Consider the following 72,089-nt stretch of genomic DNA (forward strand, 5'->3'; position numbering starts at 1 on the left):
CCTCCCCAACTTGAGAGAAATTTCGTCCCGAAATTCACCAGTCATATCAAGAGTTGGTTCAATCCCTTGAACAATTGAGAACATTGAAGTTTTAACATATCCTTCCGTTCCTATGTGAACTTCAGTTCACGTATTGAAGTTTAACAAGCCCTCACGATTGTCATATGACTCATGCTAGCGAACCTTGACTTCTTAGCCCATGTTTTCGATAGATTCCCTGATATATACAACTGATCCGATGACCTCAAATTCCGGTAAGGGTATCACCAGGGTTTCATCAGGCAACCACTGCCTTAAACCTAAGGCATACATACCATTACGATAGTTATCCCGTTTCATCAATTAGCCTGAGTTTGTGAGCCAAGTCACCGTTTGTTCCAGTAATCCGAATGTCTCACGCGTCGTAAAGTAAGTTGGCCATGTTTCCTATAGTATACCGCACCCCCCCCCCCCAGGGTGATCCTTTCGATATGACAAGTTTGCCTACAACAAACTCCCAGCGTTTCCTAAGCTAATCAGCTTTCCTAACGCTCATGCGCTGCCATCAAACAATTTCCGATCTAAGCAATGTTCGAGAGTTTTGAGCTCAGGTCCTGGACATGCGATTACGTTGTCAACTACATTAGTCCAACAAGGAGATTAGAGTTACTGTCCAGGTTATGCCTCAGCATGGGCTGTATGCATACTATCATGGTGCAGCTGCATTGGAGGTTCTCCCCAAGATAAGTGTCCTTCCCAAACGTTTACTAAAGTCAGTTATGCACATACTTACAACATGCCTTCGTGTGCTCAGATGGTTCGTCACTTTGCTCGATTGTCCTACAGTAATAAGCAATGTTCATGTCAAGACGTGAGTTAAAGGTGTGCGCCATGCCCGCCTTGCATTAGGTATAGCCCAATAGGTAATAGGAGTTGGCACCTCATGCCTATAATCCGTCACTTCCAGAGAAATTTTCACAAGCTGAGAAGACTCATCAGTTCCCTTGACTGCAAGGAGATGCGCTGGCCACATTCAGCGATCAACGATTGTTACTGTTTGTGTTTCCATTTCGAGTTGTAAATAGACTAGTGGCAGCATTCATAGCAGTCTGCTCCCATCTTCCACATAGGTGTTGCCAGTTTCTTATACTTCGCCTTGACTTTTCCCAAAGTCAAAAGTCATACCCATACATTGTTAGACGGGTTTTCATACCCAATCATCAGTACAAGATTTACATGTCCAAACGGTTTTCTTTAAAATCCAGTTGAATAGAATTTTCGAAGCCGGTGTGTTTTGCTAACCACAACTTCCCTACCGTTGCTGTGAGGTGAGATTTATAGTTGTTCTATGAGTTAATGAATATCGTTCGTTTCACCAAGGTTGCTCTTCCATGCCCCGCATGGACTCAACTTGAAAATTCTCTCCCGTTAGTTCCCTAGTTTGTACAGAACGAGTTGTGTCAGGTGGGTTAGAGTCAATGGCGAGCTGCAAAGTCCATACACGTTCAGGTTCCACAGTCGTAGTCCACTCTGAAGTTCCATCCAACGATGCCATTTACTGATTTAGCTCTTTCGAAACCAGAGTACACGGAAGGCCCTTGTGATCGGTCTAAGTAACGCATTTGGTACCGTCCAAGTAATGCCTTCGTGTAACTCCAAGGCCACGGTTTCCACCACCAGTTGTGTGTCATGCAGTTCCTCTTTGTAATTCCATTACGTAAGTCGTTGCTCTCTCATGTTGCGTTAGTGTGACTAGGACTCTGATCCAAAACATAATGATATACCACTGTATTACCCATGCCCTTGGGTAAAAATGAGGCTCAGTACCTTACTGAATTAGGATTCAAAAGCTGAAGAGACGTCCTCATGTTCTGTCTTTCGCGAACACGGCACCCCGCTGTGCTAAAGGGATCTAAGCTATGCGACCTTCGAAATTTCTATGATAAATCAAGCGGAACCAAGAAATCGTTGTATCCTCGAAGGACTTTTAGTGTCGATCAGTTTCCAAAGAAAACGGGTCTTAGCGAGATTCACGTGCATTCCCACTTTGTTGTTTACATTACCCAAAAGGTACCTCTCGAATTCAGAAGCTACAATTATCAAGACTTCGCGTGATGTGACTCCTCCGTCAGGACCTCCCAAATAGGATAAAAAGTTGTCCATGTTGTTGCTTTCCCCCTGAAGAGGGTTCAAAATGTCACCCAATAGCACGGTCGGCTCACATGATCTATGAGGCTGCTGGTGTGATGATCGCTCTAAAGGTCTTGGAGTGCAAAGTTGTATGGCCAAATTGCGTCTGGTAAGCTTCTTTAAGAACTTCCTGATAATAAGGCGCTCGTAAGTTAATCCTTGAATGAAAGCTCGTCTCTTGTAACTAGTCGATCGGTTTTCGATACATGGTCGCGGCAAACGGTTCTCAACTGTCGTCTCGATGGGTGCTCGATAATTGGTACGTACACACAAAAAGGCTTATCTTCACGGATATAACGGGGCTTCCCAAAGTGAGAATTAGGTCCGACAAACTCTTATGCAACAATTCTCGTAGTAGATTACACGGTTCTTTCAACCCTTCTGGTGTAAGGCGGTAAGAGTATGAGTATTCGGAGCTCCCTCTAATCGTGAGATCACTGAGTTTCTGACTAATAGTTGTGGTAGTAGACCTGAAAGCTCCTCCAATTGCACTTTGAGATGAGTCACAACAATCAGTGGGTCCTCGATCCTATCTTACTTAGTCTGATCATTAGATATGGTTGCTAATACAGTGAGGTCCTCCTTCCATAGGCGCTTTCGAGGCTGTCATTACTGACATGATGCTAATCTTTTCACCACTCTGGTACTTTAGAGCATATAGTGACGCCAAATTTCTTCTCACAGGGTACGTCCGGGCGATATGTCTGTAACTGCTAAGGATAGCAGAGGTAACACCGGTGTCGAATGTCTGTCCCCCGCAATATCGAGTTTGCATCCCAACTAACATATGCGGTTTCCGCTGTCCTGCCCTCAACCGGTTTCATAACAGGTTTGGTTTCAAGAAGCATCAGGGTTAAACGGAATCGAGCCGAAGCGATTTGCTATCCATCCAAACTACCATGTTGTTATTGTCCTGTCGTCGCCCACGTAAATCCTAAATATCCTTTCGCGAGCACCACTGCCGGTGTTATTGTTACAATCACACGGATTTCTACCATACTGTCATCGCTCCCTTGGTGGTTGTCGTTTTGAATTATCAACTGCCATTACATGCCGTAGGCACCTTCATTTCCATACTGTAAGCTACTATTACAAGTACCTTGATGTCACGATAGTTGTTGCTTCTAATGTTGTTGCTCGAAACAGGACTCTACGATCCTTCACCAACGATGTCCATCTCTTCATATTTCATACTAAGTTCCAGGGTGCTACTCGTTGTGTTGGAAGTTACACAGTCCACATCCTGGCCGATTGTCATCGTTTGCGTTTCGACTGATTCATAAGAGTCGGCTCCCATAAGTTGCTGACTAGAATTAAGGAGTCGTTTGGAGTCAAATCGTTGATGTTCATTGTCAATAATTGGAGTCGTTCAAATGTTGAAGTCGGTAGAGTACTAAATTTACCCTTATGCCCATCGTTCTTACAAGTTGACTGGGTAAAACACGGTAGGTTTCCAGAGTGTCGCAGGTGTGACCGCCCTTCAGGGTCTGAGATGTGAGTATATTGAGTTCCAACAACAAAGAGGAGTGAGGGGGAAAGAAAAGGGTATAAACCAATCATGGTCGCTGCAACATCCACTCAGGGACGTTCGTACAAGCACCTAGCACTCTACTTAGTTCGCTAGGCGTTCAAAAGGGTCGTTCAAGTAATGCTCGATAACATTGCGATTTCAAAAAGGATTCAAAGAGAGGTGAGAAAGTCACATTTGAGTAGGAGACGATCACTGTTATGACTCCTATTAGTTTGTTACGTTTCACACTGATCAATTAACAGAGCGGAACCCCTCCTTCACTTGTTAAGCCTCACTGGGACTCGCATGCACCCCACATTATTATTATGTGTGCACCCACAATAATATTGTGATTTGCATGCTCATCTCAGCTCCTCCTAACTCATGTCGAATGGTTCCCCCAACTCAAATAGTAAGCAAAGGGCATCACATAACATAAGTCACGAATGTTTAGGGAGTTACCACCCTATTAGTCATATAGCATGTGCAAGGGATACGTAAGTTCATACTATCGTGTTTAACGTGCACCAGCATGCAATATCATATGTAAGTGTCCACTAGTTACGTAGTACAATGAGTATACGAAAGACTAACCTTGCAATCTGGAGCTGAGTGTCATGATCGATTTTCGAAGGTGTTGGGTTATAGTCTGGTTTTACGAAAACGTTTTAAAACCTAGTTCACTATAACCAGTGGCTCTGATACCAACTGTAACACCCCCAAAATCCCACCTGCGGAAACCCCGCGAGGCGTGTTACGCATCAGAGTTCGAGCCACCAATCACATTGAACCAATGATAAATATTTAAATAAGTCATGACATTAATTACTAAAATAAGATGTCAACACGATATCCATTCTCAAAGTCGTGTAGCGGAAGCATATAATCGTTTAGCAATCGTTTCATAATAATAATCAAATCAATGTATTGTTTATAAGTGAATCCAAAAGTCTCGATCCATGACCACTCCAGCACTCCCAGATAGCAAGTCCATGTTCCAAGGTTAACGACCTACAAGCATGCAAACAAGTGTGTCAGACTACGCTGGTGAGTTCAAGGTTTTGTTAACGTGTTGAGTTACCAGATGTATGTTAATGCGATTCAATGTTGCGTTACGATATTGCTCATGTTAGATACCCTAGGGAGTGTGCCCATGTGTATCCGGGGAGTGGGTACCCCTTAACGACCGATTTGATTATTGTACCGTATGCAGCGTCAATGATGGGAATGCCTAACCCCAATGCCCTACAGGCATTGGTCAAAGTCAAGGTATCAAACAACCTTGACAAGCTGTAGGAGGTCTTATATCCGCGTTGTATTCACATGTTGTCCCAGTAATTAGTTCACGCCCGTCCTTACGGCCCGGTGTGAGGGTGCCAAACCTAATAGCGCTATCAACTAATAACCTCGTTGCCTCCTCGGCAACTGTCGGTAGATGTAAGGGATCTTATATGATAGATACTGAGTTTAATAACCAACATCCCAGTTTAATAGTTTACCCAGCATTCCTTCCAGGAACGTTTACCAGATGTCCCAAACCACTGGGACGCATGCTTAGAAAAGAGCAGTGAACTCACCTGGGGTTGCTCGGTATGATACACGAAAAGGTTCGGTTAAGCTACAATGTGATCAACCACGTCCTAGCAGGTTTATCATACAAGTCAGGTTTGGTTCAAATAAAGCACGTACGGTTACACATAGTTAACATGCTACAACACGTATGGATCATGGCAACACTTAACAGTCAAATAACATCTTCAACTTGTGCGATTTAAAAGTCTAAGCCCAAAGATAGTCGGCCCATCATAACAACAGCCCAATCTATTTAAACGTAAAACTCTTGTGCGATTAGAACCAGTCTGGCCCAAACATTAAGTAAGCCCAACATGAATAAGTAATTAGCCTACACATCTAGGGCCCAAAAACAAAACAACTTGTGCGATCCGGATGGGCTTGCCCGATCCGGTTGGGTTGTGCGATTGGGATTAGCCCAGCCTAATAAATAATATACGGCCCAGATAAACAAATGAATAAACATCTTGTGCGATCCAGCCAAGCTTGTACGACTGGTCAAGCTTGTGCGATCCGACAACCTTGTGCGACTGGGGTATCTTGTGCGACACGAAGCCTTGTGCGAGTGTGGGTTTCTTGTGCGTTCGAATCAGATTTGTGTGATCCGATTTTGCACAATTTGAACTTGTGTGATCGTTTGAACATTCCGGATATCATGTAAATCGGTTACACATATTTAGCAGTTTCCTATTTGAAATCAAACCATTAACATACTAACAATTTCCAATCAATTCGTTTGACCACATTATCAGTTTCCATACTTACCATGTATCAATTAAACAATCAAGGATTCTATCCAAACTTTTCATCGATCAAACAAGGTCATTAACATTAACCAAACGCAGACAATAAGCATCACAGCAACATTATTTGATCCATTCATAAAATCATTAAGCCGTACACAACATATTACACAGCAACATACATGATTAACACACGACATCAGCAAGTATTCGGCATCTAGCATGAACCCTAACATATTAAGATCATCATCCAGTTCGGTTGTGTTGTTAATCATCACAAATTTAATTACTTATACCTCATCACAACAGCAAGATCATAGCAATCATCATATCACTTAACACATAGACATAGCAATATACAATCATAATGAGACTGACCAGATTTGATGCTAGAACAATGGTGATTCCGAATCAAGAGAGCTTCGAGGGAGATAGAGGAATGTGGTCACCGGCTTAGAGGGAGAGAGGAGAAGACCGATCTAGGGTTGATGTGTGAAGATGTTTTGTAACCAAATGGGAGAACAACCCCTAAAGTGGGTGTTTGTTTGCGTAGGAAAGGAGTGGGCCGAACCCCCTCTTGGGCTGCCCGTATGGTCCGATTACAAGAGTGTGGCCCAGATGGGCTTGTGCGACTTGGGTTTATGTGTGTTGTGTGGTTCGGTTCAAGAAAGCACATGCATATTCACATAACCTAACATGCATTAAATCAATTAATACAATTCACGTAACATTCATACAATCATTCACTTGCATAAGATCACATATCGTGCACATACGTTACGTCAGGGTACAAAGATCGGTTTGGAAATACGAGTTGTCACAGCCACCCGGTAAAAGCTACCTGCATTTAGATAGATTGGATACGACTGAGTTATTTTGCTGTGAATCAAGTATTAGCTCAGGTAAATACTTTTAACTTATTTTCCCTTATACGGGCTTGGGATACGGTATTATAATAATACCGCTTGGTCGGGTATGAGATTATTAAATCGGATTGTGATGTAATAAATCTGCATAACCTGTTTTAATCTATTTTGTTTGATAACATAAACATTAGGGGTTAAGGACCGTGTCCTGGATATCCTCGGCTCATTTAAGTTACTAATGGCCACGACCTATGCACGGCGTGCAGGCATGCACCTGACAGATGCAAATGCTAAATATTAAATTACCCACAAGTTGGGGATAACTCCTCTGTGGGTTTTATAAGTGGTGAGTCAGTTAATCATGTCTGGCTTCCAAACCGGCCCCACATGTATGACAAACATGTAAAACTGTATACAAGATTTTATAAAAGATTGTCCCAAGTATAAATGATTTGTGCGTTGTGTACTTAAATCAATTTTCATAAACCCTTTCAAAAGAGTCAGTTAATTGTATTTACCAGTGAAAACTGACGTATTTTCAAAAGGCTAAGTGGCAGGTACTACTCATAATAAGCTGGGAGTTGCTCGGTGTTGAAAAAGAGGATCTTGCAAATCCTTAAAGATGCCATAAAGTCTGCCAAGCTTCATTTTATACTTTCTGTAATGATCCTCCTATGGATTTGATATTACAGACTCGTCTATAATAAATACTTGATATTTTCAGACATTTGAGTTTGTAATAATATTTTATATTCCAAGACTTCCGCTGTGCTATTCTGTGTGTGTTTGACTATGATGATATCAACTACGTCACGATACTCCCCACCGGGCCCACCGGTAATACGTGGAAATATCGGGGGTGACGTATTGAAATAAAACTTCTTCTTTATTTAGGTAACTTTTATAGCCACTTTTCCAAGCTTTCAGTGCTCTCCAGCTGGCTTCTATTTGGCTTTCACATTTTGTTACTTGAAACGCGTTTAAAAACATTTTATCAGCAAGAAATGCTGGCGAGTGGATCCCAGTTTAATCAAAACAAGTTTTATCATTTTACAGCATTGAGAGCAATCCAGCAATTTCATTTGTTTACATCTACTTCAATTATCACCCACGGTACTGTCAATCCTGACTTGTGGTAATGTTACTACTCACAGTGTAGTAACAAATTTTGTATACAAAACCCCAACATACCGACGATAATTGTATAATACAAATACTCAATCACTGTTAAATATAAATTAAAACAAATGAGGTTTTGTAAAAACACTTTGTGAAAAGAGGAATCACTCACATTGCTAATTTAGGTATTTCCCTGTGACTTCTTGGTTATAATCTATTAAATTAAACAATGCACACGCGTTAGTATAATAACCCAAATTTACATTAGCTATACCCTCCCCGAGACAGAACTCCAACGACTGAGTCAGGCAGAGCCTTGACATGCGTTACGGAGCACTAGATCGATCGGGTAGTGTATCTAATACGTAACCGGGGGTTATAATACTTACAACGAGGCAGAGCTTCGCTATTTAGGGGGTATTATACCCGATATTACTTCTAATATTAGAGAACTGAGAGAGAGATCGAAAGTTTTGAAAGATTTAGAACTGAAGCCGATCCCCTCTATTTATAGGGCCAGATCGGGAGTTTCTGGCGGCCCGCGAAAGAGAGACAAGGGGCCTTCGCGCCCCGCGAGCTCGGCTGCCTAGGGCGTAGCTTCGCTGAATCAACGGCTAGGCATGACACGAGTGGGACACGTGGCGGCACCGGGTTAAGCCTTGTGGCCAAGCTGTCGCGGCCCGCGACAGATGTTACTAAGGGCTTCGCGCCCCGCGAGCGCCCCTTAAATCTTGTTTTTCTTGATTTTTGTTAAATTAAATGTATTTCGGGCCTGTTTTTCGTATACGAGATGTATTTTAGGACATATAGGGGTGTTATAAGTATTTTAGGAGGGTTGTTATAAAAATATGGAACACGGTATGTTGGGGTGAGGTGGGTCCTCAAGAACTCGCCCACAAAGATGTGGTTAGAGCTACAAATGAGAAGTTTGACGCGGTACGAGCTCACTTAAAAGCGTCTCAAGATCGGCAAAAGTCTTACGCTGACAAAAGATGAAGACCCATGGAGTTCCAAGTAGGGGACAAAGTGATGTTGAAAGTATCTCATTGGAAGGTAATCATTCATTTTCGAAAAAGGGGAAATTTGAGCCAGCAATTTATATGGCCATTTAGATTATTGATCGAGTGGGCAAGATTTCTTACCATCTCGAGCTACCGAAAGAATTAAGAGGAATGCATAATACATTCCATGTATCACATCTTCGAAAGTGTTTGGTAGACGAGGCGGCTTACGTGCCCTTTGATGACAAAGAAGTCGATGATAAACTTAACTATGTAGTGAGGCCTATTGCCATTCTTGATCGAAAGATCAAGGACTTGCGGAATAAGAAGCTTTGTCAAGTAAAGCTAAAGTGGGAAAACCAGAATGGGCGGACGCTACGTGGGAATTCAAGGAGGAAATGATGAGTGTGCAAAAAGCACAAGACAGGGACACGTCCCATCACGCTTTACGTGTGACAACCTCGCCCAGCCGCAAAAGCATGTGTGACGAGACACTCTTTTATCCGCTGGTTAAAGCCTTCAACCCTCCAAAACGGGCAACCCCCTATCTGCAATACCGGATCACTCAGTCAAAGGTTTCTTGTTTAAGGAATGCCTTCCTCTATAAATGACCACTCCTGGTCACCTAACGCACATTCCGAAATCTTTGACTTCTTCCTCTCGAACTTGTACATTGCAAGTTCTATTCTTCACTTACACAAACATTATCACATTGCATGCATCACTTCAGGATTGAATTCCTTTCAATCCTAAGATCAAAGCAATTGATAAGGGCAGAGCCGGCCCTGGAGGAGGGCGGGGAGGACAACCGGACAGGGCCCATGATTTCGTAGGGCACGTAATTTAAAAAAAATCCAATATTATATATGTAAAAAAAAATTAATAGGGTATACCCAAACAAATATTAAGATAGGCCCACTTAAAAAAATCATGTTGTTTAAACTATTTAGCCCATTAGGTTAGTGAGCCCAATACCCAAATAATTCTAAAAACTAATAAAAAAAGAAATCTGGGCGGCAACTGGAACTGGGTAATGAAACGTGAAACTGAAACGTCGCAGGAACAGGAAGGATAATCGATTAATCGAGATAGAGCAGGCCCTGGCCTTCGATCATCATCAATTCATCATTCTGCAGTTTTCACACAGCAGCAGGCCTTCGATTTCACACAGCAGCCACTCGCTAGCAGGCCTTCGATTTCACAGAATCACAGTCACAACCTTCGTCTTCGATCACGGAGTCGGATCAGTTCACAGTTCACAGGTCGGATTGATGCTTTACGATTTCAGTTATTATGTCGAATTCAGTTATTCAGTTAAGTTATGTCGATTTCAGATTTTCACTTAATTTATGTTGTCGATCAGTTAAGTTATTTACGATTTCAGTTAACTTATGTAGTTATGTCGGTTTCAGTTAAGTTATGTCAAATTCAGTTAATTTATGTTGTCGATCATTAATTAGGCGTTAACTTAATTTGATACAAACTTTGTCGATTAATTATTATTTAGGCGTTAATGGCTTCTAAACAAGTATCCGGATGGCAAAAACGTCAAAAGAGGAAACGAGTTGATGAATTGGTGAAGTCACAAAAGGGTGCTATGCAAAAAATTTTACGGTATGTCATTCATTCGAATACTATATTTTGTATTTTGTTAATTGCATTGTTTATCGAATGCTATATTTTTTTCAATGGTTTAAAGTTGTATGAAAAAACTAGTTTAAATTTTTTAGGGTAAATTACTTTTTGAGTCCCTGTGTTTTAGTAATTTTAACTAGTTGAGTCCAAAAGCAAAAAATTTAACGACCTGAGTCCCTATAAGCATTTTCTTTAACCATTTGAATCCAAATTTTAACCTTTTGAGTCCAATTTTTTGGACTCAAATCGTTATAAAATGAACAAAATTGGACTCAAAATGTTATAAAATAAATGACTAGGGACTCAGGGCGTTAAACTTTTTGATTTTGGACTCAAGTGGTTAAAACCACTAAAACACAGGTACTCAAAAAGTAATTTACTCAATTTTTTATTTAGTTAAAACCAAAGGGCACATTTTTTCTAGCTCGAACAGGGTACATAAATTCTCAGGGCCGGCCCTGGATAAGGGAGTGATCCCGCCCTACGTATTGCATACGTAGGGGGACTCATAACCTGCGTTTGGCAAAACAATACTCTTAAAAACCTTTTGCCTAACCTGCCTCCTCACTATACTCGGTCTCATATTTGTTGTAGCAACATATATCATATAGATAATAAAGAAAGAATTTTTAAGTCGGTATTTTCCATTGCGTCTCTTTTAATTAAAACGTGTTAGGCTGTTACACAATTACGATATTCATGTTTGCTACCTGACTATTTAACTCAAGTCCGTTGGTAACCAACCACCGTAGCTACTTGAACCTTGCTCACCACCGTTTCTAAACTCCCTGAATAATCCCTCTCTACTTGCACAAAAATCATTGCTTCTTACTTATTTTTTAATTTTATTTCTTATTTGTGATTCGATACTAAAAGTTGTGGCAGACCAATTACATGTATGTGTGTGAAATATTTGGAAGCCTTCACGATTCTGAGAGAATTAGCAGATGGCAGATGTCAGCAAAATAAACGTTGGTCATCCCTACATTCGGTGACGTGTAATTCAAAGTGAAAACGTGGCAGCCTACAAGAATAATACTTTATCACAAACACTCGTTGCTGGTCAAAAAAAGCACAAAGACTTGTAATCTAATTACCATGAACCTTTTTTTTTTAAGTTACACCCAAAAAAATGTATCTATATTTTAGTGAGTAAAGCTCACAGTTTATCACAAACACTCGTTGCTGGTCAATAAAAGCACAAAGACTTGTAGTCTGATTACCATGAACCTTTTTTTAAGTTTCACCCAAAAATGTATCTATATTTTAGTGTGTGTAAAGCTGATCACGTTTGAGAAAATTTTACAAACCATAAATATATTTACTTAACCTATTATTATCATCGGCTACTCAAAATCCAACAAAGTTACTACATATACATATAATTTTATTGTAGTTAGGCTATGGGTATGTGGTGGTGGATTGAATCATGGACTGCCATGAGGGACATGATTCTTGTGGTACACCGTCGCCTTTTCAAACCATGGTGGTTCGCATGGTTTAATCCATAGCAATCCATGATCCAAACGACCACCCCATACCCCTATAGCCTAACTATAATAAAGACATGATTCTTTTAGTATACCGTCCCCTTCTCAAACCATGGTGGTCTCTCTGTTTCAATTAATTAGGTGATTTTGATTGGTGAGGGATGATAGTAGGAGTCATGGTCCACACCATATAGGGTGGTGATATACGTTAAATTATACATGTTTAAGTCCCCTATTTTACTTCCGTTTTACGCGTTTTTGACCAAAACCTCGTCGTTTAGGTCTTAAAAAGCGTGCCAAAGACAAAGTTGGAGAAAAAAAAAAGAGGGATTTACAGGCATTTCGAATGGATTCTGCAGAAGTTACAGCTCATGCACGGTCGTGCGCCCCATCTGCACGACCGTGCACGACTTACGACACCGGAAGCAATGGGGTGCACAAGGCAGTGCAACTGGTTCCTCGGAGATGCACGACCGTGCGTCCATGTGCACTCCTGTGCACTACCTGAACCTTAAAGAAACTGTTACTTTTCAAGACCATGCACTACCGTGCACATCTGAGACCTTCCCGTCCAATCATCCACTGGTCTGGCCCACCTAAGCAATGACGTCACTCGACAATTGTTCGTGCAAGGGCGTGCACATAAAGTGCACAACCGTGCAGATATGAAAATTCATTATAAAACAGAGCATTCGCTACTGATCAAAGTATTGGGTAATTTTCTAAGGGTTCTGGGCAATTTCTGGAGTCCGAGAGCTGCCTGCTTTAGTCGATTTCAAGCCTCAAGATTGCAAGAAGCCTATCCATCATCCAATCCATCAAATCCTTGCTTGTTTATGGTTTGATTTCTTGTTCTTAACATGTCTTTTGAGCACAGTTTCAAGCATTGCAGCTGATGTTTATGTATTATTGTAATAACATTAAGATACTTGTTTCATGAACAATCTCTAGTTTGTAATCTTGTTTGTATGAAGCTTTAGCAACTTTTTCATGTTTGAATCTTGATGATCATATGGCAAACTTGTTTCATTGATGTTGGATTCTTGATTGTGGTTGTTTATCTTGGATGATTAATGAATGGTTAGTTAAGATATGTTGAAAAACTCCTTGATTAAGCATTTCTTAGTAAACTATTAACTTGTTAATGTGTTTACACCATGAAACTAGAAATGGGTATTGGTTTAATAAAAGATAAATCTGATTTTGATCAAGAATGTTTTCTTACACGTAAGGGCTTTAACGGGTTAGATGGTGTTATTGTGAGTTCTTGATATGGTTGATGATCTTTGTTTGGTAATTTTGGTTGAAATTGCTTTCTTAGTAAATTTATATTCAAGACTTGCAAAATAGAATAGTTTGTGATATGATCTACTTTATGCTTATTTTGGTGGTTATATTGTGATTCGGTATTGCTTTTCTTGATAACTGAGGTTAGAAAACTCTTAACGGATGACTAACTTGTTTTTAGAAGATTCGCATGAAAGTATATCAATAGCTCGCTAATGAATGATTTTAGGTGGTTAAAATGTGTTTATCGCGTTAACTTTCCGAAGGATTATCATGTTAGGATTCCCGAAAGGGATACTAATTGTTTTTATAATTGGAAGATTGATCAAGTGCTTTTATGACATGTCCGATGTAGATAACATGCTTAGGTTGTTTGCGAAACAAGATAATATATATTTTTGTATTTGGAGTCTATTATGTCTTAAATATAGTTTTAGATAATTTTAGTTAAAAATCAATTCACCTATCTTTTTACCGGTAAATAAATGACAACGATTTAGTACTTTTGCGTTCGCCCGCGTCCGTGGATCGATATCTGGTTCTTACCCATACTTTGCTACATATACGATAGGGTACACTTGGCCTTTTGTATGTGTTTTAATGTTAAGGCATAAATCATTTTTATAAATATTAAAACCAAGTTCATGTGTAAAGTTTATTGTAAAAATATGTATATATATACGCACACGTCAGGTGGTGAATTAGGTTGGTGGATGCGAGTGAGGTGACATTGGCTGATATAGATGGATGATTGAGGAAGAAAGTCTTGACGTGATCGACGACAGGGGATCAGAGATTAATAAAGATGGATGGGGAATTACCAGATTCAGTTTTTTTTTGTTGGATTTAATCAAAACTACGTAGTTTTGATGGGTTTCACATGTAAGTTACATTACATGCCTTAGAGCCCATATTCACTTTTCCCTTTTGTTATTAAATAAATGTGTAATCACGCAATAAGCATAATTGTCATAATCAATTATAACAAATCAGATTGAATGTGTAATCGCGTATCCTGTAAAAAATTAAGAATAAAGAAACTATAGCAATAGACTACTTAAATTAAAGAGAGTGAAATGTTCGTTAATACGATAAATTTGTTTAAAAAAACATTATCGTATGAAAAGATTATAGTCGTATGAAAATAATAGGAAAAGTGAGTTTATGAGTCAACAATATTGATTTTTCCTAAAATATTTTTGTCTTTGAATCTCTCTTACACTTCGTACGATTTAGCTGTCTTGTACAATAATCATCTCCTATTTATATATATAGATACTAAAATAACAGACAATTAAAAGTAAAGGGAGATTAAAAATTTAACGCATTTAAATGAATTTTAATCATTCCGTATAGTTTAAAGAGTTAACTTTCGCTTTGCTCCCTATGGTTTGGTCATTTTAACGGTTTTGTTCCAATAGTTTAAAAATAGTCATTTTCCTCCCCTGATATTTCAAGTTTGTCGTCAGTTTGCTCCCTGGCTCTAACTCAGTTAAAACGTTCAATTAAAAGTAGGGGTATTTCGATGGTTTACTCCTTGGCTCTAACTCAATTAAAACGTTTAGTTAAAACTCGTGGTAGTCATGGTCGGCATGTGGTAGTTGCAAGTGGTGGTGGATGGTTGTGGATGGTGGTGGCCGGTAGAAAGAGTGGTTAGAAAGATGGGGGATCAGAAAAGAATTACTTATATACATGTAAATAAACAAGTTATAGGTTTATTTAGGTGAAAAACTTACATGCCCTTGCTTTTATCTATAAAATTACTAAAATACCCTTCTAGTTATTGGATTTTTTTGGATGAAGTTAAAGACGGAGAGTAAAATGATGATAAATTAGAAAAATTAGGGAGGAAAATGGCTATTTACAAACTATTAGAGCAAAACCGTTAAGTGATCAAATTACGTGGAGTAAAATGGAAGTTAACTCTAGTTTAAAAATGAACATTGTCTTCAAGGGGAGGGGTGATGGGTGTCAACCAACTCGACTTTTTTACATGTCACACTGTCAAAGCATCTTGGGTATTGTCGGGTTTCGATTATACACGATTCACATAGAAAAATCAACTATGTGAATCGTGTATAACCGACAACACCCAAGATGTTTTGACATTGAGTCATGTGAAAAAGTCAACCGGTAAAAAATAATTGTTACCAATGACGGTATATAAAATAATTTAATTTATTAGCTTTACAACTTTTTAGCTATTAAAAAGTTAAATAAATATTAACTAAATCAACAAATAAAATCTACTAGTCTCGTAACTCATTACCCAAAAAAAAGGTTAAAACATTCATAATGCCCACCCATGCGTCAGGCACTCACCGGTCATAGCATTCAACCCTTTCAATTTTGTTTTTTACAGAATAAGGGGATTAGTGCATCTCCAACGGTTGGTTGAAAATGCGGTTGGTTGGAGATGCGGTCCGTCAAACAAACCAAGAAAAGCAGACAACATATCCGTTGGGGGAGGTGAGTTGGTATGGTCCGGTGCTGGGCTGGTCCGCTCAAGCGGACTCGTCCGGTGTGGTGTGGTTGGCCCCATGGTGGGGTCTTAAAAAATAAAATAAAAAAAAAACCAAAATTTTAATGTTTTTTTAATGCAATTTTATTTTTTTTAAATAAAAAATTAAACCTTATTAAATTATATAAAAAACTAGATTAGAACCCCGTGTATTACACGGGTTGAATAAAAGTAATTTATATACTAAGTAATAAAAAAGATTATATCTTAAAAAAAACATATGTATTACAGAGTTGAATTTACCCGTATATTACACGGATAAATAAATATAATGTAATTGGTTAAAACATGTAGTCATCATGATATAAACATAAAAATTGGACTTTGATATACTATTTGTTTATTATAACATTTTTATTTTATTTTTTATTTATTATAAGGTTAAATTGTTAAATAAATTTGAATGCCAAATGAATTATCATTAAACGTCAAGTTAATTATGAACGTCTAACTCTAGTTTTATATATCTTTGATATGAAATGTCAAGTTAATTAAGAACGTCTAACTCTAATTTTATATTATGTTAATATACATGTTATTTTGTTATATGTGATTATTAATGTATTTTATTGTTACTTGTATTTTCATTTATAGTTTTAATTAAAAAAATTATTTATACTTATTTTGTTATTACTTAAATATGTTCACTTATAATTTTAATTTAAAAAATAAGGTTATTTATGCTTATTTTGTGGTTACTTAAATAGGATTCTTGCAACATAGTATTAATTTTAGTATTGTGTAATAAAGCAAAGGCATGAGAAATTATAAATAAAAAATAAAAGGGTAAAAGATTACAAGAAGGTGAGGATGCATAATAATTTAAATTATTATTATGTAATAAGAAAGAGTGAAATCGAAAAAATTGTGATTCTATTTTCTTCTAAATCATCAACTAAAACAGGGAATTATTTTTTTTATTCTTAATTAAGTTGAACCATTATCATTGGTCCAATTCAATCTAACATTAAATCAAAATTACCTACTATTGTAAAATTAGGATATAATATCCGAAATTTTAATCATAATAGCCAAATATTTATTAGTGATAATTGATTTATTAAATTTGGTATATTAATAATAAATTTGTTTGACTAAATAGATTCTTGGATTAAAGGTGGGTGTATATATGATTTAGCCACATTTACATGTGTAAACATATAGTTGATAAATATTTGCCTATTAAAAAAATCATTATATGAGTTAAGAGTTTATCTATAATTAATTAGAAGAGATTAAACTAAAGTTATAATTATCTATAAGAGATAGCCTAATATGATGACAAGTGTCCCTAAAGTTGTTTCTTTTATTATATAGTATAGATATATAAAACAAAAAAAATTGCATAAACCTAATTAAACATTACACAAACCTAATTTTAATATTACACACATCTAGTTTTAATATTAAACGAACCTAAAATTAAACTATTACACAAACCTAATTAAACATATCATATTAAATGCCTAATTAAACATATAAAAGCCCTAATAATACCCATCCCAACTGAAAATGTTGCTCAATGGAGGTGACACACTACAATCACCATCATGAATGTCTGATCTATAATCTTAAGGTAAGCGTCCGAAGTCAGGAGTTGGAGGGGCTCATCGTGCACCGGTTATAGGTATTCCTCACTTGGGTCTGTTTCGTACCCTTCAGCCCAGCTGGGTACGACTTGTATTTGACGAAGGTTTGTGGGTGGAACAGTAACCGTTTGAATATATAGCCGTTAGAATAGCAATAGTCTGACAATAATAAATTATTTTTTATTATCAAATATTTAAACTTTAATAAACTGAAAAATATATTTTATTAATAAAAGAATTACAATTATTTTTTATACGATTTATAAATAAAATATATAAATTATAAATAGTTTAAATAAAAAAAAGTAGGTGATGAGGTGGATAATGAGGTGATGGTTTGAAATTGTTTATTGTTGGAGGAAAAATGGAGTTTTGAAATGGTGATGGTTTGGATGATGATGTAAGTGATATGCTTGCAGTGTGCATATATAATGTATATATGTGTGGGCGCTCGAGGGGCAAAAGTGAAATAGTACAAACTTTAACATTATTTTACTAATTTCGTGAAAATAACATTAAAAGCGGCAGATGGTTAATCATGCATCATGCGGTGGCGTTGATAGCTGAAAGACACGGAGGTACATGCATAATCGGTTTCTGTCCCGATGGTTTGAGTGTTATGTGCCTTAGGTCTAAGGCTTGATACAAAACTACAATCGAGCTGGGGGTGTCACTGGAAGCAGCATATCTATTCCTACGAGATAGAGGTAAGGTTGTCTACATCTACCCTTCTCAGACCCTGCCTTATCTTTGCTATTTGTGTGATTTACTGAGTATGATGATGATGATGTAAGCCCCACATCGGTTGAGAAGGAGAACGAAGCCTTCCGTATAAGGGGTGGAAACCTTCTCTATCAAGACGCGTTTTGCCTGGACGAGCAACTCGTCGGGTGAAAACAAAACCGTGAGTTCCTGGATGAGTAACCCATCGGGGGCAAAGCGGATAATATCTTGACACGGTTTACTTCGATTGTTACAATTCTGACTAGTCCGAAGTTTGGACCATGATCTTAGCTAATAACCCCAAAACAACGTTGTCCCCATGCCAGGCACCCCTTTTCCAGCCTATCCGGATTAGCTATGTTTTTTTTTTATTCATATATTTTACTTAAATGTTTAGATTGATTATTTTACTTAGAAACTTGATTCTTATATTTTACTTGAATGTTTTGATTGATTATTTTACTTAGAAACTTGAATTTGTAGTTTTTTTAATTTAAAACTTAATTACTAATTAAGTCATTTAGATTAAACTTGTTTAGATGTTTTTTTGCTATAATTACTTCTTGGTTGATTCAAGTTTGATTTTTCAAGTTTAGAAGAAACTGCGTATTACTTGTTGGTTTAATAACCTAAACTTGATTTTTGAATTGCGTTTCGTCTGGATTTGAATCGCGGTTTCTTATGGTATCTTATGTAAGGTTTATTTTTTTTCAATCGGATGGATATACATGTTGGGTTGTGTGGTGCTTCTATTTCATGGATTGATCTCAAAAAATTTGACAATCACATGATCTAAATTCTCAAGTTGTACCAAACATCACTTACTTTTGTTATTCACATTAGAATTCTTATAATTGATTTGCTTATTGATATAATTCTTTGGTAGGATGACCTCTTTGCTAAATAGTATGCCAAATCACATAACCTTCAACTGTTAATCTATGCTTTATATTTGTCTGGATTCTTCTGTGCTTGATGATGATGGAAAGGATAGGCCAAGACAAGTACTAAAATGAAAAGGTTGAACATAAAGTTAGGATCACGAATACATTTGTGCATGCATAAGTACTACTCACGGCTAGTCTTGTAACATCCTTTTAACAAAATAACCTCTGCTAAACTCGAATTTCTAAACATACAGCTGCTAATCTACAAATGCGTAACCACCTCAAACTTCTACTCTTCACAAGTCGCAATCCTAGTTTCTAGGCATATGGTTGCCGTTTCTCGCTTTCTACAACCGCATATGTCCCCACCAGCATTTCCAGCTCTTGCAATGCTCCAAAAGCTTCATAGTCAGGGTTGATGTATGGCCTTACGACACCCACGACTTCCTTAGCTTTTGATTGCTGAAACCGAAAAGACAACACATAAATATGACATCCTAAGAACAGGACATGTCTCAACACATTCAAATAAAAATTTCACCTAATAGTAACTAACCAAGTTTCTCGTGTCCCACTCGAAGTTTTTCATTTTCTTTAAATTCGTCCAACTTTCATAAGATATTCAATCTTATAAAATTACACCTTTTACAATTAATTAGTTTAAATGATACATATATGAATCATACTTGCTACTTAGTGTTTACTTTTTTTTTAATTTGCTTGACGAAGGAGGTAGTAGTGAAGAAAAAATTCACTAAAGAATTAGCAAGTTTCATAAATGTTCAGTTTAGGTCTAATCTCTGTGTCTGTTGTTAAAAGCGATCGCCTGGTCCGCCTAGGCGACCAAGACGACCAAACACCGCTTTTGTCTCCTAGATAAAATAAGCAACGTTTATTTTTTGTTAAAACCCTATCTTTTATAAACAGCCTAGATTTTATTTACAGCTAATTTTAAATATTTTAGAATCATATCTCATCAAATCTGTATATATCTTTAAAAGATATTTTGAGTTTCAAAAAGTTAAGAGATATATTATCTCTATATAATATTCATTCATGTTCTGTAAATAACAAATAAGTCGTATCGGCAGCATTCACAGTTCTGCTTTCTTTGCCGGCAAAAAAATACTATAGGTATGTGATTCTGTTAAAGAATTATTTATTTCATAATTCAGTTACATATTGATCCATGTGAACTATGCTACAGGCTATGACTTCTCAAGATGTTGGACCATCGGAGAGCAGGAAAACGGACCCTGGATGGAAATACAATCATCTGAGAAATCCTGATGATAAAAATGTGGTTTCATGCAACTACTGCAACAAGATTACAAAAGGTGGAATTTTTCGTGCTAAACTACACCAAATTGGAGGAAACAGAAACGTCAAGTCATGTACGAGGTGTCCACAGGAGGTTAAAGAGGAGTTGAAGGCGTATGTTTTGAGCCAAAAGGCCAAGAAAACAAATGACGGCTTGGGTGATTTGGCTGATGAACAGGAAGAGGATGAAGTAATAGAGATACCTGCTCATCAAAACAAGAGGCAGAAGACTAATGTGAAGGGGCATTAGATGTGATGTTTTCAAAAGGTATGATAGCTTATTTTTTATTTCAGTTAATTACATGTATATTAATTAAAACAGTGGTGTGTTAAATTATGTCTCGGTTAATTAAATCAATGGATTCTGTCTCAGATTGTATGTTAATTAAATGAATTTCAGTAGTGTTGTTATGGCTGTTTTGTTGTCTGTAATGGTTTTAAAAACAGGTAAAGGAAAACAAGTTCAAACAAGCATCAAGGATGCTTGTAATAAAGAGATCCGAGCCAAAACCATACAGTCCATTGCAGCGTTTTTCTACCAGGCTGGGGTTGCATTTAATGTGGCTAATATGGGCTGCTTTAAAGAGTTGCTCGTGGCTGTTGGGAACTACCGGCCGCATTTAAAGCCTCCATCATACCATGAGCTTCACGTTCCGTTACTAAAAAATGAGGTAGCAGGTTATTACCGACAATGAGAGCAACTTTAAGCTAGCAGGTTAATTTATTTTTTGATGTTTTCTATATATGATTACTCATCAAATTGCATCAACCTGTTTATAACAAATTATTTTACATGTCTTTTTGTAGGTAAAATGTTGATGGAAAAGCTATTTTACATGTCTTTTTGTAGGTAAAATGTTAATGGAAAAGCGGAAAAATCTATTTTGGACGCCATGTGCAACGCACTGCTTGGAACTAATGCTAGAAGATATGGGTAAGATTCCAGATGTGATAAAAACTATTGAAAAGACTATTTTCCTTGTTGGTTATATTTATAACCATAGTTATGTGTTGAACTTAACAAGGGAGTTTACTAAAAACAACGAGCTAACAAGGAGTGGAGTAACAAGGTTTGCAACCACGTTTCTTACGTTACTAAGCTTGCAAAAACAAAAATCTGCTTTTAGAAATATGTTTGCTAGCGAACAGTGGACGAAAAGTAAATGGGCTGAAGAACGTAAGGGTGCAAGAGCGAATGACATTGTTTTTACCCCAACTTTCTGGAACAATGTCCTATTCACTCTGAAAATCATGGGTCCTCTTGTTCGAGTGCTTAGAATCGTCGAAAACGAGAAAAAACCCGCGATGGGGTATGTGTACGAAGGTATGGAACGAGCAAAAACTGCAGTTGCAGCAGCTTTAGGAGGAGAAGATAACGAAGATTACATTGTTGTGTCGGGAATTATTGACAAGAGATGGAAATGCCAACTTCACCGTCCCTTGCACGCAGCGGGTTACTATCTTAACCCAGAGTTTTATTGCTACAATGTGGACATTGAAAGAGATAAAGAAGTGTCACTTGGACTACATGAATGTATTAACAGGCTTGTCCCTAACAAGGACACGTCTTAACCCAGAGTTTTATTGCTACAACGTGGACATTGAAAGAGATAAAGAAGTGTCCCTTGGACTACATGAATGTATTAACAGGCTTGTCCCTAACAAGGACACGCAAGATAAGATTAATGTTGAGTTGATTCATCGGGTGAACCAGTCTGGATTTTTGAGTCTAGAAACAGCGAAGCGACAACATGGTAAAATAGCACCTAGTAAGTTAACTGTTAACATACTTTTTACCTAGATTATTGACTTTATTTTTATATGTATAATGTGTTAAATTTGATTGTATGTAACAGCTGAATGGTGGAAGTTGTATGGGAAAGGCACTTCAAATTTGCAACAACTAGCTATTAGAGCGCTTAGTTTAACGTGCAGTTCATCCGGGTGTGAACGAAACTGGAGCACATTGACATGGCTCGATTTGAATGCTAAGTTATCTAATTGGGACAAAAACGATACTAGTGACCTAATTAGAACACTTTTAAAACTTGGTTACTATTCTAGGACATTTTCCCAACATTTAAGTATGAAGTTTGATTGAGCGTTTCTTGTATCTGATATTTATACGAATCTTTAACAGATCCATTCAAAAAATGGGAATTGTCTAGAGCATAAAAAACTGCATGATCTCGTGTATGTTAAATACAATAACATGCTAAAGAATAGACGCGATGTGGATGCGGCATATGATCCCATATCATTGAGTGACATTGATGATAGCAATGAGTGGTTAATAAGAAAGATGGGTGAAGATAGAGTTTTTAATGATGATGGAGATTTGGTTTGGGATATTGTAGGAGAAGCGAGCGGAGCAGGGGAGCGTATACATAATACAAGATCTTCACGGCCATCTGCTTCACAGCCGTCTGCTTCGAGGGCATCTGCTTCAAGGTCGTTTGCTTCAAGGCGTTCTACTTCAAGGCCTTCTAGTTCAAGAACATTGGTTGATGAAGATTCCGAAGAAGAACAAGAGGAAGAACAAGTGAATGCTGATGCTGGAAAAGACAAGGCAATTGTTGTGGATGACGACTCAGACTCCGATGATTTTTAAAGTTGAAGAACATTTGGTTTTGAATTTTATTTACTTTTTGAAGTCTGAACTTTATTGTTTTCAAGTTTTAACAGTTTTGGTTTTGGGATATTTTAACGCCCCGCTTGCGATATGCGCATATAACGTATATATGTGTGGGCCATCGGGGGGCAAAAGTGAAAGTGCACTAATTTTAACGTTATTTTACTAATTTCGTGAAAATAACGTTAAAAGCTGAGGACGGTTAATCATGCATCATGTGGTGGCGTTCATAGCTGAAAGACAAAAGGGTACATGCACTAATCGGTCTTTGTCCCGATTGTTAGAGTGTTATGTGCCTTATGTCCAAGGCTTGATGCAAAACTACTATTGAGCCGGGGGTCTGATGTCGCGCGTGATACGGAAACGAAGATCAAACACGTTGATTCAAAGAATACCCGTGTGTTCTTCCCCAACCCCCAAGATTCCACCCAAAAGGCACGGAATTTGAAGTGAAAAAATCAATTATGTCAAAATTCAAGTCTGATCATTCATATTACTAGAGGGACATATAAATAGAAACCGAAATTCGAAATGGGCCTCAAAAAGACAACGGGCCAAACACAAGCCCAAAAACAAAATGCACAAAATACTTCAAAAAACATAAAAATGTAAATAACTAATAGAAATAAGCGTTTTTTGGCCCGGACGATGACCCAAACCGCCGTAGGCCGTTTGCAGCAAGATGGAGCTCGTTCTCACATTCGTTTCGCCTAGTCGCACGCCTAAAACGGACCCCCGTAGCCCAAGTTAGAGCCATTTTAGTGAAGCCCCTTTTGTTACGCGGTCTTGGGCCTCCAAATACAAAATAGCCCGTTCCTCCACACTTGGGCCCGCATCAGGGTCTCACTGGAAGCGGCCTCTCTATTCCTACGGGGTCGAGGTAAGACTGTCTACATCTTATCCTCATCAGACCTTACCTTTGCTTTGCTATTGGTGGGATCTACCGAGTATGGTGATGATGATGATAATAATGTTGGTTTATTTTAAGGTTTATGATATTTGAAAACTTTTGGAATTTGAGGATTTGGCTTTTTTCGGTTCATAACTTTGTTTTTTTAATGTTTTTATTTGATTGCGCTTTTTTTCTCAGTCCCTCGCTTTTTTGCGCTTCTCACCTAGGCGAGAGGCGGGCCCTATGCGCCTAGCGCATTTGATAACTATGGGTCAAATAAAATAAAAAGAAAATGTAATTACCAAATAGTAACCAAGATTCATATATGTTCCATTTAGGTCACTTGACTTTTAAAAACATTTAACTCTCATAAAAAATATTCAAGAGATTGGAACACATATTGAAAGTTGAGTGACTTTAGAGGAACAAAAAACCTGAGTGACTTCAATGGAACACTTGAGAAACTTGGTTACTATTGTTTGAAGTTTTCCCTTCAAAAAACTAGTAACTAAACTTAAAACCAAGAGATGGAGAACATACTAAATGTTCATATTTCAACTTCAATTCTTGGTACGCTACAAGCTGATGTGGATCTGTCACTATGACTGCGGTCCCTGGTCCAACCTAGAGTTCAAAAAGAAAATTTCATGTTAGCCGTCCAACAGATGTTAAAACTGCCCAAAGATGATAATAAATACATAAGGTATGGATCAATTTCATAACAACCTCACTCAGTTAGTGTGGTTAACAACTAACTTAGCCTTGTCGGGCGCAATTTCATTACTTCATCCAATCACAGCACACCATATGTCAAAAGATCATATGCCGACATGGGCACATTGTGAAATGTGTTCTTTGGTATGTGATTAGTAACTCAAGCATATAGCATATTTGATTAATTCACATAACTATTAAATCTATGCAGTTAATATTGATGAGATATCGGTTATATCGGTCCCTTAGTAAAATATCGGTCAAAATATCGGTACCGATATTATCGGCGATATTGACTGATATAACCGATATATCACCGATATTTGACCGATATAACCGATATATCACTGATATATCACTGAATTATTGGTGTTAAATTGCTATATATATAAATTCTGCATTATATTAAAATTACCGATATCTCACCGAGATAACCTCTATTTCAAATATCGGTCCTTTACCGATATCCGATATTTTACCGCATTAACTGCATAGCTATTAAATATAAATGGTAACTTAAATATATACTAAATACAGTGCTAAAAAAATCTTAGGAACATCTTAAAAACAAGTCCATTACTAAATACAATACTTAGTTGATCTTATTATCTTCCTATCTTCCTAACCTATACTAATAAATAAGTAAATTGGGTGCTATATGGCCTCTTCCTAGGGTATCCACCTAGGATTTTTCCACTTGTCACCACCACATTCATTCTCGACTTTTCCGTTTAAAACTATGTTGTCAAAGGCGCAAGGCGCACTCAAGGCGCATAGTGGTCGCCCGGAGCCTAGGCGCAAGGCGCTTAAAAAGCGAGGGCTTTTTTAAGTGAGGCGCATAGTATATTAATACCATTTTTAGGGGTTTTAGACATGTTTTAGACTTATTTAGGGCTAGTTTAATAATAAGCATCAACAGTTATTACATTAATACTATTTTACAAATATAATAAAATCTAATATATGTATATAAGAAAAATAAAAGTTGTTAAAAAATAAGAAAATAAATTCCAAACAAGTCAAAATTCTTAAGTTAATAATAATAAATTATAGCAAAACAATAGTGTTATTGATATTAGTAGTTTTAAGCAAGGAATCGTAGGTATAATGTGTCAGTAGCAAAGTAAAAGGAAAACTAAATATACCAAAAATAAGAAAAGGAAACCTAAATGTCAGTAGCAAAAGTAAAAGGAAAACCAAATATACCAAAAATAAGAAAAGGAAACCTAAATAATAAAATCCTAAAAGGGGAACAGCAAGAAAAAACGCTGCTCTTGTAAAATAGAAGAACTTGAGAAGAAAAAACGAAGACGGCAGTGATTGTTGCAGTTCACAGGTTTATCACTTCTCTTTTATCTTCTTTATTGCGCCTGAGCCACGCTTTTTCTCGCCTGCGCTTGGCTCTGGGCGCTCGCCTGAGCAGCGCTTTTACACAAAAAGCCCAAAATCTCGCCTGAGCAACCACCAGGCGCTATTCATGGTTTTAAAAAACGGTTGAGGCGTGCGCCTCGAGGCGCGCCTCAAGGCGAAACGGCCAAAAAACGATTCTGAGGCGCGCCTCAGGGGGTTTCTACTGTTTGTGCGCCTCAGAGGGGCTGAGGCGCTAAAAAGGCTGCGCCTCAAGTGCGCCTCAGGCAGTGGCGGACCCAGGATTTTATTTCAATGGGGTCCATTTTCGGGTCGGTCCTCGTTCGGGTCGAGTTAAAGTGAGGTTTGAACTAGATTTTAAAAAAAAATAAGAAAAATGGGCTTATCAAGGATTGAACCCATGACCTCTTGGTGGAAAAGAGGAAGATTTACCACTACACCAGCTTTCTTTTTATTTCTATGGTGTCCACCTAATTGTATTTATGGGGTCCATATACAATTTAATATACCGAATCTACTATTTTTTTTTTAAAGATTGGGGTCCGGGGACCCCGGTGGCACCAATGTGGGTCCGCCCCTGGCCTCAGGGGTTTTAGATATTTGTTTTTGATGTTTATGCGTTTTTGTGTCAGTTGCAAGCAATTTATGTCTTTTTTATGGGTGTTTTTGATTATTTTGATGACTTTGATGATGAATTTAGTTAGTATTACTATTTTTATAAGATATATAATATTTATATTTATTTTTTAATTTCGCCTCGGGCTTACGCCTTGGTTCGCCTCGAGGCTTACGCCTCATGAGGCGAAGTGAAAACGCCTCGAAACTCGTTTCCGTTTTTTTAAACCTTGGCGCTATTGCCCCACCTCGCTGCGCCTGAGCGCCTAGGCGCGCGCCTCACGCGCTTTTGACAACATAGGTTTAAAATATTCTTAATTTTCATCTAACAAGTATAATTTAAGTCAAACTTCCAAAAATAAATAAAAAATTTCAAAATTCATTTTCACTAAATATCTATGAAAATTCAATCATGTCAAACTTTTCATTTTTGATAAAGAATTCAAAATTTTCACTTCTTATAGTCAAACATGCATTCAATTCTAATCAATAAATAACAATTTAGATATCGAGTGGACACCGACATAATCCATAAAATTTTGCATTTTTAAAAAAGAGTAAATAAACTTTTTTTTACTTAAAAGCATGGTTTTAAAAAACGTTTGAGGCGTGCGCCTCAAGGCGCGCCTCGAGGCGAAACGGCCAAAAAACGAGTCTGCGCCTCATGGTGTTTTTAATGTATATGCGCCTCAGAGGGGCTCAGGGGATTTTGATAGCTGTTTTTGATGTTTTTGACTTTTTGTGTCAATTTCAAGCATTTCATGTCTTTTTTAAGTGTGTTTTTGATGATTTTGATGAATATGATGATGAAACTAGTTAGTATTATAATTTTTATAATATATATAATTTTTATATTTATTTATTAATACAGCCTCGGCCTTACGCTTCATTTCGCCTCGAGGCTTACGCCTCGTGAGGCAAAGGGAAAACGCCTCGAAACTCGTTTCCGTTCTTTTAAACCTTGCTTAAAAAGCTTCTATTTAAGTCTCTAAATATCACCAAGTTCAAAATTATGTTTGTTAAATTATTGAAAAATATAGAAGGATAATGATAATAATGGGTTTTTTTTTTTTTTGATTTATTGAAAAAAAAATGTTTTAAACATTTTTCCTTAACAAAGTTTATAACTTATTAGACGAGAATTATGCATGTGATTGTGTTTCCATATATTCATGATTGTATTATATTTAGGTTATGATTATTGTTTCCATGTTTAGTGCTAGGCTTCAATCCCTATATAAAGGGATCCTTTGTAATCTTATTATTCATTCAGTAAATACAATTCATAACCACTTTTATAACTGTCACGTCAAAGTTCATTACTTTAAAGACATATCGTGGCGATTGTATGTGTTAAAATATCATATTATATTATTCAGCCCGTGTAGTACACAGGGTTTATTCAACCCGTGCAATACATGGGTTTTATAAAGACATAATTTTTTTTATTACTAAGTACATAACTAATAACATTACATTTATTAAAGTTGTGTAACACTACTAACCTAGTTCTTACTAAAATTATACAAAAAATAGTTTTAATTAAAATAATAATTTTGGGCAGGCATGCGTGCATGAACTAGTTTACTTTAATAGATAAAACAAAATACTAACAATTTGTTTAAAAAGTTGAAATTAATCAGTATCTATAAACATATATGATATAACCCATATAATGGATTTTCGTGTTACAATATAGCATGAATCAGAACAAACCCATATCTGGAATCACATTCGGTATCAACACTGGAGTTGCCCCTCCCCCTTAAAGAAGATAATATCTCTATACCGTAAAATAAAACACTTTTATCACAAAAACACCTCTATCACACACACAAGTATACAGATAAACAATCCCATAAATTATTGCATGTCTTACTAGTTACCAGTTACCACAATCTCATAAAGTTGAGCTTAAGGTTTAAACTGGCAGGTAAACTATAAGATTCATGAAGCGTGAAGTGCGAAACCATTTTAATAACCATGATTTTATCAATTTTTTCAATAGAACGAACCCGAAATAACAATTGATATAAATGCTTCTAAACCGATGTGCAATCCAGATTTTGTACAAGTTAGCATTCTTCCCTCGTTGACTAAATCAATATTTGGGACAAAAAGTAAAGTTCCTAAATCCACCACACGGTAGCTCCACAGATTAGATAGGCTCAGAAAGACCAAAAGTAACCCCTTATGCTACGGAATGACCTAAGGGGACAGGGGGCGGTCCCGTTGAACTTCCGTGATGGCAAATTCAACGCGTGGTAAACAAAATATTCCCACCGCCACCATAAGTTTATAACGCGAGGAACATGCTGCAAAATATAACGCGTGATGGCCAGATTTTGTGAGAGGAATTGTTGGTTGGGGGGGAAATTGTTGGGTGTGATAGTGAGTGATGACCATTGCCACTAAAAAAGGTTGTGAGTGATGAAAAAATGGTTGATGACATGGCGGAACTTGATTGGATATCGTGAGTGATGGAATTCTATCACTAGTGACCACCCCCACCCCCTAATACATATCAAAGTGGCCCAACCTAAAAATACATTATGAGAACACTTATAATGTATAGGCTATAAGCTACATCTGACAAGAATGGAATAAGATTTAAGAATAATAAATGAGATGTGAAATGAAATGATGTAGTAGTACATAAGCATTTTATTTAGTATGGAAAATAACTTAACACTTTTATATCAACTTCCAATCCAATGATATTACTAAAGATCTTTTAAACATTCAAGTGTTGTTAGCTAAGAATCTATTTGGTGTGTATTTCCTCGGAATAACAAACGTGAGCACGTTGACGATACTTAAGACATGTGGGATGTTCACTAATTCTACTCGGCACAAGCGTTTGCCATACTTAAGACACTAAAACCACCCTACTTTATAGTGCTAAATAATGGAACTTTTTAACTGCAGTGTTGAATGGATCGCAAGTATTATAAGAGACCTCATTCATTTAGTAATAATGCATTCAATTAACTAATAAAGAGTGCATGATTGAAAAATTACCTTGCTTGGTGAACCAAAGGAGTTCCTGAACTTGTTCTTGGGAGGGCGACCTCTGCCTCTTGAAACCGAACCACTCCGGGCATCACCAGACACAGCCCTCTTAGGCCTTCCTCTCGGACTGGCAACATTACCGGACAACGGCACAGTCACAATCCCTCCAATTCTCTTCGGCCTACCCCTCTTTGACACCCCACCATTAACCCTGGAAATCGACAACAATTTCGGCCTACCCCGTTTACGCCTTCCTTCAGAACCACCAACAGAGGCAGTGCCACCAGATGCATTAGCACTCTTTGGCGGCCGACCTCTACCCCTCTTTGCGGAAACCAACGCATTCTCACGAGGCGCGTCATCCGCCAAACCCAACGAGGCAAAGATAGGCGGTTCAGCATAGTTTCCTTCCGACTCACCCTGACCCAAATGGGTTTGGGTTTGGGTTTCGAACTGTGGCGGATAAGGCTGGATCTCGGGCGGTTGCTGTTCATCGGGCACCTGATACCCAAAATCGTGTCTGGGTTTAGGAGGACGACCGGGTTTTCTTCTGGGAGTTACCGTGGCAGAAGCGGAGTTTACAAAGCCTTCATCAGTAGCTGTAATGGTATAGTCAGTGAAATGATTATCCATAACGGTTGTGGGCGGTTGAAAGGGGACAGATCTAGGCGGTGGAAGGGCGTACGAGTGTTTGATCATAATGAGTTGACCCTCGTTCTTCATTCGCTTGAGATGGTGGGTGAGCAAGTTGGGATGGGTGGGGGGTAAATTGGAGTACTCTCGTTCGATGTATTTAGCTATGGCTTGCCTGCTGGACCCGTCTTTGTCGTCTAGAGCAGCAATTGCAGCCATTATCATCTGTAAACATGAGTCAGTGAATTGAAAGGAAAGTGTAATAAGAGCAGATGAGATGGTGTTACCTCGGGATAAGGTGGGTGGGCGCTGTTACCGGAGAAGGGGGGAGTTGCGTGGTGTTCCGGTGGGGCGAAGGACTCCATGGCTTTCGTTTGTTTGATTCGGATGAGGATGAAAGATGCGAAGTGGATGATGGACGGAGCTTTATTTTGGGCATATATGATATGATGACATTTCTAATTTGTAATTTTGTTTGCATTGAATTTTTAAGTGTTTTCAACTTATCCATTAACCCTTTCCTACCATTTTTATCCCATTCATGAATCTTAGATCAATCTACAAATTGGTTTTTCCATTTCGGTGGAAACTCAGTTTTAATTCTCGATTGGGCCATTCTTTAGAGAAATATGGTTGAAGGGACCAATCGGAGCTTTAATTTTGGGTTCGAACAGGCGAGGGTTTACGGATTTCATCTGGTTCCTGCGCATCGGAGAGGCACGGTCTCTTGGCGGTTGAGGAGTCGACCTTAGACATAGTCCCGAACAGGGTGGGTTTACACGTGAAAGGGTATGGTACCAAATCTCGCGCCAAACCGGCCGCGAGTGACCATCACCCAGCTCGAGTACTCCCATCAACAAGAACTTATCTGCGTCCATGCGGGCACGCGCGAACGCAGTTGACTGTTCCAATCGGTCTAGTGATGAGAAGACTTACCTTGTGTATGGAAACGGTTGTTTTCGTCACGACAAGGGATGCGGTAGCAACCGCGATTGCCACACATAGCGATGCGGCCCAGCACCCCCACTCCATCCTCCTTGTTACGAGTCACGGTGTGTTTCCTTGTGCAGGAGATAGGTTAGTGGACGATCCAGCCACCGATCCTCGGAAAGAAGGGACTAACCCTACTTGACGAGACCAGTGAATTAACCTCCCCGGTTAACCACTATTTCATCATTGGCGCCCACCGCTACTCTTAGCACTTTTTTGTAAGAGCCTTAGTTCGTTTCTACGATTTACGTAAAATATCGACTATAATTGTGTTTATAGGATACGGGTTTGTCAAAATGTTTAGGAATTTAAACTGTTCAACTTATAATACAAAATATTCGTCGATTAAAACGAGACGACGAATTGTATCGCGGAAGCTTGTATCTTGTTCGTGTTCGGTCCTTCAACTAGCTTGATCGTCATCCGGCATCTCAAGATATATCTACATTTCATAAACCACGAAATGAGTTAATAATCTGTAGTTTATAAGTGTTTAAATCAAGCCCGATAATCAAAACGGGCAAAAACAAAGCTTTTGCCAGTTATTGAGTCTCTCGCGGGGCGCGAGAGACAACACTCTTTCTCTCGCGTGTCGCGACAGAATTTATCTCCTCCGTCGCGTGGCGTGAGGAGTACACTTTTCCAGCCAGTTTTGTTTTGAAACCTGCATTTTCCAGCAATTTTTACTTATTCCAAATTGAACCATTCGGAATGTCAATTTACGGCAAGGACCATTTGTCACACCCCGACCACGTAAAACATCAAATCGTGGCGGAAACGTCGGGGAGTGTTGTAACAGAATTATTGTTTCACAACCATGGCATTTAAAGTTATATTTTATTTATCAATAAAAGAGGTACATTGTCTTGAAATAACTGAAACATAGAGTACATAACATGTTTTAATTAGACTAGCTTCATTTTAAAGTCACTAAGGCCCAAGTCCACCCTAGCGTATCACGATCAAGCTATGCATTAGCTCCTGAAACACATGTGAAAATAAAGTACGTTAGCATAAAAATGCCAGTGAGTAACATAGGTTTTGTGAAAATAGGATTCATGACTTAGGTTTTAGAAAAGGGTTGTTTAACGAAGTCAGTCATGATCCTTGTAACATGTTTTGTTTTATAAATCATTTGAAAAGCGATGATAAAGTAGATGATATGTGAAAAAGTAATGTAAGGTTAAATGAATAACTAAGTAAAATGAGTTTGTATATATATATATCGAACAGTGTTGTAAAACAATGTCTTATGAAAAATGTGTTATTTGTAAGAAAAATGATTAAGTCCAAGTTGAATGACTTAAATAAACCACCCAATGAAAGTTGCCCATGTCTAAACCATTTGCCCAATGTTATTGTGAAAACCATGTCAAAATGTATATATATCAATATCAACATTGTCTATGTCAAATATCAATCATGTAATGTGTAATCAAAATGTCAATGTATGGTTAGTGAAATATGTATCAACTAAACCATAGGAAAAATGCACAAAACAGTGTATTGAAGTAAAACATGGTTTAAATCAACGCTATGTTTTGTGGAAAATGCATGCTATAATGAATACAAACATTTATGCGGTATTGTGAAAATGCATACATTCAAGCCTTGCAACTGTGGTGATAAACCTTTAAACAAATTAAAGGTCTATCTGTCTAAATGTTTTAATCGAATTCGGTCATTCCTTCCAATCCAAACATACCCAGGATTTCAGGAATGGGAGTTGTCAATTCCTATGGTACCATTACCTACTAACGAGCGGCGTGATCAATGTTAATGAATGTATATTGTCCCACTTAAACAAACCAAATGTCATACCCAAAATGTAAGCATGAAAATGTCATGTAAAACAAATGCACTAAGTATGATGAACATACATAGCGTGAAAATGTCATGTAAAACAAATGCACTAAGTATGATGAACATACATAGCGTGAAAATGTCATGTAAATTAAATGTACTAAGTATGCGCTAAACGAACATACGTAGCATAAAATGTCATGTAAATCGAAGTATTTAATGAACATAGCAAGTGTATGATGAGAAAACATGAAAGCACGAAAGTAACAAGTAGGCACATGTGTTTCACCCCAAAATGTTTGAAAAACAGTAAAAGAGGGGACTATGTACTCACTTGAGATTTGCTTAGAAGTCGTAGAACAACCACCAAGCAATGCTAGAAGATCACGGAAATCAAACGGCACCTATAAAGGCATCTATATTAATAACCGGACCTAACGGAGGATCGGGTAGTACAAGGGTTCGCAAACCAAATAAGTGTGGGAACTTATGTAATATGGTTTGACAAAGCCTACACACTAAAACGAAACTTATCCTAAGTGCTTTTGACCCGTTACGACCCGCTTAGGTAGCTTATGCTACTTTAACGCGTCGTTTGCGTAAAACGCGCTTGAAACGCCTAACTAGCCCTATGACAAGCAAGATATGCCTTAACACACTTAATATTGTTGGTAAATCAGTTTAGGTGTCAAAATTTATGTTACATAAGTTTAAAATGAATTTTAGTGTAAAAAGGGCATTTTGGTAATTTACCTAAAGCATAAGAACCACTTGTCATACAACTACTCAAATGGCGTGACCATAAGGTATAACCTTGAAAGGTTATTCCCTATACACTATGGTCACCTAATGTGTTTGGTCGGATCCTAATGACCGACCAAATGGGTCGGGTTCGTAAGTATAAGCGATTGATTAGATCGCTTACCCTTACGACCCTAAACAAGCACAAAACTAAAAGCGACGAGCTAAACATGCTAGAACATGTTTAGAAAACAGGTTTTGGTATTAAAACAAACGGTTTTAATACCCTAAAGTAGTTTGGTTACAAAATGCGCAAGAAAACGCATTTTGACCGAAACTACGGCTCGTCACTAAGCCTAGATAACGTGGTAATCAGTAGGTATAGTCGCTAGGGACTATAACCAACGTGATTACGCTCACGTTATGAAGTTCAAACGAACTTCGCATTGACCATAAACTGGTCAATGCAGAAAGTCAAACAAAGTTTGACTTTCGGACTCGAAAAGCAATAAAAGAACGAAAGAATACTTACAACGGGTCCCCGCAAGATTGAATTCCGAGTACTCTCAGGTATGAAGTGTCAAAGCACCCCAACTTAGAGAGCAACCTCTGAATTCAAGTGTGAGGGAAATGGGCAAGACATGGAGGGGTATTTATAGGATTTGGTGAACCGTTAAGATCGTTCCTCGCAAAGCGTGCTTCGATCTTGGCCATCCATGTGTACCCATAGTTTTTAAAAACCATTTGAGCCCATTATTTCAGTCCCCTGATTCGAAAATACCATTTGCAATGGGTTTTTGAGTGCATAACAGCTGTTAGCAGCTGTTAAAACTGTTTTTGCAGTTCTGGGGACCTCACGCGGCCCGCGTGAGAATTACCAAAATGCTAGGCGGGCCGCCTAGCCATGTCAGATCAGCAAAAACTTTGCAAAATGACAGTTTTGGTCCCTGCATGCGTTTAAGGCCATTTTTGACACGTTTAAGGCCCGTTAACCTCACTTCAAGCCTCTAAAATGAAGTTAAAGTATAGGGAACTCAAACCATGCTCAAAAATATCTCGGATGTCGGTTCGTTTGGTCGTACGATCGCGGTGTTTGCTTAATTACGACGGAATGCGCATAAGCGCGAAAAACGATCCAAATTGCGCGATGAATGGATATTTCTCATGCCAAACATTAAAACATAATATTTTAATGCTTACATAAATTTTTGGATGTCCGGAAGTAATCAGAACGTAAGATATGCGCGAAAGTGCAAACTTATGCACTTTTTGACACTTTTAGTCCCTGAATGAGCATAAAGTTTATTTTAGCACACCGAACCCCTCAAAGCCTATTTCTAAGCTATGTAAAGGATATTTAAGGTGTGTTTAACTTATGATCATGTTCCGGAATGTTCGTTACAGTTCAAATCGGCATACTTTCGCAGTTTGTCAGTTTTAGTCCCTGTAAGCGAATTAACTGAATTTTGCCATACCAAAGCCTTCGAAACTTATTTCTAAGTTATGTAAAGGTTATTTAAGGTATGTTAAGCATAAAATGATGTTCCGGAGTATTTGTTGCATATAACTGATTACGTTTTCGTACCAGTTTGCGTAAAATTTTCCAGAAAGCGATATAGAGTTTGAAATCGAATAAAAGCCAAAACATGAAAAACATTAAACATAAATAAACAAACATTGGGATCAAATAACTTTATTTCATTGATAACCGAACTGTTTACAATGATTACAAGCACAAATGTCACAGTCTCCCCTACTTGTGGGAATTTCGTCCCGAAATTCGTTTAGAGGAAACTCGTGGGAATAGATGTGGATACTTCGCCTTCATTTGATCTTTACGTTCCCAAGTAAACTCAGGTCCACGTTTAGATTCCCAGCGAACTTTAACCAACGGAATGCGCTTGCGTTTAAGCCATTTGACTTCACGATCCATAATTTCCACAGGTTTCTCAACAAAGTGTAGTGTTTTATCAACACGAATTTCGTCAAGTGGTATGTGGAGGTTCTCATCAGCTAAGCACCTTTTGAGGTTGGATACGTGGAAGGTTGGATGAACATTTCCAAGTTCAGGAGGCAATTGAAGTCTGTAGGCTACCTTACCGATTCTTTCAACGATCTGGAATGGTCCAACGTATCTAGGTGCAAGTTTTCCTTTCTTTCCAAATCTGATCACACCTTTCCAAGGTGAGACCTTAAGTAATACTCGATCACCGACTTGAAAATCCAAGGGCTTGCGTTTTAGGTCCGCGTAACTCTTTTGACGGCTTCGAGCTGCCTATAAGTTATCACGAACTTTCTTAACCTTGTCAGTTGTCTCCAGAATGAGGTCAGGTCCAGTAATCTGAGCCTCACCTATCTCATTCCAGCAGACTGGTGAACGACATTTTCGACCATAGAGAGCCTCGAAAGGAGCCATGTTGATGCTGGAGTGATAACTGTTGTTGTAGGAGAATTCAATCAATGGAAGATGTGAATCCCAACTACCACCGAAGTCGATCACACAAGCTCTAAGCATATCCTCCAAAGTCTGGATTGTTCTTTCAGTTTGGCCATCGGTTTGTGGATGATAGGCTGTGCTCAGATTGAGTTGGGTCCCCATAGCAGATTGCATGGTTCTCCAAAATCGAGAAGAGAAACGAGCATCCCTGTCCGAAATAATGTTCAAAGGAACACCATGTCGAGATACAATTTCATCCACGTAGATTTTAGCCAAATCATCAGCAGAAAAATCCTCACGGATTGGCAAGAAATGCGCTGATTTAGTAAGACGGTCCACAATTACCCAGATGGCATCGTGACCTTTCTTAGTGCGCGGAAGTTTAGTAATGAGATCCATAGCGATGTTTTCCCATTTCCAAACTGGAATCTCTGGTTGCTCCAAAAGACCATAAGGATGCTGGTGTTCGGCCTTAACCTTAAGACAAGTAAGGCATTTTGAAACGTACAAGGCAATGTCTTTCTTCATACCAGGCCACCAATACTGAGTACGAAGATCCTTATACATCTTGTCTGAGCCAGGATGGATAGAATAACGAGACTTATGGGCCTCATCCATAAGCAACGTGCGAAGATCATCTTGGCTTGGGACCCACAAACGGTCCATGAAATAATACGACCCATCTTCCTTCAGAACAAGATCAGGCTTAATGTGATAGGGTAATTCCTTACCCATCAAGTCTTGTGAAACACAAGCATGCTGGGCCTGAGAAATGCGGGCTTGAATATCGGATCGAGCTTGGATAGCAGATTGATCACGAATACAATGAAGCATAGTACGCTCCTTACGACTTAATGCGTCAGCCACGACATTCGCTTTACCAGGATGGTAGCGAATTTCGCAATCATAGTCGTTTAGGAGTTCGACCCAACGTCTTTGCCTCATGTTGAGTTCCTTCTGGTTGAAGATGTGCTGGAGACTTTTGTGGTCAGTGAAAACCACGCATTTTGTACCGTACAAATAGTGTCTCCATATTTTGAGAGCAAAGACAACTGCACCCAACTCAAGATCATGAGTGGTGTAGTTTCTCTCATGTACCTTCAATTGTCTAGATGCGTAGGCTATGACTTTGTTCCTTTGCATTAGAACACAGCCTAGACCCAATTTCGATGCATCACAGTAGACAACAAAATCATCGTTGCCTTCAGGCAAAGTCAGAATAGGTGCATTACAAAGCTTCTGCTTCAAGGTCTGAAACGCTTCTTCTTGCTTAGAACCCCATTCAAAGGGTTTGTTTTTCTGAGTTAGAGCAGTTAGGGGAACTGCAATCTTCGAGAAGTTTTTAATGAAGCGGCGGTAGTAACCCGCAAGACCAAGGAAAGAACGAACCTCAGTAGGAGTAGTTGGCGTATCCCACTCCTTAATCGCACTGATCTTGGAGGGATCTACATGAATACCTTGTTCGTTGACAATATGTCCCAAAAATTGAACTTCCTTTAGCCAAAATTCGCACTTGGAGAATTTGGCAAAAAGTTGCTCTTTCTTTAGGAGTTCCAGAGTAAGACGAAGATGTTGCTCGTGATCAGCTTGCGTCTTAGAATAAATCAAGATATCATCAATGAAAACGATGATGAACTTATCTAAATAAGGCTTGCAGACCCTATTCATCAAGTCCATGAAGACAGCAGGAGCATTGGTCAAACCGAATGGCATGACTGTGAACTCATAATGCCCATATCGAGTGCGGAATGCTGTTTTGGGAATATCCTCTTCATGCACACGAAGTTGATGATACCCAGAACGAAGATCAATCTTCGAAAAGCAAGTAGCACCCTGTAATTGGTCAAAGAGATCATCAATGCGAGGTAGGGGATATCGATTCTTGATGGTAAGCTTATTCAGCTCACGATAATCGATACACATTCTGAAGGATCCATCCTTCTTCTTGACAAAGAGAACGGGAGCACCCCAAGGAGAAAAGCTAGGACGGATAAAACCTTTGTCAGAAAGCTCCTGAAGCTGCTTAGATAGCTCTTGCATCTCAGATGGTGCAAGGCGATACGGAGCTTTGGCAATAGGATTTGCACCAGGTACAAGATCGATATGGAACTCGACTTGGCGTGCTGGGGGTAGACCAGGTAATTCTTCAGGAAACAGCTCCGGATAATCCCGAACAACAGGGATATCTTGAATAGACTTACCTTGGTCTTTATCTGCCGTAACATGTGCCAAGAAGGCCACATAGTTCTTTCGCAGATACTTCCGAGCTTGAGAACAAGACATAAGCTTGAGGCTACTAACAGGTTTCTCACCACGAACCTGTAGGATTTCACCTGACGGGAGCGGCACACGAACGATCTTCTCGAAACAAACTACCTCTGCGCGATGCTTGGCTAACCAATCCATACCCACAATAATGTCGAAACTTCCAAGACGCATAGGCGTGAGGTCAATAGGAAAAAGATGGTTGCTAAGGTTTAATTGGCAGTTGCGAAGAATGGAATTAAGAACAATGGGTTCACCATTCGCAACTTCAACAGTCAAAGGTTTACCTAGTTTTGTTCTAGACACGCGAAGCAATGGTTCGAAAGATAAAGACACAAAACTTTTATCGGCCCCTGAATCAAAAAGAACAGACGCAGGTTGATTATTAACTAAGAACGTACCGTTCACCACTTCGTTGTCTGCCTGCGCCTCAACAGCATTCATATTGAAAGCTCGTCCACGAGCCTGAGCCTGAACTGGATTTGCATTAACCAGCCTTGGACACTGGTTTCGATAATGAGTCAGGTCTCCGCAATTAAAGCATGAGCCGGGAGGGTAGTGAGGTCGTGCAGCTTGCTGTTGAACAGGTGGTTGAGCTACCTGATTTCGAGCAAAACGACAAACTTCTGCAAGATGACCCGACTTCCCACAGTTGGTACAGAAACGACACGGGAGTTGTTGCTGATGATGACTATTGCACCTATTGCACAAAGGTGCATTCCCTTCATACCGTTTCTTCGCGGGAGGCTGCGTTGGCTGATTGGGTGCTGCCTGGTTCTGTTGGGCAGTGATAGCAAAATTTTGGGAAGCCTTTCGTTTCCTAGAGCCCCTTGATGAGCCAGAATCCTTCCCTTTCTTACCTTTCTTGCTATCCCCTTTGTCAGAATCCTGCTTCTTACCCTTGTCACCCTTCCTATGCAATTTCCCCTTTCTGACCTGCGATTCTGTTAATGTCGCAGCTAACTCAATGGCCTGACGGACAGTGGTAGGTTTACTCCCGGTAACAATGTCTTGCACAGAATCAGGTAGACCATCGATGTATCTTTCGATAGCTTTGTCAAGTGGGGTGACCATTGTTGGGCATAGCAAACTCAACTCTTCGTATCTATCAGTGTACGCCCGGTGCTCACCACTAACCTGTTTCAGATTGTCAAACTCCCTTTCCAACTTTCGTAGCTCATGACGAGGACAGAACTCACTCATCATGAGAGTCCTTAGCTCAGCCCATGATTGTGCTAAAGCGACTTCAGCACCTCGATCTCTCATAACCCCGTTCCACCATGTCAACGCCCTCTTCTGAAAGACACTTGAAGCAAACTCGACCTTGCGATTATCAGGACACTGAACATGACGAAAAGTATTCTCAATGCTCTCAAACCATTGAAGAAGCCCAGTTGCTCCTTCGGTACCACTGAACTTGAGTGGTTTAGCCGAATTGAAACTCTTAAAGTTACAAGGAGCGTTCTGATTGACGTTTGCTTGGTTAAACTGAGCAATAAGATTCGGGAACGCCGCAGCCATATGTTGTGCGATGATTTCCGCCAGTTCGGCATTGGGTAGCTGATTTTCGCGTCGAGGAGGCATGCTAAAGAAAAGAGGAAAACACGAGAGGAAACGAGTGAGATGATTAGATGAAAAGAATGAGATGAAACAAAATCAACAAAGCAAGGATGGTGGTCATTTGTCCGTATCACAAAGCAAACAAATGACGCACAGTGACTAATCAAAGTAAATGGGTCCATAAACAATGCTTAACGAAGACATGCTCGCCTATAAGTGAACACTCACCCCAAGAGTTCCCAGGTAAGAGTGACTGGTCCGATTATGTGGATTTGTACGAACACTCTAGCCTTAGACAGAAAACTCAGGGTACAGGCATTCACCCTTCCAGTTTGCACGTGTTCACATCATTTAGACCCAAACTTTGACGGGATTTTGAAAACTCGAAAGGCACAAGGCCAAAAGAATCATTAAAACAAATGATAAATTTCCAAAATCAATTTGAAAAGTCAAAAGGGTTCGAAACAATAAAATAAATCATTTAAAGAATAGAGATTTGTTTTTCAAAAATCGTTTTAGAAAACTGGGTTCTTGTTTTGATGATCACCTAAGGATAGGTGAAGTGCATGTTTTAAAATCTAACCACAAGACAACTTGTGTTGGGGTCCTAGAAAGGTTATAGTCTAGGTCAAAGCATTACTAATAACCTAATTCCCTATAACCATTGGCTCTGATACCAACTCTTCTGTCACACCCCGACCACGTAAAACATCAAATCGTGGCGGAAACGTCGGGGAGTGTTGTAACAGAATTATTGTTTCACAACCATGGCATTTAAAGTTATATTTTATTTATCAATAAAAGAGGTACATTGTCTTGAAATAACTGAAACATAGAGTACATAACATGTTTTAATTAGACTAGCTTCATTTTAAAGTCACTAAGGCCCAAGTCCACCCTAGCGTATCACGATCAAGCTATGCATTAGCTCCTGAAACACATGTGAAAATAAAGTACGTTAGCATAAAAATGCCAGTGAGTAACATAGGTTTTGTGAAAATAGGATTCATGACTTAGGTTTTAGAAAAGGGTTGTTTAACGAAGTCAGTCATGATCCTTGTAACATGTTTTGTTTTATAAATCATTTGAAAAGCGATGATAAAGTAGATGATATGTGAAAAAGTAATGTAAGGTTAAATGAATAACTAAGTAAAATGAGTTTGTATATATATATATATCGAACAGTGTTGTAAAACAATGTCTTATGAAAATTGTGTTATTTGTAAGAAAAATGATTAAGTCCAAGTTGAATGACTTAAATAAACCACCCAATGAAAGTTGCCCATGTCTAAACCATTTGCCCAATGTTATTGTGAAAACCATGTCAAAATGTATATATATCAATATCAACATTGTCTATGTCAAATATCAATCATGTAATGTGTAATCAAAATGTCAATGTATGGTTAGTGAAATATGTATCAACTAAACCATAGGAAAAATGCACAAAACAGTGTATTGAAGTAAAACATGGTTTAAATCAACGCTATGTTTTGTGGAAAATGCATGCTATAATGAATACAAACATTTATGCGGTATTGTGAAAATGCATACATTCAAGCCTTGCAACTGTGGTGATAAACCTTTAAACAAATTAAAGGTCTATCTGTCTAAATGTTTTAATCGAATTCGGTCATTCCTTCCAATCCAAACATACCCAGGATTTCAGGAATGGGAGTTGTCAATTCCTATGGTACCATTACCTACTAACGAGCGGCGTGATCAATGTTAATGAATGTATATTGTCCCACTTAAACAAACCAAATGTCATACCCAAAATGTAAGCATGAAAATGTCATGTAAAACAAATGCACTAAGTATGATGAACATACATAGCGTGAAAATGTCATGTAAAACAAATGCACTAAGTATGATGAACATACATAGCGTGAAAATGTCATGTAAATTAAATGTACTAAGTATGCGCTAAACGAACATACGTAGCATAAAATGTCATGTAAATCGAAGTATTTAATGAACATAGCAAGTGTATGATGAGAAAACATGAAAGCACGAAAGTAACAAGTAGGCACATGTGTTTCACCCCAAAATGTTTGAAAAACAGTAAAAGAGGGGACTATGTACTCACTTGAGATTTGCTTAGAAGTCGTAGAACAACCACCAAGCAATGCTAGAAGATCACGGAAATCAAACGGCACCTATAAAGGCATCTATATTAATAACCGGACCTAACGGAGGATCGGGTAGTACGAGGGTTCGCAAACCAAATAAGTGTGGGAACTTATGTAATATGGTTTGACAAAGCCTACACACTAAAACGAAACTTATCCTAAGTGCTTTTGACCCGTTACGACCCGCTTAGGTAGCTTATGCTACTTTAACGCGTCGTTTGCGTAAAACGCGCTTGAAACGCCTAACTAGCCCTATGACAAGCAAGATATGCCTTAACACACTTAATATTGTTGGTAAATCAGTTTAGGTGTCAAAATTTATGTTACATAAGTTTAAAATGAATTTTAGTGTAAAAAGGGCATTTTGGTAATTTACCTAAAGCATAAGAACCACTTGTCATACAACTACTCAAATGGCGTGACCATAAGGTATAACCTTGAAAGGTTATTCCCTATACACTATGGTCACCTAATGTGTTTGGTCGGATCCTAATGACCGACCAAATGGGTCGGGTTCGTAAGTATAAGCGATTGATTAGATCGCTTACCCTTACGACCCTAAACAAGCACAAAACTAAAAGCGACGAGCTAAACATGCTAGAATATGTTTAGAAAACAGGTTTTGGTATTAAAACAAACGGTTTTAATACCCTAAAGTAGTTTGGTTACAAAATGCGCAAGAAAACGCATTTTGACCGAAACTACGGCTCGTCACTAAGCCTAGATAACGTGGTAATCAGTAGGTATAGTCGCTAGGGACTATAACCAACGTGATTACGCTCACGTTATGAAGTTCAAACGAACTTCGCATTGACCATAAACTGGTCAATGCAGAAAGTCAAACAAAGTTTGACTTTCGGACTCGAAAAGCAATAAAAGAACGAAAGAATACTTACAACGGGTCCCCGCAAGATTGAATTCCGAGTACTCTCAGGTATGAAGTGTCAAAGCACCCCAACTTAGAGAGCAACCTCTGAATTCAAGTGTGAGGGAAATGGGCAAGACATGGAGGGGTATTTATAGGATTTGGTGAACCGTTAAGATCGTTCCTCGCAAAGCGTGCTTCGATCTTGGCCATCCATGTGTACCCATAGTTTTTAAAAACCATTTGAGCCCATTATTTCAGTCCCCTGATTCGAAAATACCATTTGCAATGGGTTTTTGAGTGCATAACAGCTGTTAGCAGCTGTTAAAACTGTTTTTGCAGTTCTGGGGACCTCACGCGGCCCGCGTGAGAATTACCAAAATGCTAGGCGGGCCGCCTAGCCATGTCAGATCAGCAAAAACTTTGCAAAATGACAGTTTTGGTCCCTGCATGCGTTTAAGGCCATTTTTGACACGTTTAAGGCCCGTTAACCTCACTTCAAGCCTCTAAAATGAAGTTAAAGTATAGGGAACTCAAACCATGCTCAAAAATATCTCGGATGTCGGTTCGTTTGGTCGTACGATCGCGATGTTTGCTTAATTACGACGGAATGCGCATAAGCGCGAAAAACGATCCAAATTGCGCGACGAATGGATATTTCTCATGCCAAACATTAAAACATAATATTTTAATGCTTACATAAATTTTTGGATGTCCGGAAGTAATCAGAACGTAAGATATGCGCGAAAGTGCAAACTTATGCACTTTTTGACACTTTTAGTCCCTGAATGAGCATAAAGTTTATTTTAGCACACCGAACCCCTCAAAGCCTATTTCTAAGCTATGTAAAGGATATTTAAGGTGTGTTTAACTTATGATCATGTTCCGGAATGTTCGTTACAGTTCAAATCGGCATACTTTCGCAGTTTGTCAGTTTTAGTCCCTGTAAGCGAATTAACTGAATTTTGCCATACCAAAGCCTTCGAAACTTATTTCTAAGTTATGTAAAGGTTATTTAAGGTATGTTAAGCATAAAATGATGTTCCGGAGTATTTGTTGCATATAACTGATTACGTTTTCGTACCAGTTTGCGTAAAATTTTCCAGAAAGCGATATAGAGTTTGAAATCGAATAAAAGCCAAAACATGAAAAACATTAAACATAAATAAACAAACATTGGGATCAAATAACTTTATTTCATTGATAACCGAACTGTTTACAATGATTACAAGCACAAATGTCACAGTCTCCCCTACTTGTGGGAATTTCGTCCCGAAATTCGTTTAGAGGAAACTCGTGGGAATAGATGTGGATACTTCGCCTTCATTTGATCTTTACGTTCCCAAGTAAACTCAGGTCCACGTTTAGATTCCCAGCGAACTTTAATCAACGGAATGCGCTTGCGTTTAAGCCATTTGACTTCACGATCCATAATTTCCACAGGTTTCTCAACAAAGTGTAGTGTTTTATCAACACGAATTTCGTCAAGTGGTATGTGGAGGTTCTCATCAGCTAAGCACCTTTTGAGGTTGGATACGTGGAAGGTTGGATGAACATTTCCAAGTTCAGGAGGCAATTGAAGTCTGTAGGCTACCTTACCGATTCTTTCAACGATCTGGAATGGTCCAACGTATCTAGGTGCAAGTTTTCCTTTCTTTCCAAATCTGATCACACCTTTCCAAGGTGAGACCTTAAGTAATACTCGATCACCGACTTGAAAATCCAAGGGCTTGCGTTTTAGGTCCGCGTAACTCTTTTGACGGCTTCGAGCTGCCTATAAGTTATCACGAACTTTCTTAACCTTGTCAGTTGTCTCCAGAATGAGGTCAGGTCCAGTAATCTGAGCCTCACCTATCTCATTCCAGCAGACTGGTGAACGACATTTTCGACCATAGAGAGCCTCGAAAGGAGCCATGTTGATGCTGGAGTGATAACTGTTGTTGTAGGAGAATTCAATCAATGGAAGATGTGAATCCCAACTACCACCGAAGTCGATCACACAAGCTCTAAGCATATCCTCCAAAGTCTGGATTGTTCTTTCAGTTTGGCCATCGGTTTGTGGATGATAGGCTGTGCTCAGATTGAGTTGGGTCCCCATAGCAGATTGCATGGTTCTCCAAAATCGAGAAGAGAAACGAGCATCCCTGTCCGAAATAATGTTCAAAGGAACACCATGTCGAGATACAATTTCATCCACGTAGATTTTAGCCAAATCATCAGCAGAAAAATCCTCACGGATTGGCAAGAAATGCGCTGATTTAGTAAGACGGTCCACAATTACCCAGATGGCATCGTGACCTTTCTTAGTGCGCGGAAGTTTAGTAATGAGATCCATAGCGATGTTTTCCCATTTCCAAACTGGAATCTCTGGTTGCTCCAAAAGACCATAAGGATGCTGGTGTTTGGCCTTAACCTTAAGACAAGTAAGGCATTTTGAAACGTACAAGGCAATGTCTTTCTTCATACCAGGCCACCAATACTGAGTACGAAGATCCTTATACATCTTGTCTGAGCCAGGATGGATAGAATAACGAGACTTATGGGCCTCATCCATAAGCAACGTGCGAAGATCATCTTGGCTTGGGACCCACAAACGGTCCATGAAATAATACGACCCATCTTCCTTCAGAACAAGATCAGGCTTAATGTGATAGGGTAATTCCTTACCCATCAAGTCTTGTGAAACACAAGCATGCTGGGCCTGAGAAATGCGGGCTTGAATATCGGATCGAGCTTGGATAGCAGATTGATCACGAATACAATGAAGCATAGTACGCTCCTTACGACTTAATGCGTCAGCCACGACATTCGCTTTACCAGGATGGTAGCGAATTTCGCAATCATAGTCGTTTAGGAGTTCGACCCAACGTCTTTGCCTCATGTTGAGTTCCTTCTGGTTGAAGATGTGCTGGAGACTTTTGTGGTCAGTGAAAACCACGCATTTTGTACCGTACAAATAGTGTCTCCATATTTTGAGAGCAAAGACAACTGCACCCAACTCAAGATCATGAGTGGTGTAGTTTCTCTCATGTACCTTCAATTGTCTAGATGCGTAGGCTATGACTTTGTTCCTTTGCATTAGAACACAGCCTAGACCCAATTTCGATGCATCACAGTAGACAACAAAATCATCGTTGCCTTCAGGCAAAGTCAGAATAGGTGCATTACAAAGCTTCTGCTTCAAGGTCTGAAACGCTTCTTCTTGCTTAGAACCCCATTCAAAGGGTTTGTTTTTCTGAGTTAGAGCAGTTAGGGGAACTGCAATCTTCGAGAAGTTTTTAATGAAGCGGCGGTAGTAACCCGCAAGACCAAGGAAAGAACGAACCTCAGTAGGAGTAGTTGGCGTATCCCACTCCTTAATCGCACTGATCTTGGAGGGATCTACATGAATACCTTGTTCGTTGACAATATGTCCCAAAAATTGAACTTCCTTTAGCCAAAATTCGCACTTGGAGAATTTGGCAAAAAGTTGCTCTTTCTTTAGGAGTTCCAGAGTAAGACGAAGATGTTGCTCGTGATCAGCTTGCGTCTTAGAATAAATCAAGATATCATCAATGAAAACGATGATGAACTTATCTAAATAAGGCTTGCAGACCCTATTCATCAAGTCCATGAAGACAGCAGGAGCATTGGTCAAACCGAATGGCATGACTGTGAACTCATAATGCCCATATCGAGTGCGGAATGCTGTTTTGGGAATATCCTCTTCATGCACACGAAGTTGATGATACCCAGAACGAAGATCAATCTTCGAAAAGCAAGTAGCACCCTGTAATTGGTCAAAGAGATCATCAATGCGAGGTAGGGGATATCGATTCTTGATGGTAAGCTTATTCAGCTCACGATAATCGATACACATTCTGAAGGATCCATCCTTCTTCTTGACAAAGAGAACGGGAGCACCCCAAGGAGAAAAGCTAGGACGGATAAAACCTTTGTCAGAAAGCTCCTGAAGCTGCTTAGATAGCTCTTGCATCTCAGATGGTGCAAGGCGATAAGGAGCTTTGGCAATAGGATTTGCACCAGGTACAAGATCGATATGGAACTCGACTTGGCGTGCTGGGGGTAGACCAGGTAATTCTTCAGGAAACAGCTCCGGATAATCCCGAACAACAGGGATATCTTGAATAGACTTACCTTGGTCTTTATCTGCCGTAACATGTGCCAAAAAGGCCACATAGTTCTTTCGCAGATACTTCCGAGCTTGAGAACAAGACATAAGCTTGAGGCTACTAACAGGTTTCTCACCACGAACCTGTAGGATTTCACCTGACGGGAGCGGCACACGAACGATCTTCTCGAAACAAACTACCTCTGCGCGATGCTTGGCTAACCAATCCATACCCACAATAATGTCGAAACTTCCAAGACGCATAGGCGTGAGGTCAATAGGAAAAAGATGGTTGCTAAGGTTTAATTGGCAGTTGCGAAGAATGGAATTAAGAACAATGGGTTCACCATTCGCAACTTCAACAGTCAAAGGTTTACCTAGTTTTGTTCTAGACACGCGAAGCAATGGTTCGAAAGATAAAGACACAAAACTTTTATCGGCCCCTGAATCAAAAAGAACAGACGCAGGTTGATTATTAACTAAGAACGTACCGTTCACCACTTCGTTGTCTGCCTGCGCCTCAACAGCATTCATATTGAAAGCTCGTCCACGAGCCTGAGCCTGAACTGGATTTGCATTAACCAGCCTTGGACACTGGTTTCGATAATGAGTCAGGTCTCCGCAATTAAAGCATGAGCCGGGAGGGTAGTGAGGTCGTGCAGCTTGCTGTTGAACAGGTGGTTGAGCTACCTGATTTCGAGCAAAACGACAAACTTCTGCAAGATGACCCGACTTCCCACAGTTGGTACAGAAACGACACGGGAGTTGTTGCTGATGATGACTATTGCACCTATTGCACAAAGGTGCATTCCCTTCATACCGTTTCTTCGCGGGAGGCTGCGTTGGCTGATTGGGTGCTGCCTGGTTCTGTTGGGCAGTGATAGCAAAATTTTGGGAAGCCTTTCATTTCCTAGAGCCCCTTGATGAGCCAGAATCCTTCCCTTTCTTACCTTTCTTGCTATCCCCTTTGTCAGAATCCTGCTTCTTACCCTTGTCACCCTTCCTATGCAATTTCCCCTTTCTGACCTGCGATTCTGTTAATGTCGCAGCTAACTCAATGGCCTGACGGACAGTGGTAGGTTTACTCCCGGTAACAATGTCTTGCACAGAATCAGGTAGACCATCGATGTATCTTTCGATAGCTTTGTCAAGTGGGGTGACCATTGTTGGGCATAGCAAACTCAACTCTTCGTATCTATCAGTGTACGCCCGGTGCTCACCACTAACCTGTTTCAGATTGTCAAACTCCCTTTCCAACTTTCGTAGCTCATGACGAGGACAGAACTCACTCATCATGAGAGTCCTTAGCTCAGCCCATGATTGTGCTAAAGCGACTTCAGCACCTCGATCTCTCATAACCCCGTTCCACCATGTCAACGCCCTCTTCTGAAAGACACTTGAAGCAAACTCGACCTTGCGATTATCAGGACACTGAACATGACGAAAAGTATTCTCAATGCTCTCAAACCATTGAAGAAGCCCAGTTGCTCCTTCGGTACCACTGAACTTGAGTGGTTTAGCCGAATTGAAACTCTTAAAGTTACAAGGAGCGTTCTGATTGACGTTTGCTTGGTTAAACTGAGCAATAAGATTCGGGAACGCCGCAGCCATATGTTGTGCGATGATTTCCGCCAGTTCGGCATTGGGTAGCTGATTTTCGCGTCGAGGAGGCATGCTAAAGAAAAGAGGAAAACACGAGAGGAAACGAGTGAGATGATTAGATGAAAAGAATGAGATGAAACAAAATCAACAAAGCAAGGATGGTGGTCATTTGTCCGTATCACAAAGCAAACAAATGACGCACAGTGACTAATCAAAGTAAATGGGTCCATAAACAATGCTTAACGAAGACATGCTCGCCTATAAGTGAACACTCACCCCAAGAGTTCCCAGGTAAGAGTGACTGGTCCGATTATGTGGATTTGTACGAACACTCTAGCCTTAGACAGAAAACTCAGGGTACAGGCATTCACCCTTCCAGTTTGCACGTGTTCACATCATTTAGACCCAAACTTTGACGGGATTTTGAAAACTCGAAAGGCACAAGGCCAAAAGAATCATTAAAACAAATGATAAATTTCCAAAATCAATTTGAAAAGTCAAAAGGGTTCGAAACAATAAAATAAATCATTTGAAGAATAGAGATTTGTTTTTCAAAAATCGTTTTAGAAAACTGGGTTCTTGTTTTGATGATCACCTAAGGATAGGTGAAGTGCATGTTTTAAAATCTAACCACAAGACAACTTGTGTTGGGGTCCTAGAAAGGTTATAGTCTAGGTCAAAGCATTACTAATAACCTAATTCCCTATAACCATTGGCTCTGATACCAACTCTTCTGTCACACCCCGACCACGTAAAACATCAAATCGTGGCGGAAACGTCGGGGAGTGTTGTAACAGAATTATTGTTTCACAACCATGGCATTTAAAGTTATATTTTATTTATCAATAAAAGAGGTACATTGTCTTGAAATAACTGAAACATAGAGTACATAACATGTTTTAATTAGACTAGCTTCATTTTAAAGTCACTAAGGCCCAAGTCCACCCTAGCGTATCACGATCAAGCTATGCATTAGCTCCTGAAACACATGTGAAAATAAAGTACGTTAGCATAAAAATGCCAGTGAGTAACATAGGTTTTGTGAAAATAGGATTCATGACTTAGGTTTTAGAAAAGGGTTGTTTAACGAAGTCAGTCATGATCCTTGTAACATGTTTTGTTTTATAAATCATTTGAAAAGCGATGATAAAGTAGATGATATGTGAAAAAGTAATGTAAGGTTAAATGAATAACTAAGTAAAATGAGTTTGTATATATATATATATATATCGAACAGTGTTGTAAAACAATGTCTTATGAAAAATGTGTTATTTGTAAGAAAAATGATTAAGTCCAAGTTGAATGACTTAAATAAACCACCCAATGAAAGTTGCCCATGTCTAAACCATTTGCCCAATGTTATTGTGAAAACCATGTCAAAATGTATATATATCAATATCAACATTGTCTATGTCAAATATTAATCATGTAATGTGTAATCAAAATGTCAATGTATGGTTAGTGAAATATGTATCAACTAAACCATAGGAAAAATGCACAAAACAGTGTATTGAAGTAAAACATGGTTTAAATCAACGCTATGTTTTGTGGAAAATGCATGCTATAATGAATACAAACATTTATGCGGTATTGTGAAAATGCATACATTCAAGCCTTGCAACTGTGGTGATAAACCTTTAAACAAATTAAAGGTCTATCTGTCTAAATGTTTTAATCGAATTCGGTCATTCCTTCCAATCCAAACATACCCAGGATTTCAGGAATGGGAGTTGTCAATTCCTATGGTACCATTACCTACTAACGAGCGGCGTGATCAATGTTAATGAATGTATATTGTCCCACTTAAACAAACCAAATGTCATACCCAAAATGTAAGCATGAAAATGTCATGTAAAACAAATGCACTAAGTATGATGAACATACATAGCGTGAAAATGTCATGTAAAACAAATGCACTAAGTATGATGAACATACATAGCGTGAAAATGTCATGTAAATTAAATGTACTAAGTATGCGCTAAACGAACATACGTAGCATAAAATGTCATGTAAATCGAAGTATTTAATGAACATAGCAAGTGTATGATGAGAAAACATGAAAGCACGAAAGTAACAAGTAGGCACATGTGTTTCACCCCAAAATGTTTGAAAAACAGTAAAAGAGGGGACTATGTACTCACTTGAGATTTGCTTAGAAGTCGTAGAACAACCACCAAGCAATGCTAGAAGATCACGGAAATCAAACGGCACCTATAAAGGCATCTATATTAATAACCGGACCTAACGGAGGATCGGGTAGTACGAGGGTTCGCAAACCAAATAAGTGTGGGAACTTATGTAATATGGTTTGACAAAGCCTACACACTAAAACGAAACTTATCCTAAGTGCTTTTGACCCGTTACGACCCGCTTAGGTAGCTTATGCTACTTTAACGCGTCGTTTGCGTAAAACGCGCTTGAAACGCCTAACTAGCCCTATGACAAGCAAGATATGCCTTAACACACTTAATATTGTTGGTAAATCAGTTTAGGTGTCAAAATTTATGTTACATAAGTTTAAAATGAATTTTAGTGTAAAAAGGGCATTTTGGTAATTTACCTAAAGCATAAGAACCACTTGTCATACAACTACTCAAATGGCGTGACCATAAGGTATAACCTTGAAAGGTTATTCCCTATACACTATGGTCACCTAATGTGTTTGGTCGGATCCTAATGACCGACCAAATGGGTCGGGTTCGTAAGTATAAGCGATTGATTAGATCGCTTACCCTTACGACCCTAAACAAGCACAAAACTAAAAGCGACGAGCTAAACATGCTAGAACATGTTTAGAAAACAGGTTTTGGTATTAAAACAAACGGTTTTAATACCCTAAAGTAGTTTGGTTACAAAATGCGCAAGAAAACGCATTTTGACCGAAACTACGGCTCGTCACTAAGCCTAGATAACGTGGTAATCAGTAGGTATAGTCGCTAGGGACTATAACCAACGTGATTACGCTCACGTTATGAAGTTCAAACGAACTTCGCATTGACCATAAACTGGTCAATGCAGAAAGTCAAACAAAGTTTGACTTTCGGACTCGAAAAGCAATAAAAGAACGAAAGAATACTTACAACGGGTCCCCGCAAGATTGAATTCCGAGTACTCTCAGGTATGAAGTGTCAAAGCACCCCAACTTAGAGAGCAACCTCTGAATTCAAGTGTGAGGGAAATGGGCAAGACATGGAGGGGTATTTATAGGATTTGGTGAACCGTTAAGATCGTTCCTCGCAAAGCGTGCTTCGATCTTGGCCATCCATGTGTACCCATAGTTTTTAAAAACCATTTGAGCCCATTATTTCAGTCCCCTGATTCGAAAATACCATTTGCAATGGGTTTTTGAGTGCATAACAGCTGTTAGCAGCTGTTAAAACTGTTTTTGCAGTTCTGGGGACCTCACGCGGCCCGCGTGAGAATTACCAAAATGCTAGGCGGGCCGCCTAGCCATGTCAGATCAGCAAAAACTTTGCAAAATGACAGTTTTGGTCCCTGCATGCGTTTAAGGCCATTTTTGACACGTTTAAGGCCCGTTAACCTCACTTCAAGCCTCTAAAATGAAGTTAAAGTATAGGGAACTCAAACCATGCTCAAAAATATCTCGGATGTCGGTTCGTTTGGTCGTACGATCGCGGTGTTTGCTTAATTACGACGGAATGCGCATAAGCGCGAAAAACGATCCAAATTGCGCGACGAATGGATATTTCTCATGCCAAACATTAAAACATAATATTTTAATGCTTACATAAATTTTTGGATGTCCGGAAGTAATCAGAACGTAAGATATGCGCGAAAGTGCAAACTTATGCACTTTTTGACACTTTTAGTCCCTGAATGAGCATAAAGTTTATTTTAGCACACCGAACCCCTCAACGCCTATTTCTAAGCTATGTAAAGGATATTTAAGGTGTGTTTAACTTATGATCATGTTCCGGAATGTTCGTTACAGTTCAAATCGGCATACTTTCGCAGTTTGTCAGTTTTAGTCCCTGTAAGCGAATTAACTGAATTTTGCCATACCAAAGCCTTCGAAACTTATTTCTAAGTTATGTAAAGGTTATTTAAGGTATGTTAAGCATAAAATGATGTTCCGGAGTATTTGTTGCATATAACTGATTACGTTTTCGTACCAGTTTGCGTAAAATTTTCCAGAAAGCGATATAGAGTTTGAAATCGAATAAAAGCCAAAACATGAAAAACATTAAACATAAATAAACAAACATTGGGATCAAATAACTTTATTTCATTGATAACCGAACTGTTTACAATGATTACAAGCACAAATGTCACACCATTTTGATACATTTGACCCAGAAAGGCTTATGCCTATAACTTTTATGCTTATCTATAACTTAAATGATCATAATACATGTTCTTAAACTACCCCTAAGGGTCGTTTACCCGATTTACCAATCAAGGGCTTTTTGGTCAATTTTAGTCCCTTCTTTTTCGACGAAGGACTTTAAATAAGACATTTGACCAAAATCGCACGTTTAACTATAATCTTATTTACGCGTACTTGGCTTGGGTCAAGTATTGACCCGTTTTAATACCTTGCCTTAATGATTTGCTAATTCATAGCAATGCAAATTCCATAAGCCGTTTTACCCTGTGAGCATTAGACTCGACAAATACTTATTAGTCGTTATTTGTCAAATGGCGCTAAAAATCATCATTTGACCCGTTTGTTCTAAACGACCAAACATTTTGCACTTGTAATTGAATGGTATATATTTACCATTTCATTATTTAACCCATTTCGGCTTTCTTACCATATGGTTATATCTTTTTAAATCCGTTTCTTGCGTGTTCAACCCAATATGGCTTATACCATATGGTGTCGTTTAAACTTCCACTTTATCCGTCCATATGTGATCAAATCACCATTTTACCCTTATTATTCGTTTAGGCTTACCTTATAAAGTAGTCATTCAAAAAAAAACTTTTTATATATATCATCTCATGACTACTTTACCATTTCGACCCCTTTTTACCATTAACATGGTTTTCATCATTTTATTCGTTCCAACTCTTATCGTTTCGTGTCGGAACCCATATTTCAGATATAACCCGTTGTTGTATTTATGACCTATAAAATAAATATGTATCTTACAAATGGGTGTAAGCTTTACTTACCGTGCATTCCAAGTTACGCTTTAACCTTCTTACTTGATTCGTTTGACCCGTCTCCTTCCCAAGCTTCCACCTAGCTTGTCAAGCGTCAAACTATCATCATAATTTGTAAGACGGTTAGATTAGTCATCTATGACTATTCCTTCTAACGGATTTTATGTCGAAATTATTATTCGACTTAATCATTGGTTAGTTTGACTAAATGCGCAATTGCATTCAATAACTCATTAGGCATTTCATCAATTATGCGGTAGGCATTATTATACCACCGTTTTTAAACTATTTTTCTTTAATCTAAGTTTATGCTACTATTAACACCAAGTTAACTTAGCTCTCGTTTATGAAAGATAATTTTTTCTTTCATTGTGCAAAATCTATGGATTTTCATCTATAAGTGAAATGTCACACCCCAACTGATGGCGGATCATCGGGGCGCGACACTAGGCGAATCAGATTGCTCAAGAGGATTCATAATAACTATTTAATGACAATATTTAAAAGGTTCATTATCCCATGCTAATAAACAAACATTCCACAAATAGTCATACAGATTTCATGTCTCTCAAACAAATCAAATCCGACAACCTAGATTTTTATTGTGGGTTTCTAGACTTCCTAATCTTGATTCATGATAACCTACGATTAACCTGCAACATACGTTAAAATAATGTCAATACAAAAATGTATTGGCGAGTATACATGTTTGATGTAATAGTAAAGTAGATAAAAGCGTTGTGAATTTCCACATACATAAATGAGATACAACACAACATATAGACTAACAAGACAAATACTTCTAGCTAAGTCCCAATATGACTGCGAAGGAGCGGTGCGAGTTATTCTTAACTAGACCCCGTCGGGTGTGAGTCGAACTATAGTACTATACTAGCTAAGGTGGAATGTCACGAGTAAGAGTCCTAACACATATGTATCAAGCATCGCGTGTAAATATGTATATTGGCCATTCGCATGTGATAATGAGTTTAAGCATGTAATGTGTTTTGATAAGTGTGTTTATGTATGAACGTATGTTACACCCCAAAAGGTGCGTTTAAAGCAAAAAGGGGTCAAGTATACTCACAGTGCGTGTTTAGCAAGTAAACACAATCGGGATTGGATTGAAGGGAGCGCCGGATCAGCCTGCGTACCGGAATAGAACATAAGTCTTCCAGGTGTTGACACTGTCGAAATCAGAGTGTCGAGTGGGGGTAAGAGCGAGTTAAGTGTTCAACAGTCTATCCGGACGGATGGATCTAGTCCATCCAGACGAATGGGCTCCATCTGGGCGGATGGGCTCCATCCGGGCGGATGGGCTCCATCCGGACGGATGGGCTTTTATCCATTCGGTCGGATGGCTATCGCTGTTGGAACGAAACGATCTGATGTGTAACCGATGTTTAAAATTTTCGAAAGAAAAGGTTTGGTGTGGTAACAGCGTCTATCCGGTCGGATGGACATGGTCCATTCGGGCGGATGGCTTGTGGTTGTTTATGAACCGTTAAAATTGTTGAAGTTTTGGTTAAAACATTTTTAATCAACGGAGACGGGTATGATAATAGAACAAGACAACAGTGAATACCGAGTCAAACCCATTCGGCCTGAGGTGTTGTTCTTGACGGAAATCCTTGTCTGACCCGTCGATCGGACCATCTCCTTGGTGGAAATCAACCCGTAGATTCGGCTCTTCAACTATGGAACGAGTCGGGAGTCTGGCGGGTACATGATTCCACCAATATTGCATAAGAATCAAGGAGAGTTCATAAATCAGTTTTAAAAGTGTGAAAATCCTTTAGATCTGGGACCGATCTCGACTGAATGATGCTCCACCATGGTTTGCCTAAGCAAAACGAGTGGAAACCACCTTCGAGAGGTCTAAAATCAGTTATTTCAAGAAATAGTTAAGGTGTGTGTGTGATTTTGATAAAGAAGATGGAGTAGAAGTGAAATATAGATGAAAATCGGAAGGAGAAAGCTTACAAATCGTCTTGTTCGCGATCTGGAGCCTTATGAGCGTTTGAGAGCGTTTGGAGAAGCAAGAATACTGAAATGAGACACAAGGCCCCTATTTATAGTTAAGGGCAAGGTTTGCGACTTCCAGATGGCGATGTCCGGATGGCGGTGTCGTATGGGCGGTGTCCGGATGGGCAAACTCCATCCAGACGGATGGGCTCCATCCGGGCAGATGTTCAGACGACCGAGTTGTGTTTCGATAACTTCCAACTTTGGTTCGTTTGGTGCGTTTTGTTGCGTTAACCATTGTGAGTACTTTAAACGTTTTAGCGAGATATGTAGTATCGCGTTACGTTACGTTCCAGTGCGATAATTTGAGTTGCGCGTGCGAGCGTTTGCGCGTTTAAGCAAGTTTTGATACATAGATAATAACATATTTATAACTAATATTATAATATAATATATATACATAAGAAATCCACGTTTCGAGTTTGCGTTGAGTTGAGCGATAGCGAGTAACGTAGTGGTATCGTGATTGTGAAAGCATTTTAAGCATAAGCGTTGTGATATAGCGTGTTGCAATAAGCGTTGTAGCGCGGAAATATGCGATGTAGCGTAGTAAGCGATATAGTTTACATTATGATCTGAATCTATAGTGCTAGCCGTAACGAGAGTAACAAGCGCGAAAGTGCGGGTTGTTACATGAAACCCATTTCATCATGTTGTTAGGCATTCATCCGAATACCTATTCTAATCAAGTTCTACATACAAACTAGTAGGCAAGGCACACAATTTCACTTAGGCATTTTAACGAGCACCTTGTGGGCGAGATTGGTATACTTCTTTTATCAAGTTTGTGATTGACTTTTTAACCAAATTTTATAACAACCCTCCTAAAATATTTTGGACACCCCTAAATGTCCTAAAAGATACCCCGTACGTGAGAAACGGACCCGTCATACCTCTACACTTAGAAAACAACAAAAACAAAGTACAGGAGTCGGTGGCGGCCCGTGACGGAGACCCCCATGGTCTGTCGCGGGGCGCGACGGCCTGGACTTGTCGGACAAGGCATTGCGCCACGTGTCCTACGCATGTCAAGCCTAGCCTGCTCGGTTTTCACTCTCTACATCACATCCCCACACTTGTCGTTTGCTTGCCCTCAAACAAATCTGTTTTTCACTTTCACGTGGGTCGAACAAGAAACACACTTCCCATTCTTGAGACGTAAGTTAAGGTCTAGAGTCATACCCGGTTCAAACTTTTTACAATTTACTAAATATCTAACGGTAAAGTGAATAATCACATATAAAATGGTTATCCAAAATTAACCCGCCCTTGAAACCAATAAATCATGCACATCCCTCACGATGTTCTCTCCACTCGGTTTAAAATTTGGCTAATTAGATAATGAATTAGCACTTTTTAAGTAATCACTCAAAACGGATTAGAACACGTACCCGCATATGCTTGCAACTCAATCATGCTCCACCACCAAACACGAATACTAAGCACAAGTCAAAAGGTATTTGAAGGGTTGTAATGGGGCTAGGCAAAGGGTAGGAAATGGGATGTTTTAAAGTGGCTAAGGTGATGAAAATTCGATTTTTATTACAAACAATTATTCTACACATAACTAACTATAAACATCAAATTACCAGGCAACAACTTTAGCCTTTTATTCCACAACTACTAACTCATATTTTTATGTTTTTCTCAACAATTTTTCTCTTTTTTTTCACAACTTTTCTGATTTTTTTTAATAAATAAATCACAACTATACAAACATATACTCCTATAATCGAATTTTCATCACACGGGTTTAAAAGAAAAGGTTTAAGGTTATGGGCTAACTAGGTTGTCAAACGAAAGGATTAGGCTCAAAGTGGGCTACTAGGGGATTCATTTGGGTAAGGATAGATAAATGGTGTAAAAGAAAAAGGTTTACCTAACGCCTTAATCATTCCCGTGCTTGTATTCGGTCTATGGTCTTGAACGTATCAAAAGTTGCAAGTTCTACAATACGCGACCAATGGTCCACTCAAACAAAGAAACATGTATATGTAAATCTATGATACAAAAGTGGCTCAAAACCTCACGTATAAGGGTATGGTATATGATATGCATAATGTACTAGTTTCTTAGGTGGATTATTCCCAAATAACCACCCGCTAAATACTCGTCATGCTAATTGTTTGAACTTGACCATTACAATAGACCAAATGGGTTGTGCCATCCCTCGTTGAATTAGTTACTTGTGCTTTTTAGATCGCTTCAAACAAAGACATTTTTTGAAAAATTTTTGAAATTTTCCCCCATCCCCACACTTGAGGTAAACATTGTCCTCAATGTGTAGTGTTTAAATGAACGGGTCAAAATCGAAAACTTTTACTACTCCCCCATCCCCACACTTGAGGTGAACATTGTCTTCAATGTGTAAGAACTAGAGTTTTTGAAATGGACAAGGGATATGACACGGCTAACCTCCCCTAAAATTTCACCCCGGAAAAAAAAATACAAAATACAATCCACTTATTTACTAACTAAAAATCAAAAGTAAAAAGGGAACGTATGCACCTGATTTTTGGAGCTCATTCCTCGTGTGCTCTTCTTCTCTTCAAGAAAGCGGTCGTCCCACGAACATAATGTACCTACAAATCTTAACCCTTGTGTAGAAGCATGCTTCTCACAACCATTAAAATTTATTAGCTACCTAGTTCTACCACTTTTATGAAAATATTACCAAGTCATACATTAATTTACTTTGATTTATATGGAAAAATAATTTACAACAATAACAAGCCTAACTCACGCATCCATATCCATGGTAAGCTTCAGTGTGTTCCCACGCATCCAAATGGTAAGCTTCAACCCAATTTCCAAACCGTTCAGACCATGCATTGTAGTCATCAATATCCATGAGTTTAGGCAGTTTCTGAGACATCCCGGTTTCGTTCTCAAGCAAATCATTCTGAGTGATTGTGATCGGGCTAGCAAAGGCGTTATAGAATTCGTTCTCCATTGTTCAAAATTCACAAGTTCACAAATTTCCAAGCTTAGGCAAAATTGATCTTGGAGCGAAATCCCAAATGTCACAAGAGCGAGATCCTGAGTGTCATAAGAGCGAGATCTTGAGTATCACAAGAGCGAAATCCTGAGTGTCACAAGAGCGAAATCTTGAGTGTCACAAGAGCGAAATCCTGAGTGTCACAAAAGCGAAACCCTAAGTTCACAAGAGCGAAATCCCAAAGTGCCTTATGAGCGAAATTACTGTGTGCCTTATGAGCGAAATCTTGAATTGCTGGTTCACAAAAGCGAATCAACCAGTGTCCTATGAGCGAAATCAACTGATGACGTCACTTTTTGCACGAGTCACTAAAAGCGAAACCCTAAAAATACTGAGTTTTAAGTCGATTTTAATTGTGAAACTTTCAAGGGTTTATTAATACTTGATAACGAGTGCTGTGTGTGAAATTGAGCTGGTTTTACTGAGAAAAATTTTCAAAAATGACAAAGAAGGTGTAGAAAATCAGAATATGCAACTGAAATGGCAAGAACTCTTCTTCCTGAGCTCTGATACCACTTGTAGGATCATTTTCGGCCCTGATTGAGTTGATCAGAAAAATTCCTATCCAAAACAAGAGGCGGAAACTAATGCTTTGGTGCGATTTCAGCAGTATTCACTTTAAACTGGTTTTGTATTGATCACGAATGCGATTACAAGCCCTTACAACACTTCGGCAGCACTTCGTGGCTTACCGGAAGACAACACCTACAACTATGCCTATGATTTCGCTCATACAACCTATTTATAGGTGAACAGATTTCGCTCATTCATACATTGACCATATGAGCGAAACCTCACATTTACCACATAAGCGAAATCATCACTATTGACACAAGAGCGAAATTATGACAAGGACACATAAGCGAAACCCTATCTAACACATGTTTCTTGATTTTCGTGCCCTACTCTAACCTATACACTACAAGACTTGATACAAGACGTAGTCGACAGACGGATGCACCAACAGAAAACTCGACAAATCTTTTATAAAATCAATATAATTATTCATATTGTTTCAAATAGTACGACTCTTTTATAAGAATAAATATAGTTTATATATTTATTTCAAACATCACACGATTCGTGTTCTTTTATAAAATAAATATAGCTTATATATTTATTTTAAACGCCTAAAGGACGTACTATATATCAACATACGACTTCTCGGGATGACTAACATTATTTTGTCGATATATTTATATTTTTGTATAAATATTTATATATTTCTAATTTCTCGAAAACTAAGTACTTTCTAGAATTAGTAAATTATTAACGGCATTAAACGAAACTAAACAAGTATAACTTCTACGTCTCCACTAAGTTAACAACTTACCGACGAATCCTTCGGTTAACGATTCGGTAGAGCTCGGTGACACGTAGTTAGTAACCGCTTTTATTTAGAAACTTATTAGATATTCCGAGTTAGGGATACTATAGAATGCACTCTAGCGAGTCACGTCTTGGAAATGACATCACGAAGTCGTATTTAGCTAGCTTTGCACAAGGATATCCAGGTGAGTTCATAACCCCCACTTTTTCTAGTTTTTCATTTTTACCAATTTTTTGAGGGTGGAAAGACATGCATGTTTTGCAAAAATAAACAACTTTTCGATGAACGAAAACTCATATTTCTAAACCGTGTTGCGAATGGATTTCAAGGAACTCAAATGGTTTACGAACGATTTATACTGAATATACCGGTTTTACAAAACAAATGCGTATTTACAAAAAGTGCATGATTTTCATGACTAGAGACGGGAATGTCCTAGTTACAACAATAGGGTTGGGTTGGTCTGCGTACGCAAAACGAGATAACCCAATGGGTTCATGTCCCCCCTTTTTCTTTTAACTGTTTTCGGATTTATAACTCTCGGGGGTGAAATACATGTTTCAAATGTTTCAAATGGTATGATTTAGCCAAAGTGGACGAACTATTAGATCATGTGAGCTTAGGCTGAAACTGAATGCCATTAATTCTATTAAAGATCATGGACAACGGTTAGATCTAACGGGTACGGCCGAGCCCCACTCATGGTCCTTGTGTGACCACTTAGAGTGCTTTTGTGTCCCAGTCGAGGTGATTTGACAACGGTCAAAGTGATTTGACACAGTCAAGGTGATTTGATACAGTCAAGGGGATTTGACACAGTCAAGGTGATTTGACACAATCGAGGTGATTCGACACAGTCGAGGTGATTCGACACTAATAATCGTTCACTCGGGTTGAGTACTCCCTATGTTGTCACATATATTAATGTCATTGCAAAGACTCTCGTGGGCTATACCCACAATTTTCATATAACATATCGAGAAATGATTTTTACTATATTTTCTCAACAATATTTTAAAAACCAGTTATTCAAAAAGATTTATTTCAAATCTTTTACATACAAACTATGAACTCGCTCAACTTTATGTTGATTTTTCGCATGTTTCTTTCTCAGGTTACTTTCTCAAATTATTGCACGGTTGGAATAGGAGAACCATTGGTGATTCGAGTACTTAGTGGGCGTTCGTTTTTTTAGAAGTCTTAGCTTTAACTGCTTCTGCTGTGCAATGAAGATACCGGTCCAGTCACGCCAAACTCTGATATTTCAGGGTGTGACAGATTGGTATCAGAGCTATAGGTCACAGCGAATTAGGTTTCTGTAGTGATACCTAGGCTCTAACCTCACTTTCCTCTGGGGACTTAGATTATTAAGACTTGAATACATACAGAACGCCTAAGACTCGAATATGGTCTCCAACCGTTGCCGAAGACACTGAGTCAAAACTTTGTTTTTAAACATACGCTAATGTCGTGTTTTATACACGGTACGCAAAAACAAATACACATAGAACACAAAACTCTGAGAGTTTAGAAAGCATGCATTTAGGACCTTCGGGGACTTATGTCAAATTCATTAAAGGTCCTCACGTAGGACCCATGATTATTAACTCACGCAAACACCATTATTATGTCCCTATGCTATTTTAGCTAACCGAGCAGGTAACCTACGCAAAACGAAGTACCGGCGTGCAGAATCACACGAAACTTAATCTACATATCAACGGAGGTTGAAGTATGTCACATACGACTTACGAGGCACGTTCTTTGAGAAGACAAGATGGAGCATTTCAGCGACGATATAATCCTGTCAGCACGAAAACTATAGGTCAGGAAGCGGCGGTTTGGCACGCGATCCTGCAACGACACGAATCACGCCATGGAGAAGACGCATGTTTCCGCATTCCCCCTATCTTATTAACGACGAATACGCTATGTTCGACATTCCATGGTAATGTCACCTAACAACTGGGCATCACATGAAACCCCAGGTAAAGTCCTTAAATTTCTTTTATTTAAAATTTCGACTTTTGCATCTGGTGAGTAGATTTTTACATCTCTACTTCTCTTGATGGTCATTGTACCACGGTAATTTCTTTTATTATAGCGAACACTCGTTTGCTTCATTTCTTGAAAATTCATATGTTACACATGCATCGTTTGTTACGCATGTGGTTTCACTCCGAATGATCGTTTTCATCAAAATTTCAATTATTATTTCGCTATATCCAATTATTGCTTCGTGATATTGATGATCTACATTCTTGTAAATGTTGACTCCTTGCTATTGAGTCGACTGATTTCTTGAAACTTCTTTTCCTTTCAAGTTACATACATGGTTTATCTTTGTAACCATACCAAAATTTCCTTGTCGATACATATATTTATTGTCGGATTGCGCTGAACCAAGTTCGATTGTTTGAACTTGTCCATTTCACATATTCAATTCAAGACACCATATGATGTATTGAAAACATCATATTCAAATTCGTATTAACAAGCGTTTCATCTGTTCCGAGTCGTAGTAGACTTGTTTGGTCTACGACTCCATTAAGTCGTTTGTTGATTTCAACACCTTGTGGCGGTGTCTCACTAATTTGAAGCTTGCGCTAATCACGTTTACGTATCTCATGCACGGATTTAATTATTTATTTATTGATTTGTTTTAAATCCGCTTTGATTTATCATATTAAAGCAGTCTTAACACAATCGTGTGTTAAGATGATGGTACACAAATTAATTTTATATTCCGGTGTACCTACTAACGTTTCTTTCATTATTGATCGAAGGTTTTGCGATACTCATTGCTTCTTCATCTTCGATCGAAAACGTTATTTCGTTGATGCTCCATCTTCAATTGAAAATCTTTCGATGTTTGTTTGGAACAAACGTTCAGATTTACTTCGTTGAAACTTCAGTTGAATTCAAACACGGTGAAGTTGTTTGATCACCGCTATTATTGAATTATTTAAATCACTACGACACCTTGTGGTGTCGGTATAAACTTGTAGCTTGGGCTAATCATGATCGAGCGTTTTATTCAAAACACAGGTGATACTTGTTCGATCACCGCTATGTCTGAATTTGTTTCATTCTCTACGACACCTTGTGGCGTCGGTATAACTTGCAGCTTGTGCTGATCACGATCGAGCGTTTCCTGCAAGCTATTACATTTGATTTGTTGATTTTAAGTTCATCTAGTGGATGATATTGCTTCTAGAACTCATTTACATATTGTGAACGTTCATACGGAATTCGATTGGTCGAAGTTCCTTTTCTTTGTTGAACCCCTGTTAACTTAGTCACACTGATGACTGTATCACTACGTCTCGTTTCCTTTTACGACAATTCCTAAAACACATTTCTTTTAACCGTTGGGTTCTCATTGTTGTGGACTGTCCTTGAATTCACATAAGTATCATTCAAATTTAACTACGTTTAACATAACTCTAAGGAGTTAACGTAGTCTAAATTTCGAGGACGAAATTTTATTAACAGGGGGAGAATGTGACAACCGGTAATTTACGACTTCTAATTACGCGTAAAACAAGCATTAGGACGATAATAAATAGTGTTTAAGGTGTAAATTAACTTAATTAGGCCTTTAGATGCCTTTGGAACGTCTATCCGACATTACAGTACGCGTATGACGGTCTGCGAGGAATCTGAGAAATATCAAACGGTAACGAACTGAAACCGTACGAAATACTAACAACGCCGACAAATGTTAAATTTTTATGATATATTTTAGCTTCGTGATTAAAATTTTAAATCCGTAGTTGAAACCGGATCGAAAAACAGATTAAAAACGACAACGACACGTTTTACGCGATTTTTACCATTATCGACGAATGAACGCGCAAACGACATCTACCGGCACTAGATTACATGTTTTAAATCTAAAAATTTAGTTTACGATGTTACGGTGAATTCGGGTTTTGAAAACATGTTCGTAGGAGTTACGGGCCACTTAAAACACGGGGATTAGGCTTGTGGGCCCTGGGCTCAAGCCCACTAAACCAAACCTAGATATAAAAGGGTAGTGAAACCCTAAATATCCCATTTGATCAGCCGTTCACCAACCCCATTCTCTCTCAAATTCTCTCTGCAACTTTATCTCACCAAACATATACACAAATGAAACACAGAACCTCATCTCCTTCATCTTCCTTGAAGAAACCCTAAACATACTACATAATTTATGTTTGATTCATCTCCTTCATCTTCCTTGAAGAAACCCTAAACACACTACATAATTTATGTTTGATTCTTCTTATGAAACCTGATCCTCTACACCAAATTTCTAAAACCCTCATTCCTTCTTTCAAACTAGCAGCCGACCCCCCTTCTCTCATCATCATCATCATCATCTGCTCTGGCGGCGGAGCTAGAGGTGCCGGCTGGCTGCAAGTGAACCCACCCACACGCACACGGCTGCGCGGCAACGGAAAAAAGAGAGAGGGAAAGAAAGAAAGAGAGAGAGTGTGATGTGCACAAAAAGCAACATATAATTTTGTAACACCCTAATTACTATTTACGGTTTTACATATTATTACCAACAATTAGTTGTGTAGATAAGACTACACATACTATAAAAATATGGGTTTATTAAAACTTTTACAAATCATAAGTTATTCGACATAACGTAATTAAATTCGTCGTTTAAAATTTACGACGGGACACTGTGCGGAAGCATGTATCTTTATCGTGTTCGGTTCTCCAATGAGCTTGATCGTCTTCCGGCATCCAAAATGTACCTACATTTCATAAACAAGAAATGCTTTAGTCTTACGGGGGTTATAAACGTGTCTAACGAGTTCTGGGAAACGAAACTGATTAAAATAAATTTTGTTACAGGGTCTACCGTAAATTACGGTGGCTACCGTAATTTACGGTAGCCCCTGAATGTTGATTCTTCCACCGTAACTCAGTGGGTTTAAGGCGTAAAGATTTTTAAGGCTACCGTAAGTTACGGTAGCTACCGTAACTTACGGTGGCCTCTGCAAGATTTTCCAAGTTTGCCGATTTCTAAAACGGAAACCTTCATAACTTTTAATCCGCTTGTCCGTTTGACCTACCGTTTCTTCCTACGTGATTGTAAATTGAACCTCCATCAAATGGAGTCAAGACCCAACATCTGGATTAACAAAATTTAAGACTTTTAAGTCTTCGGCTTATTAACCCTTTTTACCAAATTTGACCCGTTCGTGATTTTATCAAACAAACCTGTTGTTTGATTCTAATTTCTCATTTTTAACCAAATCTTGTTTTCAAAACATTCTGTCTAAATAATTTAAATCCTTCGGTTTACCTATTAAGGTAACCGAATGCCCTTTTTTTATTTTGCCTAACTTTCATAGAACTTCAAGTTCTATATGATAAGTTAATCTATTATACATACCTGTCTCGGATCAACTTACTAACCCGGTTTAATACCTTGCTTTATAATTGCTAATTAAGAGCGATGCGAGTATCCATTGGATACCTACTCCTGTAAACATATAACTCGACACCAGAATCATTAGTCGATATTGTCAAAAGGTGATGTCTACACCTTTTGACCCGTTTGGCCGAATTGACCGTTTATCTTTGCGAGATAATATTTATTATCATCTCATCTACATGACTCGCTCCTTTTAAAACCGTATGCTCACTTTATTTATAAACCGTTTATTAGCACTTTCGGCTCTTTATGTCTTACGCGGGAAAGCGTCTTTTAAAACTAACGATTATTGTCAACGTGTAACTAAATTACCATTTGTCTTATTCGTAGTCAATACGACAAAAGAACATTCTAAAATATATGACTAGTGTAAGTTATACTTACCTTGCATCCTTGCGAGCTTCATACTTGAACTTGTATCCATTTGACCCGTTCATTTCCAAGCTCCTACCTAGCTTGTCAGAGTCAAACTACCATATCATATCCACAAGATGATTAGATTAGTCAACCATTAACATGACCATCACACCTTATGGATTCACACACTTATTCACCAAAGTATGCTATTTATTCAACAACTATATTATTTATTTATTTATTCTTTTGTCATAATTCTTTCCATTCACTAACCGTTTGACCCGTTAGTCAAGTTATTTATACAAACTAGTTAGTAAGTGATTTTGAACACTTTAAGCATGTCATATAAAGTGTTACTTGTTCCTAACAATAAATACTTCATGACTAAACAAGTATACGCAATCATATGTCTTTTTCCGGATTAATAATAACACTATTAATGTGCAGCGATTTTCTATTCAGCTGCTGTAATCGACCATTATGACCCACTTAAAGTCCGAACTAGATTAACATGTTCAAAAATGGATCGTAGAAAACTTCAATACCTTCGCAAGCATATAAGGTACACCTTCTAACGAATTTTCTATGATTTTATATGATTTTTATAAAATCAGCACAGCAACTATATTTTCATTTTTCAACCAGCTTTTAAGTTTTCTGAACAGCAGTTTTAATCAGATTTTTGACCTCTTTAACAACCACATTTGTTTCTTATGATAGAAAACAGTAAAAATTTACTCCATAAGCTTTCCGAAAAGGTATAGAACACCCAAATCGGATAAACGGTTGATTTTATATGATTTTTTTTAAGATTAGTCGAAATCCATATAAAAAGCTACGGAAATCATGTTTAGGGTCCTTTAAAATTCGACCCAAACCATCAAATGTAACCCATTTCCATGGCTAAAACCCTTATTAAACTCTTGGTAATGATTAGAAACCTATAACATAATGATTGTAGGCTAAGAGATGTCAAAAACATCATCTATTTCAAGAAGTCATCATGTGAATCCTAATTTTACCATCTTCTCAACTTCATCTTTGTCCATTTAAGAACTAGAACTAAAATTAACATATATTCAAGTCCTATTTGGTGATTCTCATACACCATCATGTTTAATATCATACAAATCAAAGATTTGTCATAAACCCACTACTCATGAAATCATCAAATAAAGCCCTACATACAAACTAGTAGACAACACGATTCACTTGGGCATTTTAACGAGCACCTTATGGGCATGATTTTTATACCTCTTCTATTTAGTTCATGGCTAATATTTTTTTTAACCAAGTTTCAATCATTAAATGAAACCCTTATGTCTAGCACTCATGAACAATACCAAATCTTGCATCATAACATCAATTTTTCTCAGATTTACCATCACTTTTCAAGTGTTCATCATAATATCATAAAAACACACTTAACACATATATGGGTAATCATTCAATCTCTAATATATGGCACTAATTCATCAAGTTCTCACCTAGGGTTTGTTCCTAGACTCATACTCATATCAATTTCACTACAACATTCATCATTCATACCAGAATTTCGTTCTTGCATGTTAATCAAAATTTCAAATTTCACCAAATAACAAAATTCAACATACCTTGCAATCTTCTAGCTTGGGTGATCACAAATTTATAAAAAAGCCCCAATTTTTAGCTTGTTCTATCTTCGATTTTTGTTGGATTTCTTGTAAGTTTTAGGGCTTTGTAAGAGCCCTTTTCTTGGCTCCTGTAAATCACGACCAAACACACACATAAGTGTGTGTTTTGGTGTTTCATTTCTTTTTAATTTTAATCATGTTTCACTCTTGGCCCCTTTTAGTCCCTATAGTTTAAAGGATTTATAAAAGGTTTAACTATTTCAAGTTTCCTTTATTATTCTAACAACACATAACTAACTAGGTTAATATTCCTAGTTACTTAGTGGGTTCGGGGAAGTCATAACCCGTTTCATTTTAAGTCTCGTTAACTCGGGCCTCTTATGAACTTTATTTCTTTAAAAGCTTTTATTTTCTTTCATCTAATATTAGGTTCATTTATTTAAATCCTAATATTTACCGGGTTATGTTTTACCACTAACGGTATTTTAGCCGTTCATTAATATTAACATGGTTTGATTACCAAACCCGTTTTTGGGGTGTTACAAGTCTACCCCCCTTAAAGAGGTTTCGTCCCCGAAACCTTATTTACGTGGTTAATTGTTTTAAACTAAACGAACTTAGTTTCATTTTCAAGGCATTCATTCTTTTCGGTCAATAGTTATCATTCATATTGACATGTACGTCCTTCATGTGTAAGTCCTTACGAATCATAACTTTCATCTTATATTTCATATCTTTGTCGCCTATTTGACCGAGTTGTCACTTGACCACTCAGTCGCATAAAACTAACCCTTTTTAGTACTAATGTTGGAAAAAGTGTGCTTTTGTCTTCCTTTTGTATTTTCAGGATTAAATGAGCTCAAATAAATAAAAGAGGCAAAAAGGCAGCTAAATCTAACATAAATACAAGAAAAGGAACAAACGTGGCATGCCCGACCTCCCGACAGCATCTTCCCAAGCAAAACAAGAAGACAGAAGACTGAACACGCCACGTGCTCAGTGAGCACGGGGGCGTGCCCAAGTGTCAGCAGAAAAGACAAAGTTGTAGAAGCTTCCATCGCCCACCACGGGGCCGTGCTCAGCGGACACGGGGCCGTGGTCAACTATAAGATTCGCGAAATCCAGGCAAATCTTGATAGTACAGATATGCTTCTGCACACGGGGTCGTGCTCAGCGGACACGGGGGCGTGGTCAACTAATGCAGACAAACTGCATTTAATGAAGAAAGAGAGGAGGATGGACACGGGGCCGTGCCCAATGGGCACGGGGCCGTGCCCGAGCTTCTGTTCAGCCTATAAATAGGAGTGCTTGGAGCTCTTGCAACTCATCCCTTGGCACACCACCTCTCTCACACTTCACCCACCACCCACCACCATCACAACACCATCATCCACCACCATCATCCATTGTCCATCATAGAGTGTGTGAGTCGTCTCGGGATCCAAGATTGATCGTAAGAGTTCTTGACAATCAAAGGCCATGTTTGCCTAACTCTCTTACATCACTTGGTGAAGACAAGTGTTTAGCGTAATACTTTTTCTTTTTAATCTTTTGCACTTTTTAATTGGTTTTGTATTAATGACTTTAATTACTAGTTTCTTATGTTGAAGTTGATTCTTCCTTATCGTTTGTCCGTGGTGTCTTGGCATTATTTTACTGTCTATATAAAATAAAAGATTTTCACCATTCATATCTCCACGGTCTATATGGAGGTATGTTGGCTACCTGGTCGGGGGTTAAGGGAACGGTTTGGTAAGAGTCTTGCCATTGTTCAGTGTATAGATCCTGCAAAGGACCTGGGTCAAATTTAGTAGGACCTCCTTCAATACCCACTGGTATTGGATGGCGGAGGTCCAAACTCTTTAACCCCCTCATAAGTTAAACTACTATTAAAACGTTTACCCGGCTACTTAGGACTGTATCCTTGCTGACTCAGACTACTTAGCCGAGGGTAACGTCGCCTTCAAAAGAGGGGCCTACCACATTATGCATTAATAACTTAATTAATTATCTTTCAATAATCCGACCCTTTAGGATTGTATCCTTGCTGACTCAAACTACTGGGTTGAGGGTAACGTCACCTTCAAAAGAGGTGCCTACTACAGTAACTAAGATAATCTCTTAAACAAGTGCAAAAGTGCGAAAATAATCAAAGGTTACACTACACACGAGTCGGATCCAAGTGATTCATCTTGTCTATCTGTTTTTATTTTTATTTTTATTTTCAGCATTTTAGTTAGTTTTATTTTTCTAGTTTAAAAAACCTTTTTTCTAACATTTTGATTTGATTAGACGTTGAGGATAAACCGGTACTAAAAGCTCTTGTGTCCTTGGACGACCTCGTTATCTTACCAATTCTATACTACGTCCACGATGGGTGCACTTGCCCATATGTGTGTTTAGTGTTAGTGAATATCGTGTTTATAAATTTAAAACTTGGCTAAAAAGTGTAAAAAGGGCTTAAAATATACACCTAAATTATATACACACTAACACGCATCAGAGAGAGAGAGAGAGAGAGAGAGAGAGCAGAGTAGCAAAGAAGACAGGGTTTCGGCAATGGTTCGCCAGCAACGGCGGCGGAGGTGGCGGTTCGAGTGACGGCAGAGGTCTCCGGCAACATCAGGTAATATTCTAGTTCGAGTGAAACCTTGGATCTACTCCTTTCTTCTCAGAATCGCTCAACAAAAATCCCGGTCGATTGACCTCGTTTCAGGATAGAATTGGTGGTTGACAGTGGATGTGGTTGATGATGACGATGTTGATGGTGGTGTCCGGCAACGGTAGGATGGCGGATCCGTCGGGATACCGTCCGACGGCGCGGCAGTGGCAGTGGTGTTATTTTGGGTTTCGGCTTGAGTAAACATGATCAGATTATGGGTTCGGATTTTAGTCACGGGTTTCGGGTCAACCATAGATTTTTGGGTCAACCACAGTTCGGTTCACGGTTCGGTTCAGATTTGAGAAGATTCGGGACAGATCTGGTACGGATTTCGGGTTCAGGACTGTTATGTTAGGACCGGTTTGACTCCGAAACGATTGCGTATGACACGTTCGACGTGCGGAAACCGTGAACGTGAATAACCGAAACACACGAGACGTACTATTAACGTGATTCTTTGATAGATCTGAAAAGATACAAGAACCGTGAATCACCTTTTGCCTTTCTCTCTCTACTTTCTCTCTCTAGCTTCTCTCTCTAACCTCTAAGCTCCAAAGATCAAAATGGCAAAAGTCTTTAACTAAAAGCCTAAGGCTTCTATTTATAGGCCAAAGGTGATAAGGAATCTTTCCTTATTTACAATAATGCCACCTTGCCTTTAGTAACAAGATATTACATTGTAAACACTATAGTTCTTCTGTTTCAGCTACGAACTGAGATGACGGAGGCGATAGACATTAATGTACCAACAGACTCCCCCTTGGATATTGCCGTAGTCAATCTCAAATCTTCAGACTTGTAGCTTCTTTTCTTTTCTTTCTCTCATTTTAGCCTGAATATAATCCCGGTGGATCTATCTTCAGCTTCAGCTTCCCCTTTCGGTAAACTCTTCAGGCTCCCCCTTTCGTCAAGCTTCCGTGCTTTGGGATCGACACCTGGCTTTCCAGATACAAGCTCTTTCAGGAACGATACCTGGCTCCTTACACGCTTCCGTTGGAATTGAGCTCGTCTTCAGACTCCCCCTCAGACTCAGCTGTCAGGATCGTAGTCTGGAATAACATCTGCAACACTCATACGTTTATAAGTGACAGTGTTTTGAGATTATCCAGAAATCGTAATCTGGCTCTTTAAACTTTCTAAATCAAGATCCTGGCAATAAGATATAATAATATGAATATATCCAGGATTATCTAGACTCTCTCCCTATCAAAAAAAAAAAACTTCAAAGATTTGACAATGATAAAGAAACCAACTCCCTCACAGTTAATCATCCAAGTCCAAATTAATGACCTTGGAGATATTACAAACTGTTTTTGAATTTTGATTTTAATTTTAAAACTTCAAGTTTCAAATTAATGAACTTGATTTATTTCTAGAAACACGATTAGCATACTTAGATTTTGAAACACAACATTCAGACATCGGTTGTCGAAAATAAAACGGAAATCAAAATCTTTTTGTATTTTCCTGAAAATATAAAGCAGTAAAGAAATATGTACAAACATATCTACAGACAATATTTTGTTTGAGTTCGTGTAAGAGGATCATATCAGTTCTTGAAACAAATCACTAGCATCGTTAAGCTTTAATCATTTTAAGTTCTAAACGATTCACCTCGATTGACGATATAGTTGTCCTCTTAAGTTTTCACACAATTTTCAATCTATTCAGGATACATTTTAGATGTTTTAGGAACTTAGCTCAATTTATGTGTCCCACCTCTTGAATAT

At 38.5% G+C, this 72,089-nt stretch overlaps 2 protein-coding genes and 1 long non-coding RNA gene across 3 annotated transcripts; 1 reads left to right on the top strand and 2 right to left on the bottom strand.

Annotated features, from left to right (window-relative positions):
• Positions 1-19,216: 19,216 nt before the first annotated feature.
• Positions 19,217-30,746, bottom strand: LOC110873108. The gene is made up of 4 exons (XM_022122033.2): positions 30,586-30,746; positions 29,675-30,523; positions 24,497-24,580; positions 19,217-19,574 (listed from the first exon to the last, which is right to left on the bottom strand). Exons 1-4 carry the CDS (start codon positions 30,661-30,663, stop codon positions 19,431-19,433), a joined length of 1,155 nt encoding a protein of 384 aa, XP_021977725.1. The 5' UTR covers positions 30,664-30,746; the 3' UTR covers positions 19,217-19,430.
• LOC118481227 lies at positions 20,851-22,656 on the top strand. Its single transcript, XM_035976598.1, has 2 exons — positions 20,851-21,147; positions 21,240-22,656. The coding sequence occupies exon 2, from the start codon at positions 21,288-21,290 to the stop codon at positions 22,002-22,004; it is 717 nt and encodes a 238-aa protein (XP_035832491.1). The 5' UTR covers positions 20,851-21,147; positions 21,240-21,287; the 3' UTR covers positions 22,005-22,656.
• A 34,090-nt stretch (positions 30,747-64,836) lies between the features above and the next one.
• LOC110873100 lies at positions 64,837-67,856 on the bottom strand. Its single transcript, XR_002554943.2, has 3 exons — positions 67,698-67,856; positions 65,686-66,197; positions 64,837-65,041 (listed from the first exon to the last, which is right to left on the bottom strand). It is a non-coding gene; the product is annotated as an uncharacterized LOC110873100 (long non-coding RNA).
• Between the last annotated feature and the right edge of the window lie 4,233 nt (positions 67,857-72,089).

This window comes from Helianthus annuus, chromosome 8 (genome assembly GCF_002127325.2).
Source record: "Helianthus annuus cultivar XRQ/B chromosome 8, HanXRQr2.0-SUNRISE, whole genome shotgun sequence".
Classification (NCBI taxonomy): Eukaryota; Viridiplantae; Streptophyta; class Magnoliopsida; order Asterales; family Asteraceae; genus Helianthus; species Helianthus annuus.

Excerpts from the sequence above, each read along its gene's own strand:
- LOC110873108 (XM_022122033.2), bottom strand. The coding sequence starts at position 30,663 with ATGGAGTCCTTCGCCCCACCGGAACACCACGCAACTCCCCCCTTCTCC. Across the intron at positions 24,581-29,674 it reads CCTTTGGTTCACCAAGCAAG|GTTGGACCAGGGACCGCAGT; the intron begins GTAATTTTTCAA and ends TTTGAACTCTAG. Across the intron at positions 19,575-24,496 it reads AGTTGAAATATGAACATTTA|CAATCAAAAGCTAAGGAAGT; the intron begins GTATGTTCTCCA and ends TTTCGGTTTCAG.
- LOC118481227 (XM_035976598.1), top strand. The coding sequence starts at position 21,288 with ATGTTAATGGAAAAGCGGAAAAATCTATTTTGGACGCCATGTGCAACG.